Consider the following 69,054-nt stretch of genomic DNA (forward strand, 5'->3'; position numbering starts at 1 on the left):
CATTAACACTACGGCCACCTAAAAATGAGGCCTTCCTAGATCGAGTCCGCCAGGCAGTCGCGGGACGACGAGAAGCAGACAGCAGGCCGCGCCCATCACACCTGCACACGCTCCGCCTCTTTCTCCGCGCACTAAGCGTGACGCCAGCACCGCCTCTCAAACACGCACAAACTCCGCCTCTTTCGCTGGTAGCCCGCGGCACGGCCCACTTACCCCTCAGCGCGCATGCGTGCTCGCGCGCTGCTTGCCGGGAGTTGTAGTTTCAGTGTGGCAGGTTCGGCAAGTCGAGTGACCGCGCTCCTGGCAGCGGCGCAGGAGGGCCAAGGCGGAAGTGGGGCGGCTACCTGGTGAGGCCCGGTGCGCTGGGTGGGTATTAGTGGGACTCAAACGAGAGGAGCCTGGCTCAGAAAGCGCGCGTGCGCGGCGATAGGCCACGGGGGCGTGGGGTGGGTGGGGGTAGGAGGCAGGGCAAGGCCGGGCGAGAGGCCAGTGATCCGGACATCCAGCCTGGAAAATGAACAAGAGGAAGGGAACCCCGGGTCGAGGCGCCGCCGCTGCCCGCCAGGTGAGTCTGTGCCCTACGGCCCCGAGAAAGGAACCCTCCCCACTCTTGTTGCACGTTCTAGAGAGGAGGGCCCCACCCCCAGGGAACCTGAATCCCCAACCCTAGGTGATCCCTAGTTCCAGCCCCCCTGAGGGAGGTTTGACCCCCAAAGTGCGGCCTACTGGCTCCTGCCCACCAGTTCCAGGCACCACGCCCCGGACTGGGGGCCACCTGTTGCCACAGCAGCTCCTGTTGGGAAGGGAAGGCCTGGGACCTGGGTTAAGGACGCTACTACTCCCTTGGCTGAGGCCTGTGGAACTCTCACATCAATAGGACCATGTCAGACTTCTTTTATCCCCATTATATAGATGAGGACACTGAGGCCCAGAGAGGTGAAGACATCTGCCCAAGGTCATAGGGATTAATTAGCTTGACCAGAGAAGTGCAAATTCGGGGCTGCTGCTATGAGCCCACAGGCCTGTGGCAAGGCCCCTTCCCTGTACCCCATCTCCCCTGCCCCAGGTACCAGGAGAGTGATTTTTCTCAGATTTGATAGAAAGAGCCCTGGCCATAATTTGGTGTCCACGTTTTAGAGTCTATTTGAACCTGAAGTTCACACCCGGCCTCTGTACTTTATATATTTGGCTTTACTGCTGTAAACCTCAGTTTCCACATCGGTAGAAATGGAGGCCCTAAGAGCCCCTATGACACAGGTCACTTATGAAACTCATTTGAGGTATTTTATGGAAAATATTAGAACATAGCACTCAAATATGTGCTCATCACTACTATTACATTGTTATCATTATTGCTGTTAGATGGAGCTATATGTCATTGCTGATATTTGCACTTTTTAAAAAATTAGCCATTTTTCGAGAATGTGGTGAAAAGGAACTCTCCATTACTGGTGGGAGTGCACACTGGTCCAACCACTATGGAAAGCTGTGTGGAGGTTCCTCAATCTATTAAAAATGGAGCAATTCCACTACTAGGGATCTACCCAAAGGACACAAAAACATTGATTCAAAAGAACACCTGTACACCTATGTTTATTACAGCACTATTTACAATAGATAAAGCCTGGAAACAACCCAAATGCCCAAAAAAAAGACTGGATCAAAAAGATGTGATATATATACACAATGGAATATTATTCAGCAATCAAAAAAGATAAACTCATGCCATTCACAGCAATGTGGATGGAACTAGAAGGAATTAAGCTCAGTGAAATAAGCCAGAAGGAAAAAGAAAAATATCAGATGGTTTCACTTATAACAGGAATATAGGGGAACCAAATAAGACATCAGTGTAAAATAAATAATAACAGTACAAAACACAACAAAGCAAAAACACACACTTATAAATCAGAGACATACTGCAGGGGAGGAGGAGGGAGAGGGATGAGAGGGAGGGAGGGAGGAGCACAGGGGACTGGTGATGGTGCATGGGTGCCTTGGGGAAGGAAATTCTATGGGGATTCAATCTGAGAGGGTGGAAGAAAGCAAATATTGTTTAAAAAATAATAATTTTTTTTAAAAAATTTAGCCATTTTTAACCTACAGAAAGGGCAATTTTGTATAGTTCAATTTAACATATATTAATCAGGTTAGGATAGGAATAGGTCTGTTACACAATGAAGACCCCATTTTCAACTTTTGTGCTTCTATTTGCTGTTGATGCCTCTAACCTTCCTGAATGGCCCTGTCTGCTGGGGAAGCTGGAAGGTAAAACCGTGGTGTGCAGAATGGCTTTGCTTTGGGGTAGGGTTCAATGCCTTAGGCTAGCCCACTGACTCAGCTAGCAGTGTACCATGGGGATAGGCTCGGGGTGGGAACTTGGTCACTCCATCTGCCCTTTGCCCTTTGTTGATCTGTGCCAGAAGTCCTGGCCTGTCTTAGGACACCTGTTGCCTTCTGGGCCTGTTTCAACCTCTTGGCACTCCCCAGAGAATTGCTTTCCCCAGGAACCCTGGGTTGTCTTCTTCCTGAGGGAACTCTGGGTCCATCATGGCTGCCTCTGTCAACCAGGGAGTATACCAAAGTCTGGCTCAACCTTTACTGTTCCCACAGCTGGGTCTGCTGGTTGACCTCTCCCCAGATGGTCTAATGATCCCTGAGGATGGCGTTAATGAAGAGGAACTGGAGGCTGAGTTCTTGGCTTTGGTGGGAGGCCAGCCTCAAACCCTGGAGAAGCTGAAAGGCAAAGGTGAGACTCTCCATGCACACCCCAAACATCTTCTGAACTCCCATTGTGGGAGGGATTCAGAGCTAGTTGTGAAAAAGAGAAAGTACATATCTATCTGGAACCTACAGTTTGGGTAAGAGGTTAAGCCATCAATTCTGGACCCAGAGTGAAGTTAAAATCCCATCTCTGCAACTCACTGCTTATGTGATTTGCTGAGTTCTTGATGACCTATATGGGCCTTAGATTATAATATGGAAGTAAGACAGCATTTACATCACAGGAGTTAATCTTCTAGTATTTATAAAGCACTTTACACCCAGCCTGGCATGTCCTCCAACCTGCTGTTCCATGATCAGGACTGGGAAGGGGAATGTCCCTTCCCTGTCCCATGGGGCATCAGGCAAGACCTGTGAGCCAGGAAGAATTCTTAGATAAGGCACTCATGTAGGGGAGAGCCAGGTGAAGAGTTGGGAGCACTTCTGGGAGGGGACACAGCATATTCAAAGGCCCCGGGGCTAGGCAGGGACTGTAGTCATTGAGTGGGACTGAAGCTCAGAGGGTAAACAGAGACTTAGTGCTTTTTAGTTGATATAGTCAATCCTCATTTTTTTTTTTTTCAAAAAAAAGATTTATTTATGCATACAAGAACTGGGGTACAGGCCAGAGGCGTGGGGGTGTGTGTGTGTGGGAGGATTCACCAGAGAGAGAGTGGGGAACAGAACAGGCAACTTGATTGAAGTACTGCTGAGGGGAGCAACAGGCAAGACAGGAGAGGTCTGCCACACCATGTGGGTAGCTCACCTGCCAGGGATCGAACTCGTGCTGCAGTGGCTGCAGACAGCTTCATAGGTTGCATCTTAACCCCTTGTGCCACCAGGGAGGCTTGTCAATCCTCATTACTCTCAAATTTTATGTTTGTGAATTCACCTACTGGCTAAAATGTATTTGTAATCCCAAAATCAATATTTGTGGCACTTTCACAATCATTATCAGAGACGCGCAATGCTGCAAAAAGTTGAGTCCTGGGCCTCCCCGGTGGCGCAGCGGTTGAGCGCTGGGTTGCGAAGCTGCCCGCGGCCTCTGCGGCGCCGGTTCGATCCCCGGCTGCTCCATGGCCACTGGAGGAGGGTCCCACATGGCGCGCAGACCTCTCCTGCCGCCCACTGCTCCCCTCAGCAGTGTACTTCGGTCCTTCTGCCTGCTCTGCTCCCCGCTCTGGCTCTGGTGAATTCTCTCACCCTCCCGCGCTTCTGACTGTACCCAGTGCATGTATAAACAAACAAATAAATAAATAAATAAAAACATGCTTCTATAAAAAAAAAAAAGTTGAGTCCTCTGTTTTGCACATTCCCAGCTAATGGAGAGCAAGGTGACACTTGCCATTTTTTTTGCTTAGAGCATACTGTAAACAAATGCCCTTTCCCATGTTCCACTTAGTGCTGAATTTTTCTAATTTTTATACTTTTTGGTGAATTTGCCATTCAAAATGGCCTCCAAAGCATGGTGCTGAAGTACTGTTTCACATCCTTGATTACAGGAAGGCTGTGATGTGCCTTATGGAGAAAATATGTACAGTTGGCCCTTGAGCAGTGTGGGGGGTTAAGGATACTGACCCCTAGCAGTTGAAAATCCAAGTATATATATATATATTTTTAAAAAGATTTATTTTATTTATTTGTTTATTTATTTATACAAGCACTGGGTACAGTCAGAAGCGCGGGAGGGTGAGAGAATTCACCAGAGCCAGAGCGGGGAGCAGAGCAGGCAGAAGGACCGAAGTACACTGCTGAGGGGAGCAGCGGGTGACAGGAGAGGTCTGCGCGCCATGTGGGACCCTCCTCCGGTGGCCGGGGAGCAGCCGGGGATTGAACCTGCGCTGCAGAGGCTGCGGGCAGCATCGCAACCCAGTGCTCAACCACTGCGCCACTGGGGAGGCCCCAAGTATAATTTTTGACTTAACTTCTAATTGCTTGCATTTGCCTGAAAGCTTTGCCAAGAACAGAGACAGTGGATGAACATGTATTTTTTTTTTAAGATTTATTTATTTGTGTATACAAGAATGGAGGTACAGGCCAGAGGTGCGGGGGGTGAGAGGATTCACCAGAGACAGAGGGGAACAGAATAGGCAGATTGATTGAAATACACTGCTGAAGCAGCGGGTGAGTCAGGAGAGGTCTGCTGCGCCATATGGGTTGCTACCTGGCCGGGGATCAAACTCTTGCTGCAAAGTCTGCAGTTAGCTTCACAGGTTGCGTCTTAACCACTTGAGCCACCAGGGAGGCCCTGAACATGTACTTTTTATGTTATCTGTCATATACTGAATTCATACTATAAAGTAAGCTAAAGAAAAGAAAATATTAAGGACTTGGACTGTCATCAAGTCCAAGTCCTACTTCCCATTGGGTAGGCTGAGGCGGAAGAGGAAGAGGAGGTGTTGAAAAAGATTTGTGTATAAGTACCCTCCCCATACACACTCCAGCATTTTAAATCTGTGTTGTTCAGAGGTTGGCTGTATTAGGTAAGCTTCATGCAGGCATCAGTTATAGTTCTTTTGGCCTTGAGTTCAATGTTAACGAATCAACACTACAGATTAAATAAGATGACCTTATAAAACAAGGTTACATATTGATTTGTTGACAAAAAGAGACCTGGAGTCTCACAGGACCCTAATCTGTATTTTCTCTAGGGTAATGAGTCAGTGTTCATGTCAACTTTATAGAATTTAACCACCATGAATAACAAGAATAAGGTGAATAGCAAAATGCTCACAATAGGGCCTCCCTGGTGGCACAGGCAGTTGAGTGCCGCGCTGTGAAGCTGTCAGCAGCCTCTCCAGTGCTGGTTCCATCCCCGCTGGCGGCGGAGCAACCCACATGGTTCGGCAGACCTCTCCTGTCTCGCCCCCTGCTCCCCTCAGCAGTGTGTTTCAGTCAGTCTGTGCTGTTCCCTGCTCTGTCTCTGGTGAATCCTCTTGCCTCCCACACATCTGGGCTGTATCCTGGTTCTTGTATAAATAAATAAATCTTTTTAAAAAAATGCTGACAATATGCTGTTCTAAGAGCTTTGTTTACCTTTAATCCACCTATCTGTGAGGTGAGGAAGGAGCTGTTGTCCCCATTTAACAGATGGAAGGCTGAGATCTAGAAAGCTGAAGTGACTTGCCCAAGGTCCCACAGTCAGAAAGTTGCAAAGCTGGGGTTCAAACTCAGGCTTGACAAAGGAGAGAGGAGGTCAGCAGGACTAGCAGGGAGCAGGATTATTTATGTCCGGTGACTCCAGGGCAATAGGATGTCTTGGAAGGGAAGGGAGGGGGATGTGCTGCCCCCACCCCCTACCCTGCCCCATTCTGTGAAGCCATGGGAGCCTGGGATGGGAACTCTTGAAGGATCCTGGTACAGCTGGGGCCTCCCCTTGCCACTAGGTCCCCTGCCCATGGAGGCCATTGAGAAGATGGCCAGCCTGTGCATGAGAGACCCAGACGAGGAGGAGGGAACGGATGAGGAAGATGTGGAGGCAGATGACGACCTGCTGGTGAGTGCCCAGGGTGGGGTACAGGGCCTCCCTTGCTGTTGTTGCTCTATCCCCTCACCCTAGCCATGTGTCCCTGCAGGCAGAGCTAAATGAGGTCCTTGGGGAGGAGCAGAAGACTTTGGAGTCCCAGCCTCCTGTGGCCCAGGTATAGCTCTGACTCAAACCCTGCTCTCTACAGTCCCAGGGTTTAAGACCCTCCCTTCCCTTCACTGCAGGGGGAGGTGCAGCACCATGCTACCTCATGGGGATGATGGGATGCATCTAAACCGGAGTTTTCTGTACCAGGAAACCAAGATGATATTTTCTGTGTGCCCCTCCCCCCCCGGAGTGGGGGTGCCTAGCCCAGGGGCCCCATGACCAGGGTGCAGTAGGCCCTTGAAGGAACCCAAGTGGGATCACAACTAGCGCTTCTGCCTGACTCCTCCCTCCTGAAGGCCAAGGCTGCAGCCACAAGCCCAGGGGTAGAGGCTACCTTGCAGGAGAGACTGGTCCTCTACCAGACAGCCATCGAGAGTGCTAGGCAAGCTGGGGACGGAGCCAAGATTCGGCGCTATGACAGGGGGTTGAAGGTGAGTGGGCAGATGGGAAAGTCTCAGGATCCCACCACTGCCCCCTTCCCACCTCCACCTACCCCACCATCTCCCAAACTCATGTTCACACCTTCTCCCAGACACTGGAAAACCTACTGGTCTCTGTCCGGAAGGGCAACACCATCGATGAAGGAGATATTCCACCACCTGTGGCTGTAGGGAAGGGCCCAGCAGTGACACCCAGCCACACCCTCATGCCCACCCAGCTGACCCCTGCAAACCCACCGACTCCTGAGTCCAGGGTGACTGTGGAAGGCCCTCTTCCCATAGCTCCTGCCTCATCCCTAGGCTCCACCAAACCCCCAGGTAAGTTTAGGCAGTGCTGGGCTGACATAGGTGGGGGAATTCAGCAGTGGGCCCCTCTGTAGGGTTGTCAGCCCTACTCTGATCCTCAAGTATTTCAACACCCTATTTGTTTCCCAGGCCCTAAGGCCCCCCAAGAGTTCATTGATACCTTCTAGGGGATACACGGGCACACAGAGAGCTTTTGTGTGTGTAATGATAAACTATAAATAACATAATTTTTGCCATTTTAACCATTTTCATCATGCAGCATTTAGCACATTCACAATGTTGTGTAACCATCTCCTCCAATTCTAAAACTTTTTCATTGTCCCAAGCAGAAACTTTGTTCCCATTAAACACTAACTCCCCATTACTCTTTCCCTGCACTGTTCTACTTTCTGTCTCTATGAATTTGCCTCCTGGACACTTCACATGATAGACTCCTATAGCCCTTTGGCTTCTTTGATGGAGTGTGACGTTGCTGCATGAGTCAGAACGTCATGCCTTTGTGGGACTAATATTCCTACCAGAGCGAGTAATTCCTAGTCCTTCAACTTGTCTATCTTTTCTCCTAAAACTTACCTGCTGGGGAACAAACTTCCCAAGAGATTTTCCTTCCCAACCTTCCGCTCTCCTAATCCTACCTCCTTTTTTAGGAAAGGAATGCCCACCTCCCTCCATATGATCATGGTACTCCCCTAGTGGGAACCAAAGAAACAACTTAAAACACTGGTGAGAGTTAAGAAGGTGACCACTGGCTCACTAGATCCTCCTGCAGCCAGGCTGGTGTCTAATGACTTAGAGATGATTGGAAATTCTCAGCCAAAATCTCTAAAAATTATTCATATGGGATTTTGGCATATATCTGGGCAGGGGCTTAAGAAATCATGTGACAATGCAATACAGGAAGCTATCTCTTCCCATCCACATGTTGGTGTGAAGCAGAAAGTAGAAGAATGAATGTGAGAGCAAGAGGTTGGAGGGTGAACCCAGTCCTGACTACATTGGCAAGAGGTGCCTTGCAAATAAAAATTTGACTCGTGGTATATAAAAATCACTTACCAAAAAGCTGGATGTATTGTAGCTCCGCTGAACTACATCTAAACGTCATTGTAACAGTAACAACCTGGAAGAACTTTTTTTTTTTTTTTAAGATTTATTTATTTTTATACAAGAGCTGGGGTATAGGCCAGAGGTGTGGGAGGGTGACAGATTCACCAAAGGCAGAGTGGGGAGCAGAACAGGCAGACAACAGAAATACACTGTTGAGGGGAGCAGTGGGTGCGACAGGAGAGGTCTGCTGCACCACATGAGATTCTTGCCCACCAGCTGGGATCGAACCCGCACCGCAGAGGCTGCAGACAGTTTCACAACGCGGCGCTCAACCCTCTGTGCCACCCGGGAGGCCCAAGAACTTTTTTTTTTTTTTAAATACTGAGCGACTTGCAGTGACAGGGACTAAAACCGATCAAGTGGTGGCGTTTCACTTCAGCTCAGACACTTTTTCAGGCAAGGACATCTTAACTCAGGACAGAGTAACCTCTTGTGAGTCTGCAGAGGCATAGTGTGCAGTTTTTCAGGTGTTTCTAGGCTTTATGGATATTGAGTGGTGTTATCTGTTGGACTTGTATTCATACCAACAATTGCACCCATTGCTCCCAATTTAGAGATACTTTCCGTGAAAACAGAGCATATTATTTGAAACAGTAATTAATATACCATTTAAAAAGGGCCTCCCCGGTGGCGCAGCGGTTGAGCGCTGGGTTGCGAAGCTGCCTGCAGCCTCTGCAGCCGGTTCGATCCCCGGCTGCTCCCCGGCCACCGGAGGAGGGTCCCACATGGCGAGCAGACCTCTCCTGCCGCCCGCTGCTCCCCTCAGCAGTGTACTTCGGTCCTTCTGCCTGCTCTGCTCCCCGCTTTGGTTCTGGTGAATTCTCTCACCCTCCCGCACTTCTGACTGTACCCAGTGCATGTATAAACCAAACAAACAAACAAATAATAAATAAATAAATAAATAAATAAGACATGCCTCCAGAAAATTAAAAAAAATATATATATATATACCATTTAAAAAGCAAAACCTCCACTGCCCAGCTTTGCCAACACTGTACCGTTGTATCTTGGTTGCACAAACCTCCAGTGGGGTGTACCTCCAAGAGAAGCTGTCAGATATCCACACTATCACACTAGGATACAATTTTATGGGGGACATGGATGTAAGTAAAAGATGTGAAATTCCTGGAATATATATATATTTTTTAAGGCGTTTTTTTTTTTTTATATATAGAGGCATGTTTTATTTATTTATGTATTTGTTTGTTTGTTTGTTTTGTTTATACATGCACTGGGTACAGTCAGAGGCGCGGGAGGGTGAGAGAATTCACCAGAGCCAGAGCGGGGAGCAGAGCAGGCAGAAGGACCGAAGTACACTGCTGAGGGGAGCAGCGGGCGGCAGGGGAGGTCTGCGCGCCATGTGGGACCCTCCTCCGGTGGCCGGGGAGCAGCTGGGGATTGAACCGGCGCTGCAGAGGCCGCGGGCAGTTTCGCAACCCAGCGCTCAACCGCTGCGCCACCGGGGAGGCCCCTGGAATATATTTTTAAAATAAATCTTAGTATATACTCAAAAGAATTGAATGCAGGCACATGAAGAGAGATTTGTATACCCCCACGTCTGTGGGATGGCTAAACGAAAAAGGGAAAAACTATAATTCCATTTACATGAGGTTCCTACAGGAGACAAATCCATAGCAACAGAAAGTAGTTGGTGGGTGTCAGGCGCTAGGGTAAGGGGAGTGATTGTTGAATGGGGACAATTTCTGTTGAGGAAGGTAAAGTTTGGAGATGGGTGGTAGTGATGGTCACACAACAATAAATGCCATGGAACTACACACATAAACATGGTTAAGATGGTGAATCTTATGTATATCTTGCCACAATTAAAAACTTAAAAAATATATATATAAATTGAATATTAGTGAATTTCAAATCTCCACAGTAGTTAAATTCATTAGATTTGAAATGCATTAGATTTCCTTTTTGAATGTCAACATTTGTAAGACACAGGGTGACAGTCTTGGCCACCTTTTAAACTTAATGATGAAAAATTTTAGATGTCAACTTAATGTTTGTTAGGATACATAGGCTTTCCCAAATTCTCTTGGGGGAAAAATAGCAGCCACTCTGGAGCCTAACAGGTCTGGAGTTGAGACCCCACCCTGCCATCTTCAGGCTGTGTGATACTGGGGAGGCAGCATCCCTTCTCTGAGCCTCATTAGTACTCATATTTATAAAATAAATGGGCCTAAGAACAGCCTTTGTTGTGAGAATTAAATAGAAATGGTTTGCATGCTGTCCCCCCTTCCAGGTCCCTGCAGCCCTGGCCCCCTGGCCCAGCTGCAGAGCCGCCAGCGCGAGTACAAGCTGGCCGCCCTCCACGCCAAGCAGCAGGGAGACACCTCCACCGCTGCCAGATACTTCCGTGTGGCCAAGGTACATCCAGACAGGTGGACAGGACAGGAGGGATAGGACAGGATGCTTCCAACATTGTATGGTGGCAAAGAATAGGAGTCTGACAGACCCCAATTTGAATCTCAACTCTTGGCCACTTAATAGCTATGGTTTATTGTACCTCTTGAGCCTTAGTTTACCTCTTCTCTGAAATGGGCGTGTTAGAAGAGGCTTGAGAAGATGATGGCAAAGAGCAGATAGAGCCGGGAGTCCTCTGCCTCATGGCAGGGCTTAGAGGCTCCTCACAGGCTTCTGGATCCAGCTGCAGCCTCCTTTGACTTCCTCCTGCCTTTTCCCAGAGCTTTGATGCCATCTTGGAGGCCCTGAACAGGGGGGAATCTGTGGACCTGTCTTGCCTGCCCCCTCCACCTGGTGAGAACCCTGCTCAGGGACCCCTTCAGGCCAGACCAGGGTGGTTGGGGGAGGGGGAAGCAGGCCCTTCATGGCCCAGGACCTCTCTGCCCCCAGACCAGCTGCCTTCAGATCCACCATCATTGCTACCGCAGCCTGCAACCACCATGGTACCTTCCACACCAGGTAGGTTCCTGGGATCCCCTGGGGTGGGTAGGCCAGACTTCCTTTCCCCAGACTCCCAACCCTGTCCTCTCCTTCTGATCTCGCCCAGAGGTTCCTACACCCCCAAAGACTCTCCTGGAGGCTCTGGAACAGCGGATGGAGCGATACCATGCGGCTGCAGCCCAAGCCAAGACCAAAGGAGACCAAAGGAAGTCTCGTATGCATGAACGCATTGTCAAGGTGCATGGGGGCCAAGTGGGTGGGTGGGCACCCCCTGGAGGCCTGGTCCAGGCAGCCCTAACACCTGTGTCCCCTGCAGCAATACCAAGATGCCATCCGAGCACACAAGGCTGGCCGAGCCGTAGATGTGGCTGAACTACCTGTGCCCCCAGGTAGGCCCTGCCCTAGCCCCACCCCTCCAGCCACTGAGCTTTTGCAGGTGCTATTCCTTCTAACTGTATAGGCTCAAGGAACTGATAACTACATATGCAGGGATTCTGTGAACTCTTTAAACAGTCAGTAGTTTGAAATTGGGAATGTTTATACCATAGAAATTGTTGTAACACTGAAAATCAGGGAGGTTTCTTTAGAGAGCCTGTTCGCTAACCCACCACTGTCTATTCTCTTTTTTTCTTTGTTCCGCTCACTTCTTTCTGGTAATCAGTTCTTACCTTTGCAGGCACCAGCTCAGCCTCCGTCAGTCCCCCAGTAGATTGGAAGCCTCTGGAGGTTCTTAGAGCTGTGTTCCCCATGGAACAATTATCTCTGTGCATCTCAGTACCCCCAGGAGTCTGGCCAGGTCCAGGACTACCCCCAGAACCCAGCACCCCACTTCACACAGGGGACGCATTTATACCTGCTTATTGAAGTCTGGTCAAAGCCCAGGGCCAGCGGAAAGAACCAGGGTACACACAGGGGGTCGCAGTAGCCTGGTGCCTACATGGGGCCAGCAGCAGCTCCTTCCTTAGATTCCAAGAAGAATCAAAGGCCCAGGACTCCTTAGGAGGGGGAGGAACCCACAACCTTACCATCATGGTGTGGGCCTTTCCCTCCTAATGGGCCCCAACTGGCCGCCCAGGCTTTCCCCCCATCCAGGGCCTAGAGGCCACCGAGCCCACCCAGCCCAACCTTGTGGGCGTCCTAGAGACTGCCATGAAGCTGGCCAACCAGGACGAAGGCCTCGAGGATGAAGAGGACGAGGACCCTAAAAAGGTATGAAGGGCCTGGGCTGAGGCGGGAGTGGCAGCCCAGCAAGCCCCAGCCACCTTCGCCCTGAGTGGGAAAAAGCTGTCTTCACAGGCTGGCCCTGGCAGTTTGGCCATGGACAAGTCATTTTGCTCTCTGAGCCTGTCTCCCCATCTGAAAGTGGGCATAGTAATAGTAATAGTCCTCCCTCCCAGGAGTGCAGGAATTCAATGAGAACAGAACTATTTTCAGTGCTGAGGAGACAGAAACTAACAAGATCAGCATTGTTGGGTGTTGGGCCCTGACCCTTTGGGGAGTGGACTCCTCTCTGTTGCTGGGAAAGCTCTGACTTCCTCTCCATCTCTCAGCAGCCCAATAGCCCTTCAGCCCCTGTGACCCAGTCCAAAGCCCCACCCTCAAGGACACCCCAGTCAGGATCTGCTCCCACAGCCAAAGCAGCCCCCAAAGGTACATCCACGAGAGGTAGGTGCTCCCTTCTCGCCCCAGCTGCCTGTTGCCTGCCTGGCTATGGGTTGGACAGCACCTGCAGATGCCTGTGTGTCCACAGCCCAGCAGCAACTAGCCTTCCTGGAGAGCCGCAAAAAGCAGCTCCTGCAGGCCGCACTACGAGCCAAACAGAAGAATGATGTGGAGGGCGCCAAAATGCACCTACGCCAGGCTAAGGGACTAGAGCCCATGCTGGAGGCCTCACGCAATGGGCTGCCCGTGGACATCACCAAGGTGAACCCCTGAGATCTGCTAGAACTTGCCAGCTGCACACCTATCAGGCTGCAGCCATTTAGTGGCCATGTGAATTTGGAATATATTAGGGTCCAGGTTAAGCTGCTATAATAAATAGCAACCCTACACACACACACAAAGCCATAGTCAAAACAAGACAAACATCATGTTTCTTATGTATAAAGCGTGGTCCAGGGCCCAGGTTTCTATCATGTTGCCTTGCTGCAACCCTGAGGGTTGTCCTCAGGCCCACAGACCAAGTAGATCATGGTTCTGTCTATATCCTGCTCATGGGAAGGGGTGAGAGAGTGAAAGGTCAGGACAAGAGACTTCCTTTAAAGGAAGTCACAGGGAGTGATCTTTATTTCTACTATTTTCCCATTGGCTGAGACCGAGTCACATGACTACAGCTAGCTTCAAGGGATGCTGGATGATGTAGTTTCCAGATGGGTGACTATGTGCCCAGGCAGAACTCCATTTAGGGAAGAGGGATTGGGTATCAGAATAGGGGGAAACAGTTAACAAATTCTGCCACTTAGGGCAGGACCATCCACTTCTCTCTGAACTTCTTTGAAAAGAAAAAGCAAGGGCAGGGTATGCAGTGGAGGTCAGGGAAAACCTCTCCAAAGAGAGGAAATGTTCCTGCATAGCCCTGGATAGGCCTGCTCTTGACTGACCAGCAGGCCCCTCTCCATGAGTTCTATCTTCCTCAGGTGCCACCAGCTCCAGTCAACAAGGATGATTTTGCCCTGGTCCAACGACCAGGCCCTGGTCTGTCTCAGGAGTCTGCCCGACGCTATGGTGAACTCACCAAACTGATTAGGCAGCAGCATGAGGTAAGGGTGGGGATCCCCAGCCTGTGTGAGAAGACCTCCCCCACTTTCATGGCCCTTCAACTTTCTACACACCATCTTCTGCTTCCCCAGATGTGCCTGAACCACTCTAGCCAGTTTACCCATCTGGGTAACATCGCCGAAACCACCAAGTAAGTGCCCCTACCTGACTCCCACCAGACACTTGCACCCAACAGCTGGCCCTGGCATCGGGGACCTGAGCAAGGCCCTCTCGTTGGCAGATTTGAGAAGCTGGCAGAAGACTGTAAGCGGAGCATGGAGATCCTGAAGCAGGCCTTTGCCCGGGGCCTCCCCACACCCAATGCCCGCTTTGAGCAGAGGACCTTCAGTGTCATCAAGTAAGACCCCAGTGCCTCCTGGCCTGGATGCCCTTTGGGCCAGAAGACTTGCTTCTGGAGGAGGATGGGTGGTGACAGCACAGCATGTGTAAAGGTCTGAGATAGGCATAAGAAGCTAGTGATGGATTGCGAGGGGGTGTTGAAAGTGACACATGGAAATAGAGATGATCTAGTGAGAGCAGACATGAGCCTTGTCCCAGAGGCCTGGACAATCATCCCATGGGATGGTTGTAGGACCTGCTTTGATTAATGACTTTACACACCCTAGGGTAATGGGATCATTTTTCCTATTTATGGTTGAGACTAGTTACAGCCACAGGGGTTCCCTGATGCACGTAGGGGAACCTAGGGACTCTTGTCCTGGATGCCCACATCTGTATGGCCTGGCCTCTGTTACTTTATGTCTGCCCACTATCCCCAGTTTGCTCACTTCCTGCCACACAGGCCTCCCTTGGGCCCCTCAGAGAAACCAAGCATGTTCTCCTGCAGGGCCTTCCCACAGCTGTTGCCTCTGCCCAGACCCTTCTCCTCAAGTCTCTATGAAGCAGCTCCTTGGCATCTTGAGTCACCCAAGAGGACCTCCCTGACCACCTGACTATAGCAGCCTCTTGCAAACACACATTTCTGTCCCCTAAAATCTAAAATTCTGTTTAGATTCTCCACAGAGGTGCCTTATTTCTCTGTGTCCCCAAGCAGTGGAGATAGCCTTTGGCATAGAGTAGGGGCTTGAGAAATATTGTTAAAAGAAGGGAAGGTCCCCTGGCATCTGGGGCACTGACTACACATAGTAGGTGCTTTTCACTTGTCAAGTGAAGAGAAGGTCTCGCAGCAGCTGGGCACCAGTTGGTAAATAGTAGGAAGCCATAGAAATACTGTGAAAGGGAAGAAAGTTACCCTAGTAGCAGGACTACTGGCTAGCATAAAGTGGTAGCAAATAAATATGTGCAAACTCAGAGGAAAGGAAATCCAGAGACCTCAAATCTGTCTGATTCGAAAACTTGAGCCCAGAACCCCCAAAGACTGGGGTAGGGGGGAGGTTATTCCCTGTCCCCACAGAGAAAAAAGAAGATGCATAGGCAGTGGGGCTGAGGTCTTTGTCTCCTCACATGCCCTCCTGGAAGGATCTTCCCCGACCTCAGCAGCAACGACATGCTCCTGTTCATCATGAAGGGCATCAACTTGCCCACACCCCAAGGTGAGGGGATCACAGGCAGGGCTTGGGGCCATGGGAGCCACCTCTCTGCCCAGCTCTTACCTTTGTTTGCCCACAGGGCTATCCCCTGGTGACCTGGATGTCTTTGTTCGGTTCGACTTCCCCTACCCTAATGTGGTATGTGGAAAGCCTAGGAAAAATGGGTTCAAGCCCTATCAGGCCTGGGCAGGGGCTCAAGGCCAATCCCTAGGCTCCTGAGCTTTCCTGCCTCCTTTTCTTTGCAGGAAGAAGCTCAGAAAGATAAGACCAGTGTGATCAAGAATACAGACTCCCCTGGTAAACCTCAGTGGGAAGCACCCCCCTACTCCATGCAGTAGGAACATGAGACCAGAATCTGATCCCAGTCAATGTCCTCTCTCCACTCCTCCTTCTTTGGCAGAGTTCAAGGAGCAGTTCAAACTCTGCATTAACCGCAGCCACCGTGGCTTCCGAAGGGCCATCCAGAGCAAAGGCATTAAGTTTGAAGTGGTCCACAAGGGGTGAGCTGTGACTGTGGGTGCTGCATGGGCTCTGGGGGATGGGGAGCTACTCTGGACCAAGCATCCTGTCCCCCTCATACATACAGGGGGCTGTTCAAGACTGACCGAGTTCTTGGCACAGCCCAGCTGAAGCTGGATGCCCTGGAAACAGCATGTGAAATCCGGGAGATCCTTGAGGTGAGAGCTGAACAATCACCTGAATGCTTGGTGTGGCTGTTACTTGAAAGTTACGTGTACCGAACCTCCTAGGGGTACCTTCTGCTGACCCAGACCTGCCCTGGGGAATCTCAGGCCATCCGACCCAAGCTCAGATGCTCCTAGCACCAGATCCAGTTGGTGTCTCTACATTCCCCTGGGCTCATATTTTGGAAATTACTCTGGTTCTCCCTGATCCCAGACCTGTGTTTCTATCCCTGCCTACTGCCAGTACTCTCCCTCACTCCCACCCAGGTCCTGGATGGTCGCAGGCCCACAGGGGGGCGCTTGGAGGTGATGGTCCGTATTCGGGAGCCACTGACAGCCCAGCAGTTGGAGACAACAACTGAGAGGTGGTTGGTCATTGACCCTGTACCAGCAGCTGTGTCCACAGTGAGACTCCTTGCCCATCAGCAGCCCCAGGGAGGGAGGCTTGGTTCCAGGAGGCCAGGACTCATAAGACTGGTTCTGTTCTCTGAAGCAGGTTGCTGGGACCAAAGGGAAGGCCCCTCCTGTGCCTGTCCCTTCGAGGGAGCCAGGGAACAGGTAGGTGACTGGGTTAGGCCATGCTGGAGAGAAACTCCCTCTTCCCATTTCACCCCCTCCTGGACAGTGTCCCATCAGTTATAAATTAGACTCTTTCTTTCTTCTCCTTCAAGACCTATTCTGTCTGTCCTTCTCTTGAAAGATCCAGTTTAAGCTCCTCAGCTTAATCTTTAAGACCTTCTGCCATGTGATCATTGTCCATATACCCAACTTTCTCTCTCCCCACTTCCTCCTGTTGGTTCATGGCTACACTAGTCTCTAGGCTTCTCTATGTTCCAGTGCCCTGAGCACCCCTACCCCAACACTTTGTGTTCCTGCTGCTCGTCTGTCCAATTCTGACTCCTTTGGGTACCAGTCTGACTATCACCTCTTCCAAGAAGCCCTTTCTGACCACCTGTCATCACAGTCGCCTAGGTGTATGATCACTGACCCCACTAGGTTGTTCCTCAGTGTTCAGCGTGTCTATTGAATTAATAGGGTCAGAGCTGGGGAAACCCAGCTAGTTTCTAGCACCTCTTCCTTCTCCCACCCCCTAGGTCAGCTCGACCCCTGCACAGCCTCAGTGTACTGGCCTTTGACCAAGAACGTCTGGAACGGAAGGTAGGTGTCTGCCCTGTTGGGCTGGATGGGGCAGGACTGGGGTTCTTAAGACCCAGGTGGGGCCCTCATAGCCTACTCTGTACACCCAGATCCTGGCCCTCAGGCAGGCACGGCGGCCAGTGCCCCCGGAGGTGGCCCAGCAGTACCAGGACGTCATGCAGCGCAGTCAGTGGCAGAGGGCACAGCTGGAGCAGGGGGGTCCTGGCATCCGGCGGGGTAGGAACTCAGGGACTGGCATGTGGGGGAGGGCCAGGGCAGCAGACTCCATCTTGACCCCCCTCCTCCACCCCCAGAGTACATGGCTCAACTGGAACGCCAGCTGCAGTTCTACACGGAGGCTGCCCGGCGCCTGGGCAATGATGGCAGCAGGGTGAGCTGGATGGAGGACCAGGTGGGCACTGGGGGGCCAGGGCTGTCAAGATGACCCACTGACTCCCCATTGGTCCCCCAGGAGGCTGCGAAAGAGGCACTGTACAGGCGGAACCTAGTTGAGAGTGAGGTGAGCACTTGGGTGTCAATGGGGAGGGGAGAGGCAGGGCTGGGACCCTGAGCCCCCTGACCTCATGGCCCCTCCTACAGCTGCAGCGGCTCCGAAGGTGAGGGACCAATGGGGCGGGCAGCCCTCAGAAAGCAGGGAGCAGGCCCAAGGCCCCAGCGATGGGAGGAGCTGATGGGGCCAGAGACCAGACAAGCAGACAATCAGTGGACATCAGCTCTGGATGGATATGTCCCCAACCAGGACCACCCAGCCCAGCCAGAGCCTCCCTGGCAGGAGGTGTCAGGACTGTGCCCGCCAACTAGCGTGTGCCCCCCATCTAGACCGTTTGCACAGCCCAGGGGGATCTGGCCCCTGGCCTGCCCCGGTGGTGGGAGGGCAGCTAGGTCTAAGTCCCATGGGCCCCTGCAAGCACTTTACTTCCTGTCCCTCCCCAGCCTTAACCCTGAAGCCCACCCACACCCCAAAGAAGCATTTGAGGCCAGCCAGAGCCCAGCTTGGCTCCCCAGAGGACTGACTACTCTGGCCCAGCTGGGTCCCAGGGGCTGACACAGAGAATAAACAGCCAGGGCCACACCCAGCTCACTCTATCCTGTCTTTGTTTCTAGCAGGGTCTCCCCCACTTCCCCTCATGCCCCCTTGGGGGTGGATGGGGAGGGTTCTGCAAGTGAGGCTGACTGGGGAGAGGGATGTGCCTTTGCAGGATGTGCTTGATTTAAACTCCACAGGGATACACATGAGGGTCGAGGGTCTGTGCATCTGTCACTTCCTGCGGCCTCCCTGTGGGCTATCCCTCCAGACAATGTTTCTTTAGCCATGGCCTTGGGCTTCTCTGGGTTTACATATGGTGGTGTGTGGCTCAAAGTCTAGCCCTGTCAGTTACTGGCCACAGGACCTGGGCCAAACTGCTGGTCCCCTTAGAATCCCCAAGCCTCAGGGATAATGAAAGCCCCTCCTGCAGCTGAAGGGCACAGGTCAGTGATAAGTGCCTAAAAGGGTGGTTCCTTTATTACTGCTTTTCTGTGTGTTCGGAGAGTGGGGGGCCAACAAGGCCAGCATGGTCTGTGCACCTGGGTGTGGGCCGCACACTTCAGCCCCTCCTCAGAATCCTTGTGTGTGTGGATGCAGTGCCTCGCCCCAGCTTCCCAGCCAGCACAGGTTGGGAGACCCAGCTCTTGAGGCCTGGAGAGCCAGGTCCAGGCCCCAGGTGGGTGTTCTCTCCTTATTCCATGACCCAGAGGTCTGGGCTGCTCTGCTGCTCCCTTCAGTCTCAGGAGCCTCCTGCTCGTGGCCAGTGTGGGCCTGTGTGTGGCAGCCGGACCAGGACCTGCTCAGGGTTACCCGTAGTGTCCACCACATGCAGGTGCGGGAGGCCCAGGAAGGCATCAGGTGCGATGCTGGACATGTGAAGTCTGTTGGCACTGGACCAAGAGGCGGGTATGAGGGATGAAGAGGATCCTCCCCCTGCCCATCTCTACCCACCAGCCCAGCTGCCCACGGGGCACCTGAGGAAGAGTGCTCACAGGCATGATGTGCTGAGGAAGGCTTCGGGGCCCACGTGGCAGATGCAATTGCCCTGCAGATGCAGCTCCTCCAGGGCCATGGGCAGGTCGGGGGGCACAAAAGATAGCTCATTGTGGCCGAGGTCCAGTACCTGGATAGGTGAGCACAGACAGAGTGGTTGCGGCCGCAGGCCCTGGGCCACCCACTCAGCCAAGTTCCAAACTGCCCTCCTTGTTGAGATACGTAGGTCCTTGCACCCGCTCCCCTTAGCCCCTTCCATGGCTGCTGAATCTTTCCCCTCTATTGAAGTCAAATGAGCCCTTTCCAGGGCAGGCCCCATCCGGGGCTTTGGGGGCACAGACAGAGGGGGTCACGGATTCAATCATTCACTTAGGAAGAATACATCATCTCCAAGTTCTCATGCCCATCTCATACTGTCATTTGCTCATATTTGATTGCCTTTCTAACTAGGATGTTGTATCAAGGGCCGGGAGCTGTGCTGCTCTGTGACCAGCATCTCCAGTGCTTAGAACAGCACCTGGTCTCCACAGATGCTCGAGAGCTCTGCGGAATCGAAATTCTCAAGAACTGGAACTGTGGTGTTCACTGGGGAGGGAGACAGGATAGTCAAGGAGGACCAGGTAGCAGGGATCGGCCAGCAAAAATCTGGATATAGAATCTGTATCTACCCCAGGGCTGACCCACAGCTGGAGCTCTTTGTAGTATGGCAGGGTTTTGTAGAGGAAGAACTAGGGAGACTGAGGGTGGAGGGGATTCCTGAGTGTTGTCAGTGTGACTGAGTAAGCTGCCTCTGACCTGGAGGGCTTGTAGCTCATGCCAGGTGCCTGGTCCAATGTCCCCCATCCGGAGCCGGTCATGCACCAGGATGAGCTCCCGCAACTGGTTCAGGCCAGCCAGCAGCTCAGACTCTAGGGCTTGGAGCTGGTTGTGCTGCAATCGAAGGGTGTGCAGACTGGCAGGCAGGCCAGTGGGCATCCAGGTCAGTTGGTTGCCAGTCAGATCAAGGCTGCGCAGGGCACGCAGTGGGCGGAAGGCCCGATGGTGCACACGGGAGCTGACCAGCTGGTTGTAAGCTAGGTTGAGCTCCTCTAGGCCCCGCATGGCAGCTAGGTCTCTGGCACCCAGTGCAGCCACCCGGTTGTGGGGCAGCACCAGGACCTGCAGGTGGTGGGGCAGCCCCTGAGGCACTCTGTCTAGCCCATTGCCATAGAGATGCAGCGTGTGCAGCCCCTGCAGTGGCCGCAATGCCCCAGCAGGCAACCCTGCCACTCCCAGCTGGTTGTGTTGCAGCAGAAGATAGCGTAGACCCAGGGCCCCACGTAGCTGGGCTGCTGTCACTCTCTAGATGCGGTTACGGCCCAGGTGCAACACAGTCAGGGTGCGGGGCAGGCCAGAGGGCACCTCAGTCAACTGCTGTGGGACAGGTCCAGGTACTCCAGGCGGTGCAGCTTGCTGGGGAAGAGAAGGCTGGTATGGAGCTAAGCTCACAGTCGGGAACCAGGAGGATCTTGGGGGCAGTGTTGAGGAGCGGTTCTGAGAGATGTAAGCTGTAGATTCTAATTTGGAGGTGATGAGTGGGGAAATTTGGGTGAGAGGCCAATTTGGGGTGACCAGGATGGATTCTGGCCTGAGAGTTAGATGTACAGGTGACTACAATAGAGTTTGGGGTCCAAGATCTGCGTGTGGCAGCAGTGGTACCTAATAAAATGGCAGTACAGGGCAGTTGAAAGCAGGCATGTGCCAGGATCTGAGCCGAGCCTAGTACACAGTAGATGCTCACAGGTGAGGTGTGGGATGAAGAGTATGGGCATGGAAGCCTGTGACCCCTAGACATTGAATCCTCAGCCCCTACTACTATCGTGAGGCTGCTCCCCTAGGCCACACCTGAAGGTGGTAGCATCCAGGCTGCTGTCTCTCAGCTGGTTGTGCTGGAGGTAGAGCTCACGGAGTTGGGTCTGGTGGCTCAGGGCTCCTCGGGGCACTTTGGAGATGAGTTTGTTCTGGGAAGGAAGGAGGAAAAGATCAAATGTCTGGGACAGAAGACATTTAAGAAAGGTGCTCACTTTTGCAAGATCTCTCAGAGAGCTTTTGTGAACCACCCTTGCCAGTTGAGACCCTAGAGGGATGCAGGAGGCCCCAGGAGTTGTGGGGGTGGGTGGTACTGGTGAGGTGAAGGAGGGGCACCTGCAAGTGGAGCCTCTCCAGTGAGGAAGGTAGGCTGGTTGGCACATAGCTGAGCTGGTTGCTGGAGAGACTGAAGGTGGTGACTGGGAGCCATGGAAGGCGTCGAGGGGCAGGCCAGCATTGCTCAGCTGGTTGTTGTGGAGGTACACAGACCTGAGGGGAGCCAGGCTCCGGCCACCAGCCTGTGCCTGGTTTCCCCACTTCCACCTATATCCCAGCTCAGAGCCACCCACCTTCAGTGTGAATGTGAGTGTGTACGTGTCTGTCTTCACCTCATCTGAAATTCTCTAGACCGAGGATCAGGACCCTGTCCCATTTCCCCCAGACTCCTAGTAAGACACAGCTCTGACCCCTGGAGTGAGGAGTAAACCCAGCATGCCAAGGTCTGGGGGTCCAGGGTGGACCAGAGGCTACCTGAGCATTGGTTTTTTCCCCAAAGGTGAGCGGGAAGATCTCCATGACTTGGTTGGCAGCCAGATCTGCGATGCGGAGGGAGGGGGGCAAGAAACTGGGAGCCACGGAGAGCTGCAAGAGCAAAACTCTACTGGTTCTGATGCCCCCCTCAAGCCCTTTACTGTCTAACTAGGCTGAAAGTGGGTGGTGGGGTGGGCACTCACCTTGTTGTGAGCCATGTAGATATGCTGCGGCTGGGTGAGGGACTCGAACGCCTCATCAGGCAGCCCTGGGAATGGGGTGGGCAATAAGGGGGCTTCAGTTCTGATGTGGTAGGGTGCCTGTGTTACTACCACAGGGCTCCAGGCTAAGAATTGGCAGAGGCCCCTTCAGGCACTCCTCTCCCCAAGTCCTCAAAAGCCACAGTCACAGCCCCATCACCCAAATTTCCATCCTGCTCAGCAAAGGTCAGTTCTGGGAACTGCTGCAGAGCTGCCCACAGACCCCAGGGAGGTGGGGCTGGGAAGAGGGCAGCTGTGTCCATGCTGGGGAGGGACTTTCTCACCCTCGGAGGTTGTAAGGTTGTTGTGGAGGTTGAGGGTCTGCAGGCTGCTGAGGCGTGACAGTTCATTGTAGGGGAGCTCCTGAAGCTGGTTGTTCTGGGGTCCAAGAGTATTCCCACTCCTACCTTCACAACACTTCACCCCTAACAAATGACCCTAAGCTCTGATCCTTAACTCCCTATTACCCTAAACAAGTAGCCCTGACTCCCCTATCACCCCCACAATTAACCCAAAATGACTCATCATCCTGACTCCAGCAACTCCATAACCACCAAAACTTGGATGTCTACTACCCCGTCACCCCCACAATTGACCCCAGTGTCCCATCACACAGACCTCAAAAGACCCCAAGCCAAGATGTTGACCCAATACCCTCACACCCTCTGCCTCTCTCACTTGTAGTATGTACGCTTCCTTTCCCCTTCAACAACAGACCCCAACAGTCTCATCATGCTCAATTCCCATCAGTACTAAAACCCGCACACCCAAGTCTCACACACACACACACACACACACACACACGGACCCCATACCTGTAGCTTCAACCCCCTGCACTTGGCCATGCTCACCAACCTCCCCAGACCTCCAGGTCCTCACCCCGATCCCCGCCCCCCCTGCCCGGCCCAGCCCCACCTGCAGGGAGAGATGCTGAGCCGCCTTAGTGATGTTGTCCGGGAATACCCAAAGGTCTAGGCTGGCGCAGTCCACTATATCCACCTGGGGGAAGGAGCAGCGCAGGGGGCAGGCCCTGGGAGGTGGCTGTGAGCTCGCCCCTAGGTGAGGGAAGGCGGAGTCCTCCATGCCGGGAACAGGTGGGGGACCAAGCAACAGCAGGAGCAGTAGCAGTCTCAGCTGCTGGAAGTGGAGCAGGGTGTTCCCAGGCTAGGCATTGGATTGCCATGGCAAGAGGAGCATCTCAGCATGGGGTGAGAGGTAAAGGCAGTCCCCACCCTTCCATTCCCCTCCCCCTCTGCCTTACCATACCAGCCCCAGCTCTGCCTCCTTGCCTGAACTGCCAAACAGGACTCCCTAATGGAAACCAGGCAGCCAACTCCTGGAGCCTCCGCAGTGCCTGCCACCACCTCTCATCTCTCAGCACAAGCCACCCTCCCCCAGGCTGTTCTCCCTGGGGCTCAAGGCTGGCCCACCCACTTCCCCCCGCCCTTCCTGGGCTAGATGGGGCGGTAAGGACAAGCAAGCCTGTCCCCTTGGTTCTTCCACCCTCCCAACCACCCTAGCTCTGTTGCGTAACCTCAGTCAGCCTGGACTGAGCCACAGGGACAAGGAATGTTTGGGGGAAGCTAAGATTCTCCCTGTCTGGTATTTGAGCAGACCACAGGAGCAGGAGTGGAGACAGAGGAATGGAGGACACTTCAGGACATGGCAGCCTCTCCAAGGATCTGGGGCCGGTGGGGAGGGGACAGGAGCCTGGGGGTTCTCAGGTTTGCCATCTGGGCCCCCCTCCCTTCTGCCAGCTGGCTTTACTGGCAGCCAGACTCCCTGCTCCCCAAGTGTCCACAGCTGCCTGAAAGGAAATTATACATATTGAGGCACCAAGGCTGGTGGTGAAGACTGTGTGCCAGCCAGCCTAACCTTGAACTTGAGTTCTGCCACTGCTATGGGCCTCAGTTTCCCGCTCTGCAAAGCAGTTAATCCTCCTGCGCATGGTGTAAGGATTAAATGAAATAATGCTTAGGAAGACGTGGACGAGACAGTGCCTGGTATGTGTCACTGGCGAGGAAGCCAGTCTCTGCCCAAGGTCCCATCCCCTGAGTCATGCCACTACCAGCAGGACACTTCAGACAAGTTGTTTTCTTGCCCAAACCTCGACTTTCCCACACAAACAGATGATGGAAGACCCTCCCTCAAAGGACTGTTTTGGACCAAATTAGGTAGTAGACAGAAAGTTCCAAGAATGACATCTGGCTCAGCAGGGGAGTGCTATGGGCTACATGAAGGGCACAAAGAAAGTTGAGGTCTCCCAGAAGCAGGTAGGAGATGAGGATTGAGTGCTTCTTCTTTTCTTTCTTTTCTTTTCTTTTTTCTTTTTTTTTTTTAGTCAGGGAAAACAGCTGTAAGGGGTGGGAGATATGACAGAGGGAATTCCAGAAGGGAACGGTCACCCCTGGGTAATCAGCTTGCCTGGAACTTGCACTTAAAATCCTGCATCCCAGGTAACCCTTGGTCCTGGGCAAAGTGGGATGATCTCTTGTCATCAAGCAGGTTCCTGTGCAACGGGACTCAGTGTCTCTGGGGAGCGCTGGGAGATCACATACGATTTGCACCTCAGGGGCATATGAAGGAGTGTTGACCCTCCAACTCTTCTAGCAGTTGCTGCCCTCGAGGGACCTGAATTCTCAGCAGTTTGGGTAGGGCAGCTGTATTTGACTATATCCAGTCCTAAAGAGATATATGGGGGCCTCCCCGGTGGCGCAGCGGTTGAGCGCTGGGTTGCGAAGCTGCCCGCAACCTCTGCGGCGCCGGTTCGATCCCCCGGCTGCTCTCCGGCCACCGGAGGAGGGTCCCACATGGTGCGCAGACCTCTCCTGCCGCCCGCTGCTCCCCTCAGCAGTGTACTTCGGTCCTCCTGCCTGCTCTGGCTCTGGTGAATTCTCTCACCCTCCCGCGCTTCTGACTGTACCCAGTGCTTGTATAAACAAAAACAAACAAACAAACAAACAAATAAATAAATAAGTAAAAGCATGCCTCTATTAAAAAAAAAAAAAGAGATATACGGGCTCAGTGGTGAGGGCTGAGGGGACATGATGGGCCCCAGGTAGGGAGGGGAGCAGGGAGAACCATTGGAAGATGGCAGTGAAGTACATCAGGTAGACAGAAAGGACCAAGATGTATGAGAATGATGGAGAGACAGGGTGTCTGTACTATTAAGCCCTCTTCCAGTGGGGGCACTTAGACCCAATGAGGTGTCACTTGCCCATGCTTCCCAGAATGGATTGTCCTCATGAGGAAAATCCTAAGCCCCTCAGGGTTGGACCAAGAGACAGGTTTTAGCTTCAGCCAGAAGAGAACAGTACACCCCATTCAGGGCATGGCAGGCTCTCCGTGTGTGACTGACGGCCGCTAGCTTGGACATTGGGTGGAAGAGCCTCAATCTCCCTAGCTGAGCAGTGGGGCTAGGGAGCTACTCAACTACTGAATGGATCCTAGCCCTTGGGAAGCAGCAACAAGAACCAACAGTTTGTATTTCTGGCAGGCCTCTTTCAGTTGCAAAGGACAGAGAACTTAAACCAAATCAACAAATGCACAGGAGTGTTCATTGACTCAAGAAAGGAAATGTTGAGGGGATATGTTTTTCAGGCATATCTGAATCCAGGGGCTCAAAAGTCATACTTAAGATGGAGTCTCTACCAGCAGACACCTCTGTGTAGTGTCAAAATACTCCCAACTTTAGATCAGTCATAAGCCCCTAGCTTGAACCTTATTGGCCTAACTTTGGCCATATGTGCTACCATAACCAGTGTCTATGACTGGAGGGTTAGAATGTGCTGATTGGCTAGGAACTCTTATAAATGACCCACTGACCTTCTCTACTGCAATCAACTCACTCCCAGACTCTGCCCAGCTCCGCCCAGCTTAGCCCAGCCCAGCCCTTCCTAGTCCAGGCCAGCAAGGAGTTCTGCAGGGATAGTAATGGAGTATGGTCAACAAACATATCCTGGTACACTTGACATTTAGTATATCTTTACGGATTGTATCTTTATGTGTGAGAAGGTTTGCTTGGGGAAGAGGTGTTGATGTCTCTCAGGATCCCCCAAGCCTCTAGCCTCAGGGAGACTCACAAGGTCAGGGGGACAAGGGGCAGCTGTAATAACGCTGTGGATAGTCCAGCAGTCTGGTTTCATTTTGAATGAGAAGGGGGATGTGGAGTTGATGCGGGAGGGACCAGTGGGCTGGTAGGAAATTAGAAGAGGAAAGGAGGCATCTTAATTCAGTACCAGTTAATGATCCCAAGGCACACCTTGGGTCTACCCCTCCTCATCCTCTGATGGCAAGCGTCCAACCTCTAGACACGGGCTAAAATAAAACCCCTCAGTCAGCCTTCATCTGTTTGATAAACTGCTCAGAATTGGATCCAATCCACATGATTATTGATATTGTATCAGCTGGACATATGGCTGGCTTGGATGAAGAATTACATTTCAGTCTCCTCTGCAGCAGGTAGGTCATCTAACTGTAAACAGAAGTAAATGGTATGACAAACTTTGAGGGAAATGGGGTGCCCTTCTATTTCCTACTGTTGGAAAACATAGCTGTGATGGCTGGAGCTTCATCAACCATTTTGTGCTATGACATTACCTTGGGACTAGAAGCTTTGAATGGAGCAGTAACAAGATAGAAGTGGCCATGAAGTGGAAAATGTCAGGCTGACCTGTTAATTAATTGAAGTTATGTTGAGAAAAAACCTAAATGTACGCTGAAAGTTCCAGGGAGTAACTGATAAACGTTCTGAGGCCAACACCCCAGATAGCCTGACTTATGCACCCCACATAATCACTTAGGAATCTCCTGCTTCTGTCCTCCCTGTTTGCTTTACAGGGCAAATGTACCCCTGCTGAGGCAATAAATACTGTTATCTCACTGCTTGGTGCTCAGGCTTTGGAGAGAGATTTCCTCTGGGCCTGCAGACTTAAATAAAGACCTTTCCTCCTCTCTGAGTGCTGCCTGGTTCCTTAATGGGATTCTGCTGTAACAGCCTGGGTCTCACATACTAGGGAAGGTTATGTCATTCAAGGACTGACCAGTGCTTTGATTACCTCCTATTAACCAGTTGCTGAAGAAGGGGTCATATGCCCTGCATAGTCCACATAACATCTAACATGGGATAGATGAGATTGACATCACCTTATTCGCAGCACAGAAGAGGAAGAGGACACTCCCTACTGTGCAGAGTCATATTGGGGCAGGGGAGTGGGGTGCATTTGAAAGCAGAATCAAGAAACAGAGGCTGGTGAAGGCAGACCTTCTAGTGACAATAGGGTGGGGTGACCGCTAGTTCCCTTTGGAAGATGTGAGTGATTTATTTTGAATAATTGCTCAGACTGGCAGAGAGGTGAACCCATTCATTTTGGTACCATATGGGTGCAGCAGTTCTCTGAAGGAATGATCCAAGTGAGTAGCTGGGGGTGGGAGCATATCTGACAAAGGCAGAGAAACTCCTGGTTAGAACTTTGGGGCCCTATGAGGTTCAAAGATATCAAAGTAGCACATGGAATTTCAAGTCTTTCAACACAACCAGCCCCGGTCACCTTGAACATGAGAAGAAAAACAGACATCTCTTCTGTTTTAAGCCATGGTTTCTCTTTTCTTTATTTCCCCTGTCTTTTTTTTTTTTTTAATTGAATCTAATCCTAATAGTTACAGGACATCTCCACAGGAGTGATTTGCAGTGGCAGCACAGATGATATTAAATACTAAGGAGAAAGTAAAAAAGGAAGAGAGAATAGAGACAAAAGAAGACATAGGGGTGCCAGACGAAACCTTATTTTTGGGTGGGCCTGTGAGGATCTTTCCAGATGATATTAGCATTTGAATCAGGGGGTCAGGGGACTTGGTAAAATAGATTGCCTCCCCAAAGCAATGGTGCCTCATCCAGTCCTTTAAGGGGCTAAAGAGAACAAAAAGCAGAGGAAGGAGAAAACTTCCCCTTTTTCTTTCTGCCTGCTTGCTTGACCTGGGATCTGGGTCTTCTCCTGCTGGAATATGTACTGACGGCTTTCCTGGTTCTTGGGCCTTTGGACGTGGACTAAATTACACCCCCGACTTTCCTGGGTCTCCAGCTTGCAGGTGGTAGAACATGGGGCTTCTCAGTCTCCATATCTGCCAGCGTCAGTTTCTCATGACAAATCTGCTTTTATAGAAATCCCATTGGTTCTGTTCCATGGCCGCATTAGGCAGGCAGGGAGAACCATTCTGCATAATAAACAGCCCCAAAAGTCAGTGACATCAGAGCCAGTCATCCATACCGCCCAATCCCAACAGATCAGCAGGGCTCTGAGCCACATAGTCATTCAGGGACTCAGCGCAACGGAGATAGCGCCATCTTGAACAACAGCCTCCATGGTTGCTGGTGCAGTGGAAGAACGACACAGGACTCCCAAGTCCGTTTTCCAATATTTCTACCTGAAGTGCCACCCACCCCTTCTCCCAGTAGCCAGGAATTGTCAAATGGCCCTACCTGACCATGGGGGATAGAGAAGTTGGTGACACTTAAGGACCTCTCTGAGAAAACTTACACAGCCCCCAATAGAAATGTACAGGGATGTTCCCTGCAACCTCCTTTTAGCAAAAATCCTCTCTTGCCCTGGATCCCATCCTGTTAAACAACCTCACATTACTTCCTCAGAGAACCCTCTTGCCAGATGCCTGGATCAGAAGCAACATTTTTGTCTCTCTGTCCTCTTCCCTGCCTTGCTTTCCTTCCTGGCATTTCTCACATTCTGATTTACATATTTGCCCATTGTCCATATCCCTGGACCAGGATGGAGGTAGGCACTTGACCATAGTCAACACCATCACCCTGAACCTCAAGTAGTGTCTAGCATAAGCTAGGTGATCCGTGAAAATGTGTTGTGTGAGGGAATGAAAAAAATCCCATTAGAGGAATAAAAATAGATGTGTCCCATTAAAATAATAATGAACCAGTCATCCAAAAATTAACAACAGAACTACTTTATGTTCCAGCAATTCCACTTCTTGGGTATTGACAGATTACATGAAATCACTAATTCAAGAAAATACATGGTCCCTGTGTTCACTGCAGCATTATTTACAATAGCTCAGCCATGACAACTACCTAGGTGCCCAACCATGAATAAAGAAGATGTGGCATATATAGCCACAAATCATTTCAGGATATTTTGGCCTACAGGGAGCTTCCAATAGGCTGTACCACTTAGCATAGGTGTATAGTAGGTTTGTGTAGTTGCCTTCTATGACATTAATTACACTCTATGACTTTCTTACCACAAAATTGCCTAATAACACATTTCTTATAATGTGTCCCATTGTTTTTTTTTTTTTTAAATGAGGTGCTTTTTGGTGGTGGTGTTTTTTTTTTTTTTGTTTTTTGGGGGTTTTTTTTGCATAGAAAAACCAGAGTGTAGTCCAGAGGTGTGGAGAGGTGAGAGGATTCTCGAGAGATAGAGTGGGGAACAGAACAGGTGGATTGACTGAAATACACTGCTGAGGGCAGCAGCTGGCAAGACAGGAGAGGTCTGCTGTGCCATATGTGGGTCAGCTCCCTGGTCCAGGATCAAACTCAGGACGCAGAGTTGATAGCACTGACACTTAACCCCTGGGCCACCAGGGAGACCTAGAATGTGTCCCATTGTTGTGTGTGTGTGTGTGTGTGTGTGTTTTTTTAAAGATTTATTTATTAATGCATGCAAGAGGTGGGGTACAGGCCAGAGGTGCAGGATAGGGGTGGTGTGGTGAGAGGATTCACAAGAGACAGAGTGGGGAACAGAACAGGCAGATTGATTGAAATATACTGCTGAGGGGAGCAGCAGGCAAGACAGGATAGATCTGCTGGGCCATGTGGGTTAGCTCCCTGGCCGACTGGGGATCGAACTCATGATGCAGAGGCTGCGGATAGCTTCATAGTGCTGCGACCTAACCCCTTGCACCACTAGGGAGGCCCCTGTGTCTCATTGTTAAGCAACCTGTGACTACATATAAAATGGGATACTGTTCCACCATGAAAAGGAACAAAATCTTGCTCTTAAGCATGGAATATAATAAATAAAACAAAGTCAGAGAGACAGAAACTAAATAAAAACCACAGATACAAAAACAGAACAGTGGTCACCAAAGGGGAGGAAGATTTGGAAGTGAGTGAAATGGATGAAAGGGATCAAGAGATACAAACTTCCAGTTACAAAATAAATCAAAGAGATGTAATAATATACAGCATGGAGACTAGACTATATAATACAGCATTACAAATTTGAAAGTTGCTAAGAAACAATAGTAAACAAACTAATGGTGATCATTTCTGATCATTTCGTAATGTATACAAAATGTAAAATCATGTTGTATACTTGAAACTAAAATACGTGTCTTGATTATACTTCAATAAAAAGAAATTAACAGAGAACCAGGTCTAGGGACTCAATCTACACATATTATATTAATGTCCTAAGGGCTGTTATAACAAATGACCAAAGACTGGGCAACTCAAAACAACAGACATTTATTCATTTTATTTTTTATTTTTTTTTAATAGTTTTTTTTTTTTATAGAGGCATGTTTTTATTTATTTATTATATTTGTTTGTTTGTTTTGTTTATACATGCACTGGGTATAGTCAGAAGCGCGGGAGGGTGAGAGAATTCACCAGAGCCAGAGTGGGGAGCAGAGCAGGCAGAAGGACCGAAGTACACTGCTGAGGGGAGCAGCGGGTGGCAGGAGAGGTCTGCGCACCATGTGGGATCCTCCTCCGCTGGCCGGGGAGCAGCCGGGGATCGAACCGGCGCCGCTGAGGCCGCAGGCAGCTTCGCAACCCAGCGCTCAACCGCTGCGCCACCGGGGAGGCCCCATTTATTCATTTTAGAAGTCCAAATTATTTATTTGGACTTGTGGAACTAGAGGTCCAAAGTCAAGGTGTTGCCAGGGTTGGTTCTTTCTGGAGGCTTCTTCCTTGTCTTTCTTTTGGCTTCTGGTGGTGGCTGCAGTCACTGATACTCCTGATCCTGGCTGAGCTGTTCCAGCCACTGCCTCGATTTCCACCTAACCTTTCTGTGTGTGTGTGTGTGTGTGTGTGTGTGTGTGTGTTTCTGTTGTCTGTCTTTCTAAGGATACTGTACATTGGATTTAGGAGCCACCAGGTTAATACAGGATAATCTCATCTCAAGATCTTTAATTAAATCTTTTTTCCAAATAAGGTCATAATCACCTTTCAGGAGGTTAAGGAATCAGCATATCTTTTTGTGGATTCCCATTCAAACCACTACTTGGATTAACATGAGTTGAGATAATCTACCCCCCAAAAGTTGCTTAGTGAGGGCTCAAAGTATTGATCATTTTCTCAAATGACAAAAAAGTAACTGCTCTCACTGAGGGGGGAAGGACTGAGTGGCTGGGGCTGAGGGTAAAGGGAGGCTGCATATCTGTTGAATTAAAAATAAACCTGAGGGAGGGATGCATGATACCATAAAATGAAAATATTTAAAGCATACATGAGTCAAACCTCATCATTTTGGGGGCCTCCCTGGTGCACAGGGGTTAAAGTCTCAGCTCTATCAAGCTATCCCCAGCCACTGTGGCATGAGTTCGATCCCAGGCCAGGGAGCTAATCCACATGGCGCAGCAGACCTCTCCTGTCTCGCCCACAGTTCCCCTCAGCAGTGTATCTCAATAGATCCACCTGTTCTGCTCCCCACTCTGTCTCTGATGAATCTGCTCACCCCTATCCCTGCACCTCTGGCCTACACTGCAGTTCTTGTATGCATAAATAAATAAAGATAAATCATAAAAAACTCATCATTTCAAAACTCAACATACACACATATGTGAAACCATCATATAGTTAAGAGAATGAATATTTTCCATTGCCCCTAAAAGTTCCCTTGTGACCCTTTGTCAACCTGCCCCTCCTTCTACCCACCCTCCTTACACCTCCAACCCCAGACAATCTCTGAACTGCTGTCATTATAGGTTAGGTTGCATTTTCAAAAAGTTAATATAAATGGGATCATAGAGTGTATAGCTTTTGATGTTTGGTTTCTTCCACTTCATATTACATATAACCTGTATTGTTCATTTTTAAGATATTTTAAAGTTTATTGAGATATAATTGACACATAACACTGTATTAGTTTTAGTGGTACCACAGTCCTTTTTATGCCTTGATGTTACTATAATGGGTGGGCCATCATTTATCACATTTATTTATTTATGCATACAAGAACTGGAGTGCAGGCCACAGGTATGGGCGGTGAAAGGATTCCCCAGAGACAGAGTGGGGAACAGAACAGGAAGACCGACCGACCCAAATACACAGCTGAGGGCCTCCCCGGTGGCGCAGAGGTTGAGCGCTGGGTTGCGAAGCTGCCCGCAGCCTCTGCAGCGCGGGTTCAATCCCCGGCTGCTTCCAGGCCACCGGAGGAGGGTCCCACATGGTGCGCAGACCCCTCCTGCCGCCCTCTGCTCCCCTCAGCAGTGTACTTTGTCCTTCTGCCTGCTCTGCTCCCCGCTCTGGCTCTGGTGAATTCTCTCACCCTCCCACGCTTCTGACTGTACCCAGTGTTTGTATAAATAAATAAACAAATAAATCTTTAAAAAAAAAAGAAAAAAGAAATACACAGCTGAGGGGTGCAGCAGGCGATACAGGAGAGGTCTGCTCCACCATGTTACTCCCTGGCCAGGGATCAAACTCCTGCTGCAGAGGCTGCAGATAGCTTCATAGTGCTGTGCTTAACCCCTTGCGCCACCAGGGAGGCCCCCGACTTCACTTTTTTGAGGGATGTTTTTCATGATTTAGTTAAGGGGCAGCAGAGGATGATACCAGAGATGAAAGTCCCCTCCCTATTATAACATATCAGGGGTTCCTGAAATGCATGTGACTTATCACTGCGATGGCAACCTTGACTGTGAACTTGATTTGAGGTGATGTCTGCCGCGTTTTTCCATTGTCAAATCACTTTTTCCCTTAGAAGGAAGTCATTAAACTCTCTTGCCCACCTGGGACTATGCAGGTGCCTCTCTTTTTCCTTCTCCTTTCTCTAACAAACCTGTCTTTTTAAAAGGTAAAAAAAAAAAGTAAAAAAAAAAAAGTAAAAAAAAAAACCACCTAAATCCAGTTCACACCCAATGACAGGAATCAAGCTCTACCTTTTAGAGAGAGGCATACCAAATAACTTGGGGACATTTATAAAAATCATAATTAATAAATATATTAGGATATGTAAATGTCCCATTTATCCTAAAAGTTTCATCCACTAATTTTAGCATCCATGGGTGGATTTTATCTGATGCAGTGATTTCTGTGGTGTTTGAGGTGATTTTCTACTTCCCTCATTCCTTCTGCATTTATTAATTGGGCATCTTTTATAACGATAATGGTCCCTTTCCCTCCATTTATTTATTTGGTCATTTATTTCATACTAATACTCATGGGTATTTATTTCTTTAGTCACAATGATCTTTTTAATATCAGAGAGTTCTATTATCTTCTATGAAAGACCTCCCAGAGACTTTCCTTCATGCTTACAAGTAAAATCCAAGTGTATTGCTTATTGACAAGCCCTATACACTCCCTACCTGCTTTCAGTCTTTACCTGTTTTCCTTGCTTACTTTTGCCCTTGCTCATTCCTGCTTTGGTCCAACTGGCCCCTTTGTGGTCTCTCAATCTGACCAATGTTGTCGTTGCTGGAACATTCTCCTCCTCACCATCAGTGTCTCTCTCTGAGTGTTCTGTCCAGTTAGCCTTCTTCCTTCCCGTTGCTTTCTACCCCTACCTGGAATTTGAGAACAGAAATGTATTTCCTTGCTTATCATCTTTTTTTTTTAAAGATTAATTTATTTATACAAGATCCGGGGAACAGGCCAGATGTGCGGGAGGGTGACAGGATTCACCAGAGACAGAGCAGGGAACAGAACAGGCAGACTGATGAAATACACTGCTGAGGGGAGCAGCGGGTGAGACAGAAGAGGTCTGCTTCGCCATGTGGGATTCTCGTCCACCAGCCAGGATCGAACCCGCGCTGCAGAGGGTGCGGACAGCTTCACAGTGCTGCGCTCAACTGCGCCACCAGGGAGGCCCGCCTATCATCTTTTGTTTACTGCTGGGTCCCCACACTTGGAGTATAGTAAGGACTCAATAAATATTTGTTGAATAAATGAAAGCATAAAGCTGGAAGAATAGGAGTCTGAGATATATTAGTTTTCTCTCTGATTGAGCCATGTATTCAAAAGTACTGCACCGTTTTAGTGCTACAACTCTGGGTTTACCATGTGTAAAATGAAGATAATTTAAAAAACTCATTTCCAAGAATGTTGAGAAGATTAAATGAGCTAACACCTATGAAATTAATAATGGCAGCATAATTCAACATTTTTATTTATTACTACCATCTGTAAAATGGGCATGACAGCCACCTACTACAGATAATTGTAAATTCTGAACCAGCACGTATAGAGCTCTATATAATTAACTAATGCTATCATAGTTATCATCATTCCCAGGCTGCCCCCAGCCCATTTGAAAGATGTATTAATCGGGTCCCATCGATTTATTTTCTTTTTGCAAATTCCTGTCCTCGGACGGTTCTGAGGCGCTGGGATGCTCGCCAGGCTTCCCACTCATCCATGCTGGGCGCGGACTTGCCAGAGTTGGGTATTCTGGCCCTTCTGCACCACAGGTTTCCACAGTCCTGTCGACAGGCCTGGACCGTCCGCGGTGTCCATGGAAACCAAGCAGCCACAGGGGGGCGTGACGCCGCCGAGAGAGACAGCTGTATTGGCCTATCAGGTCAAACTCTCCTCGACGACGGGCACAAACGAGTCCTCTAACGGGTGCGTTCTCGCGGGAAGGCGGGAATACACTACGGTCGCGGGAGTTGTTCCACCTCCACCAATTAAGAGCCGAGGTGGCTGTGATGGACAGCCGTAGCAGGAAGAGGACCCGAGTGCAGGCTTTCATCCAATCGGCGGACTGCAGTCCCAATAAAGGGCCAATGAGGAGGTGTAGGGGGTGGGGCGAAGAGGCCGGTTGCTCCGGAAGTGGAGGGAGGGGGTGAAAATGGCGCCCAGCTCGAAATCGGAGCGGAACAGCGGGGCCGGGAGCGGTGGCGGCGGCCCTGGGGGCGCTGGGGGAAAGCGGGCAGCGGGTCGGCGGAGGGAGCACGTCCTCAAGCAGCTGGAGCGGGTCAAGGTGAGGCCTAGAGTCTGGAAGGAGCGTGCCTGAGGGTAGGGAGGAGGGACGAGGGAGGCGCAGGGAGGGAGGGCATTTGCGGGGTGAGGGGTTGGGGGCGGAGTCCCGGGGGAGGGGACTCTAATGAAGGGGGCTGGGCGGGGTCCCCGCGAGACGACTTGCAAGGAGGGTTCTGGGGTGGGAGCCTGGTTGGAGGGACGGGGAGCGGGGCACCGATGAGGGGGCTTGGATGGACGGGCTGGGGGCGGGGTCCCGGGGAGGAGCCTTGGATGGAGCGGAGCTTAGAGGCTTGCTGGAGGAATGAGGAGGAAGGGGCTGATCCAGGGTGAGAATCATTTTTCAAAACCTTGCTTTCATGGCCCCTGCGTTATCGAGGCTTTCCGCCTCCTTGGCAGAGCCCCTTTACCGACTTTGAGCTTCCTCCTGTTGTTTCTGTCCGGCCTCTGACCACACTGGAGTTGGAAGTTCCTGTACCTGTGTCTCCTTCCCCGCCTTGAATGGGGAGGGAGCTCCCTGGCGAGAGCCTGTTCTTCCTCCCCAGACTGTGTGCTACCTGAGCAGTGCTCTGCCTCCCCCATCAGGCTAAACTTTCGGTGTGCGGGTGTCTTCTCCCTTGAGTTTGGAAGCTCAGGGAGGGCAGAGATGTGAACCTTCTTTCCATAAGCCGCAATCCCAGCAGAACTGTCTGTGGATTGCTTGTGTGCCTTCTCTATTAGTCTGGCAGCTCCGTGAAGGCAAGGCAGTGTCTCCTTTAGACTGGGAGCTCTCTGGGCAGGGACAGTCCTCACCCTCAGCCTGGAGCTCTCTGAGCAGGACTGTGGCACACCCTCACCTTGGAAGCTCCTGTACTAGGATTGTGTCTCCCCTGTCATCCTGGTCCTGGCCAACAGGGCTGTTCCATCAGACTGGGATCTCCTTGAGGGCTGGACTGTGACTCCAATTGGCCAGGAGGCTCCTTAGGCAGGGCTTTCTGTTTCCCACCAGACTGAACTCTCTTGAGGGCAGGCTGTGTCTCTCACATCAGGCTGGTATACAGGACTCAGGGTGTTTTGATTTCCCCAGTCAGTTTGTTCCTGCCCATCCCCCAAGTCTTTCCTTGGTGAAGTCTGGGGATAAGTGAGTTGATTAAAAGGTAACTAGGTTGATTAAGAAGGGGGGTTTGGGCAGGAACTGGAAGGTCATTGGACAGTTTCCCCATTTGGTTTGCCTTGACTGACCCTAGTTAATGACAGGGCTGTCTTGAGGGACCTTAGTACCCCATGTATAGGGTAGTGGGTTGGGGACAGGTGAATACAGATCCATGTTCCATCCCAGCCTCCTCAGCAGTTGAGGACAGCCATAGCTCAGTATTCCATGAGGCAGCCTTCAGGAAGGCAGCCAGGTGGCCTGGAGTGGCCAGGGGTAACTGGAAGCCTTCCTAGAGGAGGTGCTGTCATTGCTGATCCTCAGAGCCTGGGGATTTGGGCAAGGGGGAACCTAAAACTGAAGCATGTGGTACTGAGAGGGAGATTGGAGGGAGTTCTCACTGGTTCATCTGTCCCCCAAGGGATTGGGCCCCAAGAGATTGGACCACTCAACCATTACATTTGGCAGGTATTGGCCTGCCTGGCTGGACTGGACCTTGGGGGCGGGGAGCTGTGCTGCCTGGGGTGAGCTAGCTGGGGGCTTTGGGCAGCATCCACCAGGTAACTGCCTGAAGGGCCCTGGTTATCCCTTCTCCAGATCAGTGGGCAGCTGTCTCCTCGCCTCTTCCGGAAGCTGCCACCCAGGGTCTGCGTGTCTCTCAAGAACATTGTGGATGAGGACTTTCTCTATGCAGGGTGAGATGGGGACCAAACTGGTGGTTGGCTGGGCGGGGCAGTGACTGAGGTTAACTTGGCTACTGTTCCCCCCACTCACCACCCCCACAGACACATCTTCCTGGGCTTTTCCAAGTGTGGCCGCTACGTCCTCTCTTACACCAGCAGCAGCGGGGATGATGACTTTTCCTTCTACATCTACCACTTGTACTGGTGGGAGTTCAACGTGCACAGCAAGCTCAAACTGGTAGGGTCAGGCTATTCCTTCCAACAGCGTGACCCCAGCAGGTCATAACACCCTATGTACCTGTGGAGCCTTGTCCAGATTATTAGATGGTACATGAAAACCCTGTTTTTTTAGTTGAAAATGGGGAGATAGTGGTGATTTCATGTGGTTCGATTCAGCACATAAATCCCTTAACACACTGCAGCCTCAGGCCAAGTGGCACCCATTAACTTTGTGAGGACCAAGATGCTGCCACAGCGGCATTAATCCTGACCATAACTTCTTGAACTCCATCCAGGATGTGGGTGATGTTTCTCCAGTTTACACATGAACTCAGAGAGATGAACAGGTTTTGGGGCTTGGAAATGCAGTGTCTAGGCGAGTCCCCATTGCCAGGGCATAACTCCTATTGGGTTCCCCTGTCTCAGGTCCAGTTCATTTCCCTCACTTGTGAGGGGAACTCCCCAGTTTGTCTTCAGGAAGATAGGCTGCTTGGGGCTCCCTGACCCCCAACCCTCTCTGACCCTACACTGACCACAAACATGCTGCTCAGGTACGGCAGGTACGGCTCTTCCAGGATGAGGAAATCTACAGCGACCTTTACCTGACTGTGTGCGAATGGCCCAGTGACGCCTCCAAGGTCATTGTCTTCGGTTTTAAGTGAGTCTTGGGGGCATGGAGTGCTGAGAGAGGATTGGGAAGGGGTGTGTGGACCAGGTTGCTGAGGGTGTGTGGCCCCCAGCACCCGCTCAGCCAATGGAATGCTCATGAACATGATGATGATGAGTGATGAGAACCACCGTGACATCTACATCAGTACTGTGGCCATGCCACCACCAGACCGCTGTGCTGCCTGCCAGGAGGCCAGCCGGGCCCACCCAGGTGAGGGACTAGCTGCCTTGTGGCACAATCCCCTGCCTCCCTGCCAACCAAGGGCTGAGAGTGAGCCTGTGGCATGTGTTGCTGCAGGTGACCCGAGTGCACAATGCCTGCGGCATGGCTTCATGCTGCACACCAAGTACCAGGTGGTCTACCCCTTCCCCACCTTCCAGCCTGCCTTTCAGCTCAAGAAGGACCAGGTGGTGCTGCTCAACACCAGCTACTCCCTGGTGGCCTGCGCTGTCTCAGTTCACTCGGCAGGTAGGCCCCTGTGAGGGTGGTTCTGCTACTACCCTGTGATATGGACGAGGAGGCTGAGGAACAGAGAGGCATAACCCCTTCAGCCCTAAGCGGGACTGCTGGGGCCCAAGCCCAGCCATGCCTCATCCTGGTCCAATAGAACTTTCAACAGGCCTGAGGTGTTCCATACTTGCTGTGTCTGCCATAATTGCTGCCAGTGGCCCCTTAAAAGTAGTTCATGTGTCCAATGACCTGAGTTTCAAGTTTTATTAAATTAAGTTTAAATAGCCACATGTGGCAAGCAGCTACTAGCTGGACAGCACGCCCTTCTCTTTAAAAAGCAGTATGCTAGTTAGAAATCTCAGTAGTTACTGGACAGACATCCATCCTTTATCTTTGGTCATCATAGAAATGCCATGAAAAGCACAAAGTGATGTCCCTCGACAGGGTTTCAGATGGTTAGCAAGCTGGAAAATGCCACTGGCTGGCGGTGACATGAGGTCCCAGCAGCCCTGTGCCCAGGCATGTGTGAGGCTGAGGTGGCAGCATCTGGGGGCTGTCTGGTGTCCATCCGGGGGTTGGGGAGATAGGACAGGTAGATCCTCCTTATCAGCAGGCCCAGTGAGCTCTCCAGGGTGCGTATCTAAAAGATGTGCAAAGATGCAAACAAACAAGGATATCTATAATAGACTGCCACTTACTTATAGATTAGAAATTTGTTTGAATTTTGCAAGGCCCCAAAATAAAAAGGTAACTTCTAACTACCTTGAAATAGTTACCTCTAGAGGGTGAAGGTGGAGGGACATGGGGTTGAAGAGAGCATTAAATGTATTTAAGACCACAGATCATCAGGGGCCAGCATGCCTTGTCTTCAGGCCCTTCTAGGGCTGCCTACCCCATCTGGCCACCAGTGCCAGTGTGACTGAGGTACTCCCCTCGCTGAGCCATGAACCCCAGTGTTTCAGACCTGGACTGGGCACATTCCTGAAACCTGTTAGGAAGGACCACATCAGATAGGATTCTCCTGTGTACACCCAGTCCAGGAGAGCATCACTGTCATCGTGTCTAACACCTGTCGCCACATGTACACAGTGGGGAGCTTTGACTTGCCCATTTTCCAGTCTTAGCACTCCCCTCCCCCAAGCACCACCACTACAGTGAACAAGAGCCAGACTCACATTATCTCATGGCATGACCTTGGACAAGTTTCTCTCTGAGCCTCAGTCCCCAGTCTCTGAACCAGGAAGACATGGTCTCCTCTCCTGGGGCTGCTGGTAGGGGGTCCAAAGGAGACAGTACAGGCAGAGCCTAGGCCTGACTCTGGAACTACTTGGTGATGAACTGATCCCACCCCCCGCCAGATGGGGATCTCACCTCAGCTCTAGACAAGCTGAGAGAGAGAGATGAAACCCTGGCTTTGGCCAGTCTTTTGGGGAAGATGGAGGTTTTTGTAGTAAACCCCAAACTTATTTACTTGCATAAATCACTACCGTGGACATTCCGCTCCCAAGGCAGAGATTTTGTTTGTCTGGTGCACGTCTTTGTCCTCAACATTTGGCGTACAATAGGTGGTTAGTTAAGTTTAAATGAGTAAGTGTGTGGGTGTGAGAGGGCCTTTTCCTTTCTGGGGGGTTTTAAACTGATCTCTCAGCAAAGGTAAATCTAGAAGGGCTTCCTCAAGGAAACCTTATTCAGAAGGAAGTTGGGCGTATCCTGGACTTCAACTTGTTTATTAATCTTCCTCTTCCCCCATTTCTGTTGCTTCTTTTGTTCCAGGCGATAGCAGCTTCTGCCAAATCCTGTATGACCATACCACCTCGCCCCCAGTCCATCCCAATCCCCCTGGACCCCCAAGCCCAGAGGTGCCCCCTGCCTTTCCCAGCTCCCACCCTGAGGCAGCCCCAACCCGGTGCTCTGGGAACCCCGAACCTTCCCCTGCCATTGCTAAAGCCAAGGAGTTTGTGGCAGACATCTTCCGCAGGGCCAAAGAGGCCAAGGGTGGGACCTCAGAGGAAACCCGGCTGCCTCCCTGCCCAGGGCCCTCAGGTAGCCGCTGTCATGCACCCTCTGAGCCCCTAGCCCCAGGTGGGGATGCAGTGCCACGGGATAGCCCCCCTGCAGCTGAGGTGGCTGCTCCTGAGCCCGGCTACATCAACTACACCAAACTGTATTATGTGCTGGGCTCTGGTGAAGGGACGGAGCCAGAAGATGGTGAGTGGCGGGGAAGCAGGGGGAGGATGGCAGGACTATGGGCGTGGGAAGCCCACCTGGAGACCAGCTTCAAGTCTTCCTACCCCACCTATGCCTCCTTTCTGCCTCTTCAGAGTTTGAGGATGACAAGATCTCCCTGCCCTTCGTGGTTACTGATCTCCGTGGTCGCAACCTGCGGCCCATGCGGGAACGGGCTGCTGTCCAGGTTGGTGTTGGTGGTGGACAGGTGAGGGGGCAACCCTAGGCAGCCTGCTTAGGTGGCTTTTGCCACAATCCTTCCCCTGTCTGTACCCCCTCTGCCCACAGAGTCAGTACCTAACTGTGGAGCAGCTCACACTGGATTTTGAATATGTCATCAATGAGGTCATACGCCATGATGCCACCTGGGGTCATCAGTTCTGTTCCTTTAGTGACTATGACATTGTCATCCTGGAGGTGAGCCCGGGTGGGACAGGTATTTCCTCCTTGATCACTCTGGGGGTCACCCTCACTAGCTGTCACTCTCTAATCCCTGCCCTCCAGGTCTGCCCAGAAACCAATCAGGTCCTCATCAACATTGGCCTGCTGCTCCTGGCCTTCCCATCTCCCACTGAGGAGGGCCAGCTCCGGTGAGTGGTCAGGGGCCACAGCTGGACACATCAGTGGAGGGGGAGTGACTTTGTGAGAAGACTTCTGGCCCCCAAACCTGGATCAGCCCCTCTTCTATAGCTTCAAAGATAAAACCCATCAGATATCCCGGGTCCCAGGTTCATCTGTCTCCTCTGCTCCCCACCTCCCTGCAGACCAAAGACCTACCACACCAGCCTCAAGGTGGCATGGGACCTTAATACCGGCATCTTTGTGACAGTGAGCGTGGGTGACCTCACAGAGGTCAAAGGGCAAACCAGGTGAGGCGAGCCCGGCACCAGGGCTGGTGGCTAGGGTGGGTGACTTGGGACCATGAGAGCCACTCACTCCCTCATCCTCAGCGGCAGTGTCTGGAGCTCGTACCGCAAGAGCTGCGTGGACATGGTGATGAAGTGGCTAGTGCCTGAGAGCAGCGGCCGCTATGTCAACAGGATGACCAATGAGGCACTGCACAAAGGTCGGTCCTGCAGCCTGGTGACCATCAGGACAGGTGCTCATGCTGGCACAGGTGGATTTTGAATATGCTGAATAGTGGCACATTGGTCCTGCTAGTGGACACCGTGGAATCGGGGAGGGGAGGGGAGGGCAGCCTAGATCAGGCTAAGCCCTGGGCCAGTTCAGAAAGGGCATAGCAGATGTGGCCTCCTGGGCCCCCATCAGATTGGGTAGACACAGGCCCTTCCAGGAGCCTGGGTCCACTGGGGTTCCATAGCTGTCTCCACCCTCCCTTGCAGGTTGCTCACTGAAGGTTCTAGCAGACAGCGAGCGATACACATGGATTGTGCTGTGAGGGCCCGGCCGCCCTGGACACTGACTCCAACTACCTCTGCGGCCTGAGAGCTGGCCGCCTTCCTGGCAGCCTCTTCCTGGCTGGCCTGCCGACCAATGACCGGCACTAGTGTTAGGCTGCAGGAAGGGGGCGGGGCTGGGCAGCCCCTGGTGGCCTGAGAGTCTGGACACTTCTTATTTATGCCTATTTAAGTTGGGAAGGGGCAGAGGGGGGAGCCCCTGCCCCACCAGCCACCACTCCAAGGGCGTAAGCCCTGGCACCCCTTGTGATGACAAGTGTGGAGCCCGAATGGACCCTGTTCCCCTGCCCATTCCACCCCTAGCCTCCCCCAACCTGAGGTGGCAACCTCATGGCTATCCCTCTATCCCCCACCCCTGTCCCTGTTCATGTAATAAATTGTTCTATTTCTGAACCTGACTGTGGTCCCCTTGTTGCTGCTGGAGCCCTCAAGCCTCAGACCCCCACCAAGGCCAGCAATTCAGCAATAGCCAAATATCACAGCGGAATTTATTGTGTTTTAAGAAAGACTACAAAAAGGTAGAAAACAGCTCAGCACACTAGACTACCACACGCTTGGACACTTGCACCTTTCACTGCAAGGAGAGGGGAGGCCCTGAGGCCATGTGAATGGGAGTGGGTGGACCACCCCAAAAGCTGTAGCACGCGGAGCACACAAAATAGTGATTTTTATACAATAGGTCAGATTTTTGTTTTTTTTGTTTTGTTTTGTTTTTGCCATAAACATCTATCTCACAGGTTGAAAACACTGAGAAAACCGGAACAGATAAGGCCATGATGGTTGGAAAAAAACCAACAAGTTACCAACTCCGCTTAGGCAGCGCTCACAAATCGCACAATAGTTGTAGGGGGTTGGGGGGATGTCACACAGCACAGAGGAGAGAAAGGAGAAGCACAGTCTGTCTCCACAAAGAGTAGGAGCACAGAGGTTCCATTACAAACTGGCGGCAGGGAGGGCCAGGGGGATTGGGATCTTGGATATGAGGGAGCGGAGCACCCAGCCCTGGCAGTGCCAGTGCAGCATTTCCTGCCCCACTGTCTGCAGCAGGCCCCTCCAGGCTCTCCTGCCTGGCCCAGCCTGCTGCTCTTTGGAAGCTGGACACAGTACCCCTGCCACCCTCCCCCCAGCCAGGCCAGGCAGTGCCCCCCTGTAGGGCTGCGGGGCAAGGGAGGACCCAGCTCTGGAGAAGAATCAACACCCACGGCTTTAATTGCACTTATACCAAGGAGGGGGAAGCGGTGGATTGTTGGGGGGGAAGGTCCTGGGGTTGCTGCTGACAGTGGGGAGTCCCCAGGTGATACCCACCTGTGCCCACCTGGGGCTCAGGGCTGGGCCTAGGACAGGCTGTGCAAAGCCAGCGAGCTGAATAAGTTAACAGTTCTGCAGGGGAGGGGGCCTGCCTGCCTGCCCCTGGGGTGGTGGGAGGGCGGAGCTAGGGGAAGGAGATGCTGCGGCCTTTGGGCCAAGGGGCCTAGCGGGCTGCCACAAGGGGCACCTGGGCACAGCGGCGGGTTCCTTAAGGCACGTCTTTTGTGTCAGTTTGCAGCTGCGGCTCCGCCCGGCCCTGATTGTGCTGGCCCCACAGGAGAGGGACCACCCCCTGCCTTCCCTGTCTCCAAAGCCCCTCCCTCCCCTGCTAGGCTGGAGCGGCGACAGTGAAGTCATAGAAGCTGTGAGGGACCCTGCGTAGAGGGGCAGCGGGGGGATGGGGGCGGGGAGGCAAGTGGGATGGGGACGGTCATGGGCTTAGCTGGAGGGCAAAGCCTGCACGAAGAGACCGCGCGCATCAGTCCGTGCCAGTTTGGCCGGTGGCTCTAAGGCCTCGGAGCCCAGCGCAGGTGACTCTCCACCAGCCGCCAGCGAAATGTCCTGTGGCAGCTCATCCTCGCTCTCCTCCTCCTCTTCCTCCTCCTCGTCTGGGGCACAAGGACCAGGCCCTATTCAGTGTGGGACGGTGGTGCTCCCATCCACCAGTGCCTCCACCTCAGCCCCACTCTTGGAAGCTCACCCCCACCTCACCCTCCACCCCTGCCTCAGGCCCTGGGTAGGAATATACCTAGCCTACCTTTGTCCAGATCCAGAGTGTTCAGTGAGGTGGCCAGGTTTGCAAACTGGAGAAAAGGAAGAAGGGGTGAGAGTCCTGCAGCCCGTGGCGACCACCCTCAGGGCCTGCATGCACACACCACCCCTCCACACGCACCTCGCCCATGACAGCGATGGGGGTTTCGCCCTTGGCCTGGGCCACCCGGTGTTCAATCAGATAGTACATGTACTCATCGTAGAGCAACCGTATGAGGTGGAAGGAGCCGAAGCTGGCAGCGCTGCGAAGGGTCAGGTCCCGGATCACCATAGAGCTGGGGGGCGGGGTGGGGGTGGGGAAGGGAAGGCTGTGAGACCCGGTCCCGCCCCTCGCCCCTTTCTGCGCAGCCATGGCCCCAGGCTGGAACCAGCCCTGCCCCCCCACCTCGCCCTGGCTCCACGGTCCTGTCTGAGGGTAGTGGACCCTCGCACCATCCACCGCAGGGGAACCCCAGCCTTCCCAAAAGGACACCTGAGCCCTCCTGGAGGCAAGGCCTTCCAGGTCCTGCCTCCTCAAGGACTGCTCTGGGCCCAGCCCCTCCCTGTCCAGGTCCCGCCCAGCCGGTTCGCACCTGTAGAAGGACCACTTGAGCAGGAAGAGCTTGGCAGCCTTGGGGAAGCCGGCACTACCCTGATAGGGCTTGAGCACCTGGCTCACGACGCCGTCCAGCCAGGCCGCCCACTGCTCCAGTGAGTTCTGCTGCTGCAGCGTCACCTTGAAGTCCTGCTCCAGCCGTTGCACCACGCGATCCTCGCAGCGGCACACCCACGAGGCCTGCTCCTAGGCACAGCAGGTGGGTGGGCTCAGCCAGGTCCTGGGACCGCTTTGTCGGGCCGCCCCACACTCAGCTGCCTGCCCGGCGCTCACCTGCACGTTGGCAAAGTCCACGCGGTTAAGGTCGCTCAGCATCTGGTTTATTTGTGCAGTGTTCTGAAGCACAGCACGCGCAGCTTGCGCCAGGTGGTTGAGCGATGTGTATCGCCGCAGTGTCTGCGCAAAGGCGCCAGCCGCAGCCACCTGCAGGGACCGGAGTATGGATTCTGCAGGGCCCACACCCCTGGCCCTGCCCCATGGCAGCAACCTCACAGATACTGTTTACTTTCTCTAAAAAGGGAGGGGTGTGCCTCCATGCTTTTTGTTGGGAGATCCAGTGATCGGAGTTCTCAGGCTGTTTGGCACCCACCCACCCAGAGTTTGGATCAAAAAATTAATGTAATTGTCTGACCATCATTGTTATTGTTAATGAATGGACACAACAATCTCAGAGGGCACTGCCAGGAAGGGGCAAGCATTGCTTCGATAAACTTGCTTCAATTATTATCTTGAATGCTAGCAGCTGGAGAATGGGGTTTGTCCACGTGGGTCGATGCTGTGCTTTAGAACTAGAAAGGTGCTGGACACACAGTAGGTCCTTAATAAGTAGTTGATCAGTCTTGCCAGTGCCTCTCTCTAGATCTGTCTTCTACTTTCCCCACAAGGCCCGCCCACCCTTGCTCACCTAGCTTACTCTTCTGGGTGAGCCTCCAGAAATCCAGTTCTGTTTAGCTGTCTTGTGAGCATTTTAAGGCCTAAAAAGGAAACCCTTTTTCCTTTTCTTTTTTGCCCACGAGTAAGCATATCCCATCTAACTCTTCACATCTAAGCAGTTAGTGACTGTGTGCCACAGATGAAGAAGGTGTTATTCTGTTTTCTCATAGGTGTTGCTCTGCTGTTCGGTTTTATCTGTTTCTGAATACCTGGTGCACTTTCTGTAGACACTGTCTGGAGAGAACTACTTCAAGTTTGCATTTCATTTTATTTTTTTTAAAATGCTGTGTTGAGTACAAAAATACTACTAAGGGTTCAGGTTTCAGAAGTGGGCCCTGGAGGAGGCTGGTTTATAAAGGCCCAGCATCTGGCTCAGGGAGGCCATGCCACCCAGGACAGATATCACTGACTCCATGGGCAGAGGAGAAGGAGGCCCCCAATCTTGCCAGTCTCTGCCCACCCCCTGACACCCTCACCTTCACCCGAAGCATCTCCTCGGGGATATTGACCATGGCGTGGGTGAGCCAGCTCTCTAGGCTCTTGGCAAAGTTTCGAATTGCTTGAGTCAAGGCACCTGTAGGTGGCAGCAGGGGGGCTGATTAGGGCTACGGGGGTCAGGGAGGAACTTTGTGGGGTGGAGGTGGGACATGCACTCACTGGGGATGGGCCGTAGCACGTCAGGGATGAGGATCTCCACCAGGCCCTGGTACAGCACGTTGTCACAGTGCTTGGTCCATTGCAGCACAGGTTCAAACTTGGAGAGCAGCACCAGACTGGCCTTGGGCAGCCGCTTCTCTGCCTCATCATGCCTGTGGGCACCCACCCACCCCAAAATCATGACTGGAAGGGTGCAGCATCCCCCCAACCCCACCCTGGGGTAGGCAGATAATTCCTTGCCCCCCCCAAAACTTCTTTGCAAAGTTTCAGGCTGACATGGGCCCCATTGGGGCCCCCTGGGGTCAGATGGGTATATTTTACCCTGCACACTGAGGGGCACAGACACCCCCCACTGCAGGGAGATATTGGCTCAGTGGGGTACACTATTCCTCCCACAGGCACACTCTGGAGGCAGGGTCAGAAGGCTAAGGTATCCTACAAACCACAGGGGTCAGGCAGGCACCCCTACTCCCTACAGTAACTGAAGCCTGGCTACCCCAACCCTGGGTACTGACCCACAGGGTGCCCTCCTTGCCCCTCAGGACTCACACAGCCATCGGTGGCGCCTCACTGGGCTGGCTGAGGTTGTACCTCCAGAAGGTTTTCCACAGGGTCTCCACCAGGGTGAACTGTAGGTTCACCATGACGTCAATGATGGCCTGGGGAAGAGACCACAAGCTCAGAGAATACAGACTGGGCCCTGCCTCCCCTTGCCCTGCCCACCCACCCACCCACTCTGCCAGCTACCCTACCTCACAGTGTTCCCGGTACAGGACCTGGAAGGCCTTGATGTCCCCGGGCCCCACGCCCTCAGGCAGTACCTTGCCCTGGAGGTCGAGCTCTGAGAAATCAGGGAGGCTCCTGGAGGCATCTAGGGGAGGAGGGGACCCCATGAGGCCCTTTGCTCCCTTCAAAGCTCTCCCTGGGTTCCTATTAAGTCACCACCACTTGTCTACCAAGCAGGGGCCCCCCTATGCACAGTTGGGGATGATGAGGTTCAGGGAGGGCCCAGGGGTCTAGGGCTAGGAAGCACAAGACAAAGACCCTAGAGCCCAAGAGGGACCGTCAGCTAACTGGTGACCCTGGGCTTGACCTTGGAGGTGGGACTGAGTGCAGGTTGCCCCCTGGTCCCAGTCCGTACCAAGGGACTCTGCCCTGGGCTTGAGGGCCCTACATTGAGGAGCTAGGCAGGGACAGTCACTCTGAGGCAACTCTACGAGGGGTGTCAACTTCTAACCATACCCCCCTGCAGGATGTCTGGGTCCTGTGAGCAGTGTTGTCATGCTGGACACATTGCCTGGATGTGTTGATTTCTTGGGGTTTGCTAATTTACACAGCATTATTTCACCTCCTCTTAACTGACTGGTGTTTGCTTTACTTTAAGACATTCACTTCTAGAAACAATGGACTCTATATGTCTGTCTGCCTCCTTGGTAAGGAGCCCTAACACATGGATGCCATGGCTGTACGGGCAAGGGAGCACCCATGACCAGGACTCATGAAGGACCAGAGCCTGTCCCATAAGGTCGTGGGCCATACTAATACCTGTTGGCAGGCAATGTGGAATCCCATATAGCGTAAGTGGAACTTAACTGGAAGACTCCGGAGCAGAGAGAAATACTTCCCCTTGAAATGAACAGACTCCATCTGAGAGGGTTTCTGTGGACTCATTTGCCCTCTCAAGGAAGGAGGCTAGGATGACTGATGTCATCTCTCTCTGCTCTCATTAGAGGCTGCCTGCCACCTGCTTTATAAACACATCAGGAACCTGGTTCTCTGAGAAGCACAGACCCCTCCCAGGCCTGCCCCTTCAGCCCGGGGGCTCTCACCCAGGAACTGCTGGTACTGCTGGACCTGGGCACTGATGTCCGAAAGTCCAGTGGCCTGCTGTGGCCCCACAGCCACACCATTGGTCATGCCCTCCATTTTCTGGATCGGTTTGAGCCTGGAGAAAGAGTTGGGTAGTTGGATGGGGGACAGACTAGCATGCTTTTCCCCATGCTGCCAGCACTGAGGTCTGGCCTCCCTCCTACCTCTGCTTCTGTGAGAAGGGCTGGCCCCGCATGGCCATGTGTTGCTGGTCCTCCATTAGTCGTAGCAGGGGTGAGCTAGCCTTGATGCGCAGGCCGTAGTAATGGTACTTGGAGTTGCCCCTAGGAGAGACGCAGAGGGTGAGAGCTAACCCTTGAAGGTGGGACTGAGTGCAGGTTGTCCCCCACTCTGGTCCCAGTCAGTATCAAGGGACTCTGCCCTGGGCTTGAGGGCTCTGGGTTGAGGAGCTAGCCAGGGACAGTCACTCTGAGGCAACACTATGAGGGGTGTCAATTCCTAACCATTCCCCCCCGGTGGGGTGTCTGGGTCCTGTGAGCATTGTTGTCACTGCTAGAAAAGGCTAGGAAGATTGCCGAGCTGTTCCACCAGAAGCTTCACAGCATACCCCACTCCTGCTCCTCTTTGCTAGGGGCAAATGGAATATACCTCTAGAGACATTCCAGGGGTGCCTTGCTGGGAACACACAGGGGCTCTGAGTGCCAAGTCCCCACCCATTCACAAGGTAAGTAACTTCTTAACCCTTGATCCTGACTTGGGGCAGGCACTCAGCAAATATTTATTAGCTATTAGTCACAGTAGGTGCTATTCTAAGTACTTAACATATACAAATCCATGTATTCTTCATCCTTACCCTAGAAGGATGCTCTTAGCATCCTAAATTGACAGATGAGGAAACTGAGGCACAGAGAGATCCAATACTTTGCCCAGTTATGCATGCTTGAATGAATGAGGTTATGCCTTAGCTGGGAAGTAGAGTCTGGAGATGAGCAGAGCTCAACCCAGGGACTCAGGGATTGCAAAGGAGAAACAGGGAAAGGTAGATTCAAGGGACGAGTTAGTTCCTTCCTGCGTGAACACTGACTCACAGGCACTAATTAAAATTAACTGTGTGCAGCCCCTGTACTCTCAAGGCAGATATATTTCATCATTGGACAACAGATCAGAAACTAGGAGTGCCTAACACAAAAGGCATGTAAATGGTGCTATGTACTAAGAAGAAAAAGAAGCAGGGAAGGGGGCGGTGTAGGGAGTATTAGGGAGGTGGGGGTAAGGGTACAGCTTTTGTGAAGAGAGCCAGGGCACAGTTGAATAAGGAGATAAGGAAAAGCACACGAGGCGGAAGGCACAACCTGTGCAAAGGCCCTGGGGTGGAAGAGTGTATCGCAAGAACTATAAAGAAGCCAGTGGGGCTGGAGTAGAGTGAGTGAGGGCATGAGGGAGGTGACTGAGACCCTGATAATTTGGGGTAGGGGGTCTGAGGTTGTTGAGGGCTACGGGGGTTGGGGGGGGTGGCTCCACCTGGTGCCGAGACGTCGGGTACGCAGGCCCATGAAGACGGAGCGGATGAGCTTGCCGAAGGAGGCAGCATTGACAGGCTCCAGTTTCTGCTCCTGGCAGTGCAGCAAATAGTGGCAGTAGAGAGTGCTCCTTGGCAGGCTCACGCCCTCAGCTGTCTCATAGTTATCCAGAAGCCACTGGACCTGGTGCCCCAGGGAGAACAGAAGTATGCTAAAAATCACTTTAGTTCTCCAGTGCTCATTGCTAAGTACTCTTCACACCTATTTCCCATTGCCATCCTGACAACTACATTGTTGGTACATGGTCCCTATCACAATCACCCATGGGAGTAAACTCCTATGAAACTTTCTAGAACTGTACTGCCTACTACAGTCACTGCCAACCACACACAGCTATTTAAATACAAATTTAAATTAACTTATACTGAATTTATATTGAATGGAAAAGCTAATGATAAAAGGTCATGACTCCATTGAAATAACATCATTGAAATAGCAACATTATAGAAATGGAGTATAGATTCGGGATTACTAGGAGTTAGGGATGTTGCGAAGGAGCTAGGTGGAAGGGTCTACCATGAGTTAGCACAGGAGAGAACTTAGTGGTGATGGAACACTGTTGCATTTTGATTGTAGTGATGGTTTTCCAAATCTACCCATGTAGATTCCTGGTTAGAGACTATACTACAGTTATATAAAATTGTAAAACATAACTAGCTCAGGAACCAGGGTGAAGGGTCACAGGGATTTCTCTACTGTTTTTGCTGCTTCCTATGTCTCTACAATTATTTAAAGAATAGTTTCCTATCTTCTGCCAAGACTTCCACCTTGGTTACGTGGTCCACACCAGGTTGTCACATGAGAGGGTAGTCCTTGAAAATGCTGAGGAGCCACTGATCCAGACCCCAAATGGGCAGGGACCACCCCAGAATCACCAGATACTAACTACCATAATCAGAGAGCTGGCGAGGGGGCCCAGTCATGGCAGGGATCTGAGGCTGTCCAAGAGACTCCATGCAGCCACTTCTATGCAAAAGGAGCTTATCTCACTGCCTTCCAGATGTTCACAGTAAACAGAGCAGGGCTCCTGCCTCTCCCTCTCCTTGCTATTTATTCAGTCACCATCAATTATAATCAGAGGAGACACTTTTTGGAGCACCACTCTTAGGACTTCATGCATATTAATTAAGGTCCAGAGAGGCTCAGTAACTTGTCTGAGGCTACAAAGCAAAGATTTGCTCCCAGGCTGTATGTTCATCTGAGCACAGGTTCCCAACTGGCTAGAGGTCACCACCCGCCACCTCCATCCAAAGGAGTCCCCCCCACCCGCCACCATACCACCTTCTATGGGGTTTGGGTGGATACTTACGGTGGCTGGTGAGGCACGGGTGGTGTGGGAGTAGGACTGGCTGGCACTGCCCAGCATGTAGCCACCTTGGATCACGTAGGTGCCAGCTGCAGTGCCACTGCTGTTGTTGCCACCGCCACTACTGCCCCCACCACTGCCTCCCCCACCGCCACTGCCTCCGCCACTGCTGCTGTTGCTGGTCCCTCCACCGCTGCTGGTGGAGCTGGCGACGACCTGGCTGCCAGACACGTACATGGGCACAGAGCCGCTGCTGGCCACCGCCTGGGAAGTGGCAGGAGTGCTGACCTGGGCAGCTGTGCCCGCAGCCTCATAGTAGCTGGTACCCGCTGTCTGCGTGTATAGCGGTGTCTCTGGATAGGGGTAGGTGCTGGAGCGGCTGAGAAAGAAATAGAGAAAGGAGTCAGAGGGCTAGAGCTAGGGGCCAAGGGGTATGACCTAGGGGGCAACTGCTGGGGGTGCTCCCAGACAGAAAACAGAAAGAGCAGCCCCAGTATATGCTGGACCAGGCACCACCCAAGTACTTGATGGGCTATTTTCTATTTAATCCTCAAAGTGGTCTGACATGGGAGTCCCCACTTTAAATATGAAGAATCTGAGCTAGCACAGCTTGTTAAGTTGCAATAGGCCACACATTTCACTTAAATTTTTTTTTTTTTAGTATCTACTATATGCTTGGTGAACACTACTGTAGGCAAACCCATCAATGAACACAGGAGTCAGAAAAGGCCCTGCAACTGGTGGTAGTTAATATTTTACAATGTCTCTCAACTTATGATGGGGTTATGTCTGAAAAACCCACTGTAAATTGAAAATATCATAATTTGAACCATCATAAGTTGGGGACTATTCAAAAAACAAAGTTAACACACCATACTATAGAGTACCAGTTGACATAAGAGGAACCAAGTACAAAGGTAAATCGAAGGCAAGATGGGAGGTAAAGGTGGTCAGATGCCAGAGACAGGGGTTCTATTTCTAAAACTGGTATCCACCCTAGGAGGCCTTTCAGTGATGGATATCAGAATACAGGTGCATTTTCCTTCAACTAAGAGACCTGCCCTGCCTAGAGCGCTCTTCTCCAGCTATCCCAGAATCAAGACTGCAAACTGCAGCAAGAAAATTGAAAAAAAACGAGGGGAGGAGAACCACCTTTAGAAGACTATTAAGTAAAGAGTGATAAAATCCCACTAGATGTAAGAGGAAGTAGGTCTCACAGTCCTGCCAAAGAATAACCTCTAAAATATTCTGTTAATGAATAAAAGGGGTGGGAAGGGTGTGGATGATGCACAGGAAAGAAGGGGTAAAAGAATATGGACATGGAATCTCTATCTTCCAACCACTGTGGGGTTGGGGAGGGACCAGGTAGGGGGCATCTCTCTTTTCTGTTTCACTAGACATGGTTGTTTTGATTTTGAGCCCTCTCAACTTGTTAAGAACATAAAATTAGATTTTTTAAAAAAAAGATTTATTTTTATTTATTTATACAAGCACTGGGTACAGTCAGAAGTGCGGGAGGGTGAGAGAATTCACCAGAGCCAGAGCGGGGAGCAGAGCAGGCAGAAGGACTGAAGTACACTGCTGAGGGGAGCAGCGGGCGGCAGGAGAGGTCTGTGCGCCATATGGGACCCTCCTCCAGTGGCTGGGGAGCAGCTGGGGATCGAACTGGTGCTGCCGAGGCTGCGGGCAGCTTCGCAACCCAGTGCTCAACCGCTGCGCCACCGGGGAGGCCCTAAAATTAGATTTTTAAAAACCAGAAAGGTAGTGAGGGTGGTTAGGGGCAGCCTGGCTCAGAAGGTGCTATTGAAGCAGCTTCCTGAAGGAGGAGGAGAGGGAGCCTTGCAACCCTTTGGGAATAAGGAGAGAGTTGGTGAGGAGGGAGGTATAGTCACTTCAAGTGAAAGGCTCTGACCCTCAGACCCCAGGGTCTAGCTCTTGGTCACTAACCCTGTCTATATCTAAGACATGAGGGACATTGAGGGTCCATGAGCTGAACCAGCACTGGAAAACCCCCCTAGCAGGGCCCACAGCTAGTCCAGTTCAGTATCCTGCACACAACAGGCACTCCAAAAACATTGCTTTGACAGCTGTCTGCTGGAGAACTGAATAAATGATAAATGGGTAGGGCCAGAGACAGAGGCCCAGGGCTGGCATCCAGCCTGGCAAAGGGAGAGAGAGGTAGAGTGCCCCCAAGAACATTACACAGCAGAAGAATGGGATGAACCACATGTCATCACACATACTATAATCACAGGAGGAGGACCTCAATCAGAAAGCAAGGACAGACACTATCAGGAGAAGCAGAAGGAGTTGCCCTGGGGCTGCAAGAACTGAGCACATGACTCAAGTCCACTTCTAAAATCCCAAGGGACACTTGAGGGCTTATCTCTCTGGAATGTCCTCTGTGACCCCTGCCAGCTCTGGTCAACTGCACAGCTCAGAGACTGGCAGCACTGGAAATAAATGGATAGAACTGTGAAGTAGCTAGATATACAGGTGTGTGGCCACATACCTAGGGGTCAGCCACAACATTTACTCTATACCCCAAGCATCATGCCTAAAGGGACAGGTGGCAAGGAGTTAGAGCCAGTGCTAGGGCAAGCCTGGTCATGGCATCTCCCTGATGTGGCACATGTTAATGCTATGCCACGGGCAGTGACTACATTTGGACTGGCCTCATCGTTCATGCTGTGTTTGTATGTGTAATGTTATGCAGCAGTTAGAGAGGGTAACAGGCAAAACCTCCAAAGACTAAATCAGGAAAAAAAAGAAAATTTCAGTAAACCAATCCAAGCATAATACTGAAACAGTAATGAAAGTCTCCTCCCCAAAAAGCCCAGGACCAGATGGTTTTACTAGTGAGTTCTAATAAGCATTCAAAGAGGAACCAATACTCATCCTCCTCAAGCACTTCCAAAAAAAATCAAAAAAGAGGAAACACTTCCAAATACATTTATGAGCCAATATTACCCTAATGCCAAAAGAAGACAAGTATACCACACCAAAAAGGAAACCACAGATCCCTAATGAATGAACACAGGTGAAAAATTCCTCAATAAAATCTTAGCAAGCCCAATTCAACAATACATTAAAAGGATTATACATCATAACCAAGTGGGATTTATTCCAGGGATGCAAGAGTGGTTCAACATCCATGAATCAATCAATGTGACTCGCCACATGAACAAAAACCAAAAAATCATATGATCATAGATGCAGAGAAAACATGAGAAGATCCAACATTCATTCATAATAAAAACTCTCAATAAAAAGGAACTAAAAAGCATATGCCTTAAAAATAATAAAGGCCATATGCAATAAACCCAAAGTTAACATCGCACTAAATGGAAAAAACATTTTCCTTAGGGGACAGCTTTTCCTCTACGATAAGGATGCCCATTTTCACCACTACTATTCAACATAGTATTGGATGTCCTAGTTAGAGCAATTAGGCAAGAGGGGAAAAAAAATAGAATCCAAACTGGAAAATAAGAAGTAAGATTATCACTATTTGCAGACGATATAATAATATACATAGTAAAACCCTAAAGACTTCACTAAAAAACTATTGAAAATAACAAATCAGTGCCATAAAGCAGCAAGCTGTAAAATCAATATACAAAAGTCTGTTGTACTCCTATATGCAGACAACAAACTAGAAGAGAAAGAAATCAACAAAATAATCCCATTTACAACTTCGTTAAAAAGAATTAAGTACCAGGCCTCCCCGGTGGCGCAGCGGTTGAGCGCTAGGCTGCGAGGCTGCCCGCAGCCTCTGCAGCACCAGTTCGATCCCCTGCTGCTCCCAGGCCACCGGAGGAGGGTCCCACATGGCACATAGACCTCTCCTCTGCAGCGCTGGTTTGATCCCCGGCTGCTCCGCGGCCACCGGAGGAGGGTCCCACATGGCGCGCAGACCTCCCCTGCCGCCAGCTGCTCCCCTCAGCAGTGTGCTTCGGTCCTTCTGCCTGCTCTGCTCCCCGCTCTGGCTCCGGTGAATTCTCTCACCCTCCCGCGCTTCTGACTGTACCCAGTGCTTGTATAAATAAATAAAAATAAATCTTAAAAAAAATTTATTAAAAAAAAGAATTAAGTAGGAATTAAGTAAGAATTAAGTAGGAATTAACAAAGGAGGTAAAAAACCTATGGAATGAACTATAAGATATTAAAGATACACAGAAATGGAAAGATAATCAATCTCATGGGCTGAAAGAATTAACTTTGTTAATTAAAATGGCCATCATATCCAAAGCAATACACATATTTAATGTAATTCCTATCAAAATTTCTTCGAGGAAATAAAGCAAATATTACTTCAGTAATATTTTATATGGCATCCCAAAAGAGCTTGAATAGCCAAGTTAATGATAAAAAAAGGAACGAAATTCTCAAATTTCAAATTATACTACTAAGCAGTACTAATCAAAACCGTGTGATATTGGAATAAAAACATATCAATGGAAATAAAAACAGATCAATGGAATAGAATTGTGTACCCAGAAATAAAACCACACTTATATGGGCAGTAAATTTATGACAGGAGCCAAGGACATATAATAGAGAAAAAGTCTATTCAATAGAGGTGTTGGGAAAACTGCATAATCACATGAAAAAGCATGGCACTAGGCCACTATTGCACACCATATGCAAAAAATGAACTCAAATGGACTAAAGACTTGGATATAACCATAAAACAAATAGAAGAAAACATATACAAAATGCTCCGAGGCATCAGTGATATATTTGGAGAATGGTCTACAATGTCAAGGGAAACAAAAGCAAAAACAAACCAGTGGGACTATATCAATTAAAAAGCACCTGCACAATGAAAGAAACTATCATTAAAATGAAATGACATCCCACTGAGTGGGAGAAAATATCTGTACATCAAACATCTGAAAAGGAGCTAATGTTCAAAATGTACAAAGCACTCACATAACTCAATAAAAAGAAAAAAATAACCCAAAGAATGGGCAGAAGAGCAGAGCTACAGATACTCCTCCGAAGAAGTCATATAGGCACAAGAAAAAATACTCATTATCATTTGTTATCAGGGAAATGCTAATCAAAACCACAGTGAGATACTACTTCACTCCTGTGAGAATGACTCATACCAAAAAGACCAGAAACAAGTGTTGGCGAGGATGTGGAGAAAAAGGAACCCTGTACATTGTTGGTGGGAGTTTAGACTAGTCAAGCCTCTATGGAAAACAGTATGGAATTTTATCCAAACATCAAAAATAGGTCCACTATATAACTTGGCAATCATTCTTGTAGGAATCTACCCTAAGAATACAAAAACATGAATTCAAAGGAATATATGCACTCCTATGTCCACTACAGCACTATTTATAGCAATCAAGTTATGGAAATAACCAAAGTGCAAATGCCAGATGAGTGGATAAAGATGTTGTATATATATACACAAAGTGGAATAGTACTCAGCTATAAAAAATAAAACAAAGCATGGAATCTTGCCATTTGTGACAAGGATGGAACTGGAAGAGATTATGCTGATTGAAATAAGTAAAAGGAGAAAGACTAATACCAGATAATTTTACTCAGAGGTAGTGTAACTGGTAGGACTATAAAGAAACAAAGCAAGGACACAGATAAAAACAAATCCTTGAAATCTGACTGCAGAACTGGGGATACCAATGTGTCAGGGAACAGGAGGTAACACTGGTGGGGGAGGGGCCCAATGGACTATGGTAGAGGATTATTGGGACTTGGGTGGGGTGTGTGTGTGTGTGTGTGAGTGTGTGTGTGTGTGTTAAAGCATACATTTGTAGAGGTGTGATGCTACATCCCTAAAAACACAGTGTTATAAACCTTTCTCTCAATAAACATAGTAACAAAAAGAAGTTGACAGGGACCCACATGGACAAACAGGAAGAAATAAGGGACAAGACAAGTTGCCTCAAATTCTGAACAAAGAAAGGGAGTAGTTTCTATTCTCAGAGGATTTTTGGGAGGAAACAACAGATAAGGAGAGCATCCCCTTTGCAGCAGGGTTGGGGATCAGGAGACAAGGATTATTTTTTTTCATTGTTCAACATTCCCCATTACTTAGTAATGTTTATCTTGAAGTTTTTAAAATCTGTCTTTGCTGTTTTTGGTTAAAAACCAGAGACCTCCATGGTGGTGCAAGGGGTTAAATCTCAGCACTATGAAGCTATCGGCAGCCACTGCAAGAAGAGCTCGATCCCCCACCAGGGAGCAACCCACATCTGACAGCAGACCTCTCCTGTCTCACCAGCTGCTCCCCTCAGCAGTGTATTTCAGTAGATCTGGCTATTCTGTTCCCCATTCTGTCTCTGGTGAATCCTCTCACCCCCACCCCCCACCTCTGGCCTACACCCCAGCTCCTGTACGCATAAATAAAAATAAATCTTTAAAATAAAAAACAAAACACCAGGCCATCCGACACTACAAAGCCCTAAATTATGCTGGATGGCTCTCCTAACTTTCAAGGGTCTCTGCTTCACCCCTGCCTGGTAGCTGCTGCCCACCTATCTGTCATGTGAGGCCTTGAAGATTGGCTGGTCAGCTGGGGGCTGGGACTGGGAGTTTCTGAGCAAACCCAATCCCTTTTTCTATCCTTGAGCCCCACCCCCTCCAACTCACATGGCGTTGGCTGTGTAGCTGGCATCACCACCCTCCACATACTGCACTTGGCTGGAGTATACGTGTGGCACAGGCACCTGCTGTAGCTGTTGCACCTGGTGAGGAAGGAAGTGCAGATAGAGGGTCGGGGCAGGCCACCTCTGCCTCTGAAGGCTGGCAGCTGCCCAACCTTGTCTAGACACCTGGGTCCCCAGCTGAAAGGCTGCATCTCTGGACTCTGAATACCCAGCTAGTGGTCAGAGGCTCAGAGTGTACAGCCTGGGGGGCTGGGGAGGAGTGCTGGGAATCAGGAGGAGCTGTGTCAGAAGCCATGACTCTGGCAGAGGACAGTAAGGGTGGCGCCTGAGGTGAAGCAAGAGATGGAGACTCCAGACTGGGTCCTACTGTGGGCGTGAAAGGTGGACCCCTGCGGCAAAACCAAGCGCCAAGGCCCTAGCTAAAATTTGAGCCTGGAATTAGCTAGGGCCTCAGACTTGCAGACTTCATCAGACCCACCCCTGCCTACCGGGGCGGGGCTTGGAAACAGCACCGGATATTAGGGGTGGAGCCAGGGGCAGGATCCCGGTAGGAGGCACCTAACCTGGAACTGACCAGACCTTAGAAGGGGATCTGGCTCCCCTCCTCCAGCCCCCCACCCCCAACACGGACCCCTGTCTGTAGAGGTGGAGCCTGGGACCCAGAACTCGCTTTGAGGGGTGGTGTCAGAAGCCGGTCCCTAGAATGGCGAGGCAGGGGTGGGGTCTACAGGGACTGAGGCCGGGGCGGAGCCCGCCCCCGCCCGCCTGTTACCCACCCCCCAGCCGCCCCCAGCCCGTGCGTCCGCCACCTACTTTGAGGGCCGTGGCGGCCGTGCCGAACACTAGCACCTGGGGGACTCTCTGGATCCTGACCCTCTGGTCGGGGCTGGCTCGGGCCGGGAGCCCAGGTAGGGGCTCGAGCACCACTTTCTGCTGCGGCAGGAGCAGGTGCGGGGGCAGCACGCCCACCAGCTCCACCCACTGCTCGGCGCCCGGCTCGTAATGGGGTGGCGGTGGCTCGTAATGGGGCGGCGGTGGCTCAGGACTGCCTAGCTGCGGAGCCTCGCCGCTGCACGAGGGCGGGAGCGGCGGCTCCTGGACCAGAGCGCCCAGCCCGGGCCCGGGCCCGGGCGTGGGCTGCCGGGGCGGCGGCTCCGGCGGCGGCGTGGGCCGGGGCTCTTGCTGCTCTGCCTTCCTAGCGGGAAACTGACTGCCTGAGCTCTGGAGGACAAACAGAGACACTGAAGGGTCACTGGGGTGAGGTGGCAGCGGGCGGGGCTCTAGGCCCCCCCCACCCCTGCTGTCACCCCCAACCCCCGCCGCCCCCAGGGTTGCTGGGCTCCCGACCAGTGGATGCCCACCCCGTGTCTCAGGGAGGGAAAATCCAGACCTCTCAGCCAAACCTGGTCCCCGAACAGTGGGTGCCAGTAAGGGGAGTGGTCCAGGACCAGGGCTGCAGCCCATAGCCCCCCAGTGGGAAGCAAGGAGCCAGGCTGGGGCTCCAGCTGCCTTGCCTTGAGAATCCCTGGAGGTGGCTCCATTCCCTCCCTGTGGTCTGAGGGGCCTGCACCCCTCCCAAACCCAATTTGGCCCAGAGCTAGGTCGGGAGACACCTACCTCTTGGGCCACATGGACAGGCTGAAGCCCCTGCACTGTGAGCTGCTGCACAGGGCCGGCTTTGGGTGCTTGGGGAGTAGCCTGGACCACAGTCCTCTGTGGAGGGAAAGGCAAGTCTGGTAACCCGTGGTGGTGACGGCCCACCTGTCCCTGAGCATCTACCCCCAGCCCACATGAACCTGTGTAAGCCTCACAGCTTTCATCCCCCAGTCAAGGAAGGGCAGCTTTTCACTGCCACAGGTACCAAGCACCTTCCAAATTCATTACCTACCTCTGGCAGCCCAGTTACACGTGTGGAACCTGGGCTCAGCAAGGTGAGACTGACAGGAAGTGGTGAAGTTGAAGTTGAACTTGGAACTGAGGGAATCCTGCTCTCCACGCCCCGCCCCCCCAACACCAGTTTATCCTACATGGACCTTGCTCACAGGACAGAGGCTGGATGAAAGGATGTGGAGGCTGCTGCGGGTCCAGGACTCGAACCCAGATCTGGCAGTTCAGAGGGACTTTGGTGCCAGGCATGAGAATATCTGAATCCTTCGGGTTTCTGCTTTCCTCTGAGAAAAGGATCTATAGCTTTCATCAGTTTTCCATATGGTTGGGAACCACCCTCCCAACTTGAATGGTCCACAACTGAAGAGCAGACAACCCTTGTCTCTTAACCAGTTCTGGCCACATGGCTGGTGACTCAGAGTGTGGACTCCTCCAGAAGGCTGGGTGTGGATCTGTAAGCTTCAGCCCCTCACCGAGTCCTTAGAGGTGAGCTAGGACTAGAGGCTTCCTTCAGGCAAATGGGCCCAAGGAGGCCAAAATTCTTTCTCACAACTGCTTCCAGTGCGTGTTCTGTGTTCCAGGGGCCATATTTCATCCCTACAGGAGCTCCCCCACACCCCAGGGTAGCCAGCATTTTCTAGACTAAGATGGTGGATCTGGAGAGGCTGTACCCCCAACTCCTCAGCTCTCACAGGCCTCCCCCCGTGCCCCAATGGCTGCAGGGGCAATCTGGCCGGGACCCCTTGACCCCGCTGTTGCCCGCCTTGTTCAGTCACCTCTTGGGTGACGGGCACACTCTGCTGGACACCATGGACCTGCAGCTGCTGTGGCACCGTGCCTGTGGGGGGCCCGGCTGTCTTGCTGGAGTTGTTGGTCTGCACTGGTGACCGCTGTAAGAGAAGGAGACACAGGGGAAGCAGCATTGCCTGGGGTACCTGAGCCCTAAAAAAACCTTCTTGGGAGGACTGTCCCAGAAATCTATAGGGGAAAGTGGCAGCCATTGGGGGTGCCTAGGCCACTGAGGGTGCCTCAACTACCTGTTAACTGGGGACATCCCATGCATCCAAATGAGTAGTCCCTGTCACAGCCCTGGGGAAGTCTGGGGGTTCAGCTCAGAGGTGCTAGGGGGGAGCCCCATCTTCTCCCAAGGAGGAGGGCCAGGACTCTAGCCTCAGATCAGGGACCACCTGCTGTTTCAAAACCGGAGGGGCTGTAGCCCCAAGGTGACAAGGGAAGCTGAGGGAATCCCCACTTTCCAGATGGGTGCTGAGGCACAGACCAGAAGGGACATACCCATGGCCATATAGCTGTGAGTGATGTCACCAGGCAGCTACAGAGCCTCTGTTGACTCTGGGCTATGCTGGCCTTGGGATGTAATTCTCACAATTACAAATTACAACCCAATTAATGATATGCTGCTGGTATCATAAGCTGTTTTACACATAGAAAACTCTAGGTTCATAAGGATCCAAGGGCCTTCCCAGAATCCCGTAAAATGTAAAAGTCAGCAGTCTGACTCCAAGCTCTGATACCAACAACCATGGGCTGCCTGCCTCTGAAACCCTCATTGGCATTCAAGCCATCCCTCTCTATGGTCTGAAGGGGTGCCTCTACCTGCCTTGTAGAAGGAAGAGGGGTCCATTTTGCTTCCTGGGATGCAGGAACTCAGCTGGAGCTTCAAGGCCCACTCCACTCTGGAGGATGTCACTTCCTCCTTTTAGAGTCGGGCTTAGCTCAGAACCCACTGGACCAGGAAATGGTTGACAAAGCCACCCCGCGAGGGGCCAATGAGGATGTCAGTACTAGCAGTGGAGTGGGCAGGACGACTTTGGAGGAGTGGTATGGGAAGCAGGGAGCTCTAATACAGTGTCAGGGTACATGGGTGACCTGGGAAGAGGGAGGCTGCTAGTGCTATTACCTACCTCGGGGGGTGAATGCACCGTCAGGGAGACTTGGCTGCCTTTGCTGCTGGGGGCAGCGCTCTGCACCACCAGCCTCTGTGTGGGAAGAGCCTGAGCCAGGAGGGAAAGGACCACAATGAACCAAGGATGGTCCAAAAGGTTTCTAACAAGGACATGCGTTCAGCTGACATATTTCTTCATGTCTCTTAGCACACAGATTCACCCAACAGCTGTGACAGCCCTGTCATTACTCTACTTCACCGTCACTGCCAGATTCAGAATGGCAAAGGCTGGGGTTGAGGGTAGGGTGTCCGGCAGCCCATAAATGGCAAGGCTGGAGAGAACCTGGTCACACAGGTCACACAGAAGATGCTCTCCCCTTTGAAATCTGAAAGGACTCTACCCCTTGCTATGCCAAGCCCCGGCACCCTGTCTGCAGCCTTCCAGTAGCCCAGTCTTGTGCTGCCTATGGGCTCCCACAACCTGACTGGCCTTGTGTGCTCTTCCATGGGGTGCAGAGGCCGGACCTACTGCCAATCCTCCTTCCCTCTAGGCTGACTCCTGACACTGTCTCTCTGCTGGAGGCAGCAGGTAGTGCCTCTGTCCTTGACAAGGCAAAGGCAGAATCAAGCAGGTCACAGGGGTGGGTTCCGAGCCTTGAAGAAGGCTGCCAGGGGTGGGTGTGGTGGCTTACCTGCTGGGGCACAGGGATGTTGGTGAGCTGAAGAGGTGACACATGGCCTGGCTTGGCCTGCACACTTGTCTGGACCAGCAGTCGCTGCGGGGGCAGAGTAAGCGCCTGAGCCACGCCGGCTTCCCCAGAGAGGCCCTGGGTAAGTGGAGGGGCAGCTGGGGTGAACATCTTAGTAAGAATAGGTGAACAGATGGTTCTGGTGGCAGGGTGGGAGCGGAAGCCAGGTACCTGTGGCCACCACTGCCCCCCATCACGTGCTCTCCCCACCCACCCCTGGAGGAAGGATACATCCTACCTGTTGGGCGCCCTGCACTTGTTGAACCACCTGAGTGGGGACTCCGGTCTGGCTGGCCGTGGAGCCTGGACTGGCCTCCGACACGGTCTCACTGGCCCGCATGGTGCCTTCTGTGAGGAGGGGTCATGGGATCAGCTCTGCCTGCTGCCCGGCTCCCACCCTGAGCCTGAGTCTGGAGGGGATGATACAGCCCAAAGCTGACCCCTAACAGGGCCAAACCCCTCCTCTAAGAGTCCTGTCTGCCCTGGTCAACCCTAACTTTGCCCACTGGGGTGGGTAAGGGCCAGGAGGACCCAGATCTTTATCATTCAGAATCATCCCCACTCTTCCCTTCCCCTCCCAAAGCCAGAGCAGAAGGAGTGACCAAGGAGCTGTGATATAGCAGAGACCCAGAGGGCTGAACCCTTCTTCCTAACAGATAGGACTTGACAACTGACAGTTATTGACCCCGCCATTACCCTGGAAGGACCAAGGAGCTGGGGCCCCTTCCCTGAGATGAACCCTTACTTCCCAGGGATGGAGGCTACCAGAGGAGTGGCATTGTTGGTGTGTGGCCAAGTGCCCCCTCCCTCTCCATTGTCTTATCCTCTCTGTCCTCAGCTCAATGGAGACAGCAGGGGGCTTTGGAGTTGGGTAGGTGGGTACTCACGCTGACAGGCAGACGAGAAGCAGCAGTCATAGAACATGATGCCCACCTGCTTCTACCCTGCCCCAGCCCCAAGTCCATCCAATGTCTGGCACAGCTCACTCCTGGCCCACTCTTTGGGAACATTAGGGCGTGCAGGCAGCTTTGTACCTGCAACCTTGGGGAGCTAATCCCACACTGTGGATGCACAGCTCCCATCTGCCCTCTTGGAATAAACACCTCCCTCCCGGCAGGCCCAGCCCAAGCGGGGCCTTCATAGGGGCTGAGGCTGTACTGCAGGGTCAGGAGGGAGGCTGGTACCAGAGATGCTATCAGTTGGTTGGGCGAAGGTCGAGTTTCATGCACATCTTCCTGAGTGATTAACAGGCAAGCTGGGGTGGGGGTGAGGGGCGAGGAGGGTGAGTATGGGTGAGTATCCCTTAGAAGCACCGGCTGTGAGACCCTCACCCTGATCCTCTTCCCCCCCAAACCCCCCAGCAGTTCCAAGGGTGGGGCTGGGTGTACACATGCCTGCCTTTCCTCCAAGGTGCTGCCAGAAGGAGCCAAGGTCTCAGCTCCATCTCCTGGGGACCCCTAGCAGGATCAGGAGGCGGTGAACAAGGAGTGACAGGAGTCACTGAGTGCTTCTGGTGTCCCAGTGCTGCGCTAGGTCTTCCTGGGCAGCCAGAAATGGGAAGAATTTTTATTGCCCCCATTTTCAGATAAGGCAACAGAGACAGGGAAAAATTAAGTGACTTAGCCAAGGTCACGTAGCTGAGAACCAGCAGGCCAGGATAGAGGCCCATGTCTATACCTATGTGCACCTCCTATTATGCATGGAACCCAGTATCAGGTCATCCCTAGGATGACCCCAGAGCATCCAGTGAAGGACTCAGTTTCCAAAGGAGGGAGATGAGCTTTGGCTGTGTAGGGACAAGGAAGCGTCTGGGCCAGGCAGAATGGCTATCACAGATGCAAGGAGACTTCAGGGACCAAGTCTAGAGCAGAGACAGGTGGGGGTTGTGTGTGTGTGTGTGTGTGTGTGTGTGTGTGTGTGTGTGTGTGTGTAGGATGTAGGAGGAGGTATCAGGGAGCCTCCCATTGGCCCCACAGCCTGGCCATCTGTGCGGCAGACACTGGGATAAAATGAAGCCTGCTTGACCAGATACCTCTGAGGCACTGATTTTCCTATGTTTTGCTGGAATCTTCCCTCTAATCCACTTAGTCTCCCCTGAGTAATGAGGGAGGAGGCCCTTGCGAGTCAGCCCCCCTGGGACAAACCTGTAAAAGGCCAGAGTCATGTGAAGGGCTCCCCGCATCTGGGTGTTTGCAAGGAACAGGAAGCCAGGTCTAGCCTGAGGGAAGCCAATGGTAGGTTCTGCTTGGCTCAGGGTGGGCAGCAAGTATGGGGCCAGCCCCAGCTAATTTCTAGTCCTGGAGATTCTGATGAAAACACCAAGGCTGATCCTTGAGGGTGACCCTCAGCAGCTGGAGGCCTGGGGTCCTGCCTGGAACAGAAAAGCCCCAGAAGCAGTCTTGCCCATCTCCTGTCTCTGGGGTGTCACTCAAGACTGGGACCCCCATGCTTACCAGGCCAGATGGGCTCTGCCACGAAGATAAACAGGTGAGGTTCAAAGTCTACTCTTCAGACCAGGGGCTTCTCATGTGTGCATCCCTGTCTGCTGTAGCCAAGGCAGGGCCAGGCCACTGTATCTTTCTTTCCCTAGCTGTGTCTGTATATGTGAGTCTGTCAGCGCCTGCATCTGTCTGCCTGTCATACCCCTTCTGGGCATGAGCCAGGGAGGGCCCCACTGTCTCAAGTCTCTTACAGGAAGTGGCAGCTGATTTCCTGTCCCTCAATCTGATGAGCGTCTCTTCCTCCCCAGCCCCCGCACTTCCCCATCAAGACCTACTTATGCCTCCAATGCCACTAAAGCTTGATGGAGAAGACTGCGGGAGGCTGAGGTGACTGGGTGCCCAGCTGGGGCCCTCTTCCTTCACCACTGGGTTGGCCCATTCTCTCTTTTCATTGATTTCAGTCAGGGTTCCTGGGAGAACCTCTAAGTTCCTAATGCCCTCACGGTCCTGTGACCCTTGTCCACTCCAACCTTAGTTTACCCACCTGTGCTTGGGGATTCTGACAAACACCACCCATGTCCTTCTCCCAGGCACAAGGTTCTTAGATGCCCAAGAACTCCAAGGAGAGAGAAGCAGGAAAGAGAGGGTGGATGTGGCCCCTCATCTGTCAGCCTGATCCCCTACAGGCAGGTTGGCTTTCACCTACCTGGGGGGATGCCAGGCTCCATAGCACCTCTGCCTCAAATTTCAAGTGGCCTCTGAATAGGGATTTATGGATCTAGAGGATTGTTTCTGAGTAGGGAAACTTGAGCTGCTGTTCCATCATCTTCAAAGTCACCTTAAGGCAGAGCTGGCAGGGACTGGGCTGCATGAACTGCTTTCTGGTGCTGCTCCTGGCAGGATTCCAGCCTGAACTCAGGATCTGGGTCCAGGGCCCCTCCCTATGACTCCCTGGCTCCCTGGTCAGCTCAGATTGCTTCTGGCACTAGAAGGGCTCCAAGCACCTTGCTGTAGCCTTCACTGATATCAGTTACCCCTCCCCGCCCCATGGGACCAGCTCACGTGGCCCAAAGGCTGCCCTGAAAAGAAAATGGACACTAACCTGGGAGAGAAACATGGAGGAACCTTGGGAAACCTTCCTTTTCTTCCTCAGAATAAATTAAGGGAGCATCACCCATTTAACCTTCTGGTGACAGACTCACTCCCGCCAGAGCCAGGAGCAGCAAGGAAATGCAATTCCCCAGAACTACTGTGACAGATGATTAAGCCACAGTCCTACCAAGGAATGAAACCCAAGTCACACCAACAGCCCCGGACAAAGGAGAGGTCACCTGTGTAGGTGCCACAACTAGATAAGAGTCCAGCTGGGTCTGTATGACTCAAAGACCACATGTGCCTTGATCTCTAACCACTGGGGCCTCCTTGGGGAAGCACCAAGGAGTTGGAAAAGCCAAGGGAAGAGAGGAGGAGGGCTGGGACTTAGGGTTCTTTTGCAACCTGGCCCTGTACCCACTCCAGATCCTCCCCCTCTGGGGACTGTGACCAGCTGGACGAGGACCAATCTCAGATGGCTGAGGGTATGAGCAAAGCTCTCTAGTGGTAACAGGCGCCTCTTATCCACTCTCAGCTTTCCAGGAGCTTTTCAGGTCAGCATTCACACAAGACTTCACCAATCATTCCACAAAGACTGACTGGACAGAGCCTTGGCCTCATGGATAATGGGCATGGCATCATCACTATCAGGTGGTGTGACAGGTTATGAAAAATAAAGTAAGGAGACAGGGAGTCAGCAGTACAGGAGTGGGCATCAACAAGGTGGCATCTGAGCAGAGACCTCACGATTGATAAGACCATTGGAAGGTCAAGAGTCCTGTAGGTGTGGGAAGGCCAGGAGACTGGACTGAATCTGGTGGGTGTGTGGAATAGCAGGAAGGCCAGTACAACAGTAGCAGTGTGCAGAGGACCAGGCCGGGCTGGGAAGTCAATAGGCCTGAGCAGGAGAGTGGGCATATGTGAGCAGGGGAGATGGCAAGTGCGGGGCTTTTAAAGTTCTTCCCTGTGGGAGGGATCCCAAGGGGCCAGCTCTCCTGGAGCCCAGAAAGCCCAGACTATGGTTTCTCAGACACAGCCTGTGACAGGACCTCATCTGCGGTTGTCCACAGGGTCTCCCGGCTGTGGTTGCAGAGGTGGGCTATGAAGGATGAGAGTGGCAGTTGGGCCAGGGTGGAGGCTGGCAGGTGGGAAAGGTTCTGGCTAGATTTAGTAGGAGGAGCCAAGAGGCCATGTTTGCTACTGGGAGGGTAGGACAGGCATCTAAGCTAACCCAGGTATTGAGGTGATATTTACTAGAATGGGGAAATCTCAAAGGATGGCAGATTTGAGGAGGGGGAAAACCCAGCCTTCTATTTGGCCACGTTGGCATGAGAGGCCTGTGTCACAGGTGGGTGGGGTTCAGAGTCAGGACCCTGGGTATAGACCTCAATGTGGGCACTGTCACATAGAGGTGGCATCAAAAGTCAAGACAGGGCCTCCCCGGTGGCACAGCAGGTTGAGTACAGCGCTGTGAAGGTGTCTGCAGCCTCTGCAGCGTGGGTTCAATTCCCACACATGGTACGGCAGACCTCTCCTGCCTTGCGCCCTGCTCCCCTCAGCAGTGTCTTCGGTCCCTCTGCCTGTTCTGCTCCCCACTCTGTCTCTGGTGAATCCTCTCACCCTCCCACACCTCTGGCCTGTACCCCAGTTCTTGTATAAATAAACATAAATCTTAAAAAAAAATTAAAAAAAAAAAAAAAAAAACCACACCAAAACCAAACAAACAAAAAAAAGTCGAGACACTGGGAGATGAAGGGAGAGTAGGGCAGAGAGGTGGGGCAGAGAGGTGGCCCCAAGTCTGATGAGTCTTTGCTAACAAAGCTGGGAGAAGAGGAAAAAGCAGTGAAGGGGAATAAGGGCAGCAGGGAGGTGGGCTGAGACCAGAGCAGAAACATGTGCCAGAGGAAAGAACAGCTTATCAGACACTGCCAAAGGCCACAGAAGAATTGCCATTGTCAGTGTATTGACAATATGGGGGCTGTAAAGGATCCCAATGGAGGCATAAAGTAAGGAAGGGAGGGTGAAGCTTTTGAAGAATTTTGACTTAAACCAAAGTGAAGACTGAGGTGGCAGGTAAAGGGGTTGCAGAGCCTGGGATCCTGTTTCATTCTTGTGGGCCTTTGGGAAAGATTGTCAGGAGAGTGCTGAGGGCTGATGGCAGGATTAAGTCCTAGACAGGGTGGTCCATGATAGGTAGGGCTAGTGCAATCTGCCAACTGGGAGAAGGCAGAGCTGGTGGATGCAGACAGATTCCAAGGCCTGGGAAGCTAGTTGCAGGGAAGACAGGTCTTTTTTGTCATTGGGGCCTAGCCCCTAGTGAGGTCAGTAACAAGGTCAGGGGTCAGCAGCACAGAGTGAGACAGGTGGAGGTGAGGGAGAGTGGGGGATACATCCAAGAGGAAACAGTAGATCACTATGCAGTGCTGAAAACCCACAGATTTGTGGCCTAGAGACACTGGCCACAAACTGACCTGGCCTTGACTCTGTGCTTAGCAAGGCTCTCACTCGACATCCCTCCATGACATCGTTCCATGCCAGTCCATGTGGTAGTCACTGACAGGAACCTCCAGGACATTGCCCAGGGCCCCAGTGGCACCTGCCTGGTCCCATGGAGCCACATCAATTGCTACATATTCAACTTGATTCTCCTATCGTCCTAAAACTTGATCCTGACCTGCCCTTTCCACAGCCTCTGAAGATGGGGGATGTTCTCAGGATCCCTGCCACCAACTTTTCCACTCTAGAAGGTCTGGGCCTAGTCTCAACTCAGGGTTTTACAACAGCCACCCCCCTTCCCTCCGTAGAGCACACTGCAAATGCCACAATGCCCAGTCCTGGTCTGAATCCCATCTTTTCCCCCAGGGAAGTGACTGCCAGGCCTAACCTTCCCCTCTGGTTCCCTCTGCTCAATCCATCCAGATCCTGGGAAGAAGTAGAGCATGGGGAAGTTGTTCCAGGTGGAAACCCTGGGCTCCAAGACCCCAGCTTTCTGGCTATTTTCTCCATGGGCTCAAGGAGAAGTCAGAGGGATAAATAGAGGCCACATGCTTTTGAATTTGCCCAGCTGGTAATCCTCCTGAGTTTCTGGGTCCTGCCAGATAAGAAAAGGCCCCTCCTGAAAGGAGGTAATGCCTCTGGTCCCCCAGCCAACCTCATCTCCTAAGAGCACAAAACCATCATGATGCCTTTATGTGGAAACTGAGGCA

General features: G+C 51.8%; 4 protein-coding genes across 12 annotated transcripts in view; 2 read left to right on the plus strand and 2 right to left on the minus strand.

Moving 5' to 3' along the window:
- Positions 1-514: 514 nt before the first annotated feature.
- On the plus strand, positions 515-17,996 carry CC2D1A (coiled-coil and C2 domain containing 1A; the record flags this gene model as incomplete). Of its 2 annotated transcripts, none has more annotated exons than XM_084250331.1 (29): positions 515-565; positions 2,614-2,749; positions 6,150-6,259; positions 6,339-6,404; positions 6,694-6,828; positions 6,930-7,155; positions 10,499-10,623; positions 10,941-11,013; positions 11,110-11,178; positions 11,267-11,397; positions 11,477-11,549; positions 12,236-12,369; positions 12,714-12,825; positions 12,911-13,083; positions 13,797-13,919; positions 14,010-14,068; positions 14,159-14,275; positions 15,397-15,470; positions 15,547-15,605; positions 15,713-15,764; positions 15,868-15,967; positions 16,054-16,144; positions 16,418-16,555; positions 16,644-16,708; positions 17,245-17,308; positions 17,398-17,524; positions 17,602-17,678; positions 17,760-17,807; positions 17,888-17,996. In XM_084250331.1, 29 exons carry the CDS (start codon positions 515-517, stop codon positions 17,906-17,908), a joined length of 2,829 nt encoding a protein of 942 aa, XP_084106457.1. In that variant the 3' UTR covers positions 17,909-17,996. The 2 variants fall into 2 exon arrangements, with proteins under 2 accessions (XP_084106457.1, XP_084106458.1); XM_084250332.1 differs by having other exon boundaries at positions 16,647-16,708.
- Positions 17,997-19,074: 1,078 nt separating this feature from the next.
- On the minus strand, positions 19,075-24,637 carry PODNL1 (podocan like 1; the record flags this gene model as incomplete). Its single annotated transcript, XM_084249979.1, is given in 15 exon segments — positions 19,075-19,225; positions 19,310-19,323; positions 19,327-19,458; positions 20,124-20,669; positions 20,673-20,743; positions 20,746-20,780; positions 21,213-21,328; positions 21,513-21,598; positions 21,601-21,665; positions 21,927-21,940; positions 21,942-22,037; positions 22,130-22,194; positions 22,471-22,564; positions 23,102-23,323; positions 24,611-24,637. Coding segments are annotated over 15 exon segments (1,734 nt in total).
- Positions 24,638-35,214: 10,577 nt separating this feature from the next.
- DCAF15 (DDB1 and CUL4 associated factor 15) lies at positions 35,215-42,140 on the plus strand (the record flags this gene model as incomplete). 8 transcript variants are annotated; one of them, XM_084249320.1, is made up of 13 exons in its annotated part: positions 35,215-35,361; positions 37,084-37,181; positions 37,272-37,407; positions 37,940-38,046; positions 38,129-38,268; positions 38,356-38,526; positions 40,282-40,716; positions 40,830-40,921; positions 41,023-41,151; positions 41,239-41,324; positions 41,499-41,603; positions 41,685-41,800; positions 42,078-42,140. In XM_084249320.1, the coding sequence occupies 13 exons, from the start codon at positions 35,230-35,232 to the stop codon at positions 42,131-42,133; spliced, it is 1,803 nt and encodes a 600-aa protein (XP_084105446.1). In that variant the 3' UTR covers positions 42,134-42,140. The 8 variants fall into 8 exon arrangements, with proteins under 8 accessions (XP_084105446.1, XP_084105439.1, XP_084105440.1 ...); XM_084249313.1 differs by having other exon boundaries at positions 35,230-35,361; positions 41,691-41,800; XM_084249314.1 differs by having other exon boundaries at positions 35,230-35,361; positions 41,029-41,151.
- A 1,657-nt stretch (positions 42,141-43,797) lies between these two features.
- RFX1 (regulatory factor X1) overlaps positions 43,798-69,054 on the minus strand; it is a 26,027-nt gene continuing 770 nt past the window's right edge. The window contains exons 2-20 of the mRNA XM_084251115.1: positions 62,554-62,663; positions 62,259-62,342; positions 61,586-61,675; positions 60,440-60,553; positions 59,394-59,489; positions 57,760-57,854; positions 51,136-51,511; positions 49,768-49,949; positions 48,450-48,569; positions 48,246-48,361; positions 47,169-47,287; positions 46,966-47,075; positions 46,417-46,568; positions 46,236-46,333; positions 45,100-45,249; positions 44,804-45,012; positions 44,353-44,506; positions 44,218-44,263; positions 43,798-44,068 (exon numbers count right to left, since the gene is read on the minus strand). Coding sequence (XP_084107241.1) covers positions 43,899-44,068; positions 44,218-44,263; positions 44,353-44,506; positions 44,804-45,012; positions 45,100-45,249; positions 46,236-46,333; positions 46,417-46,568; positions 46,966-47,075; positions 47,169-47,287; positions 48,246-48,361; positions 48,450-48,569; positions 49,768-49,949; positions 51,136-51,511; positions 57,760-57,854; positions 59,394-59,489; positions 60,440-60,553; positions 61,586-61,675; positions 62,259-62,342; positions 62,554-62,663 — 2,591 coding nt within the window. The 3' untranslated portion in view covers positions 43,798-43,898. The remainder of the gene's footprint in view (positions 44,069-44,217; positions 44,264-44,352; positions 44,507-44,803; positions 45,013-45,099; positions 45,250-46,235; positions 46,334-46,416; positions 46,569-46,965; positions 47,076-47,168; positions 47,288-48,245; positions 48,362-48,449; positions 48,570-49,767; positions 49,950-51,135; positions 51,512-57,759; positions 57,855-59,393; positions 59,490-60,439; positions 60,554-61,585; positions 61,676-62,258; positions 62,343-62,553; positions 62,664-69,054) is intronic.

This window comes from Talpa europaea (genome assembly GCF_964194135.1).
Source record: "Talpa europaea genome assembly, chromosome: 12".
Classification (NCBI taxonomy): domain Eukaryota; kingdom Metazoa; phylum Chordata; class Mammalia; order Eulipotyphla; family Talpidae; genus Talpa; species Talpa europaea.